This window comes from Onychostruthus taczanowskii, unplaced genomic scaffold, assembly GCF_017590055.1.
Source record: "Onychostruthus taczanowskii isolate IOZ18803 unplaced genomic scaffold, ASM1759005v1 scaffold4, whole genome shotgun sequence".
NCBI classification, from domain to species: domain Eukaryota; kingdom Metazoa; phylum Chordata; class Aves; order Passeriformes; family Passeridae; genus Onychostruthus; species Onychostruthus taczanowskii.
Window position 1 is genome coordinate 19,133,643 of NW_024501459.1, and position 63,980 is coordinate 19,197,622.

The window sequence follows — 63,980 nt, forward strand, 5'->3', positions numbered from 1 at the left end:
ATGTTACCTTAGACCATTTCCAGTAACCCACTTACTTCACAGTGCCTCCAGCTATGAACTCCTCTGGCAGAGACAGACCATAGCTAAATGCTTGCATCTTCCTCCTATCCCTTATCCAGGCATCAGGCTTTAACCAAACCTGTCTTACCCCTGCCTAGGCCCCCTTCCACCACCCAGATCATGCACAAGGGGCCTTACATGACTGCACTCGCCCCCATACACCCTGGAGGAGTGGGATGGGACATACTCATGCTTTAGACACACCAGTTTATTCATCCCAGACCAACCTTGCATCTTTGGTTAAATAGATGAGACATTACACCTGGGCTACAACAAAAAACCCCATGACCTCTGGGAAACAAAATGGCTGAAGAGAGGGCTAAAGGTTTGTTTAAACCTTTGTCCCGTCATTTTTTCAGACTAAGTAGTGCATGAGCACAGCTGAAGATTCAGCCTATTTTGTAGCAAGTGTAGATTTAATAAATCTGTCTCAAGTCCAGTTGTACAATGAGAAGCTGTTATAATGGCAGGAAATCGGCTGAGCTCATATTCTTCCCTGAGACAAAAGTTCTGGGCACAGCCAGATGAGAAAATAGCTACAGCTTTTGCTAAAGAGCCAGTGAAATAAAATCACTGGAGGAAGTACTCCAAAACCCTTCAATACAGCAAACTATGAAGGCAAGCAGTACAAGCAAAGATTACATCATTGCCAGAAACAACCAAATAGCCCCATCAAGGTAATTACCATGTGTGAGGCAAACAACTGGATCAGAGTATGGGTAAATATTGCTAAACCAGAATACTGAACATGTTATCCTGGAGAACAGAATGGGAGCATTTCAAGGCATATGTTAATTCATCAGCTCTCACCATTATTCTTGATCAGAAGTGCTTGTGTTTCCACAGTGCCTTGGGAAGCTGTGAACATCAAAGCCCAGACATACACACACACATCCAGGTCCACCAGCTCTACCAGGCAGGTATGAATCTCCAACAAGCAGATGATAACAAATAGCAGGAAGCCCATGAAAATACATCTTAAGCCAGCTCTGGGAACAGGAATCAAAGCCACAGTTTGAGTTACTTTGATTCAGCCCCTGTGTAGAGACTAGAAACTGAAAATCAAAGTGGGGCTTGGTACCTTTTTAAAGGAGCCAATTCACCACAGCCTAAATGAAAAGAGTTAGTAGCTCCCACAGAAGTGCAGGTACAATTCTCAGCTGAGATGTGAGAAGCTCTTTTCTCTTTTCAGAGCTGGTTACACAAAGAAGTTTACTTTGAAACATGTGGTGCCTCAATGTAATTGCTTCACATAAACTAGTATGCAGGAGCAGCCTCCAAATGAACACAGGGCTTCTTCCCGAGTCATTGTTTCTGCTTGGAGAAAAAGAGCGAGGATGCTTCAGCTGGACACCAGGGTAGCTGGTGGAGTAGCTATGTGTGGGATAGCTCCAGTGGCACCCAGTGGGGCAGGTGACAGGGCATAGCCAGAAGTCACAAATTTCCACCCAGATGCTTGTGCCATCAAATCTCTGTGATTCACCTTTTGGGTGTTGTTGTTGTTCAAGTTACCAACAAGTTACTCTGAAGAAACCCAGAGTAACTGGGTGTAGGTGGCCATCACTGTGGGGGCACTTGGCATACCAGTGTCAGACAGCTGCAAGTTTTCCAGACAGGCACAACTCTTCCATGTAATTTTAGCTGCCATTTTCCCAGCTTCATCTTCCTTACCCAGCAGCAGTGCCACAAAGTACAAGGATGCAGAGGAGAAGCAGAAGGAGTTCAATATGGTGCTCTTCTGGTAGAAGTGCATTTCATGTCTTCCCTCCTTGTCAAGAGCTTGGGAGAGTGGAGAGGAGTATGCTGGGGGCCACTACTGGCCCACAGAGCATGCTTCAAGGTGTGAAAAAACACTTTTCCACATACAGTTACCAGAGAGATATTGCACCAGACTGCCTACTCAAAAGGACACAGTCATCACCATCCAGAAAGGTGTTGTCAGGGCAGCATGTGGAAATCCCCAGGCCTTGGAGTGTTGTTAGTGTCACCTATGAGGGTCCCTAATTTCACTGGCCTGGCACAGCCCTTGCTGTTGTTGTGCCTGAGCCAAGGCTTGCACTTAACAATACAACCAGGTGCAGGTAACAGGGTGCAGGGTACCCTCGATGGGGCAGACCACCCAAGAACAGGATCACTCCTGCTTACCTGGACCAGTCCCATCTTGGGCTATGCCACTGATGGTACCTCAAGCCCCACATTTTTCCACTACAACTTCATCCAGGAGTTGTCTGCTCTACTTCAGGCCTTCTGAAAACCTTAAAGAGGTCTTAGCTTTACAGTGTATGCAATTAATCAGATTGTCACCTGACTCCACTGCTGGAATAAAAGAGGACTGACATCCCACTTAAGAATGTCATTAGCACTGCCAGGGTTTCTTCTTTAGTTTCTAGAAGGTTCTGTGAGCACGCTCTATGTGTGGCTCAGTAAGGTGTTGGTGGTGCATCTGGACCATAGAAAAACCCATTCAATGACTGCAGGAGCAGTGACAGGCCAGCAGTGCAGTGCACTCCCCATCACCACAAGCTGTGTGGAGACACCAGCCAGGCTCCATGAGCTGAGGGCAATCACTCCCCTCACTGCACCAGAGAGAGAGGGACTAGCATCAGCTGGGGACCAGGGTTTAGATGTTCTAAGGCTGGCTTAGCTGCCTGTGTTCATCCATCAGAGTGGCAACTTCCAGAGCATGTGTCAGACAGCCCTCCTACACTGATGCGGAGAGCAACACCTTGGATACAGGCCTGACTTAATACTGGGAATATTTGTCAGGATTTATGGTATGCAGTGTCACTGATACAGTGACACGACCTGGTGAGCTGTGTGAGACATCTCCTTTGCACAAATGATGTGCAAATTCTGCATGCTTGGCAAGCTTTTATTAATTTTAAATAAAATGGGGAATGTCAATTAACTGTGGGAAATATGTCAGCCTTTGTTAATGCACTTTGTACTCCTTTATTAATTTTTCATACTGCCATGGATTCAAGTCTGCTTGGGGAAATACCAGTCATACACAATGCATTTCCCTGCAGGGTCCTGTGTTGGGAGGAGGGAGTGGAGAGGAGGGGGAAGCTTTTTGTTATTGCTCAGTAAGATTTTCAAACTGCCTGAGTACACTCACGAGTGTATAAAACTGTGCAGCTTGTGCATAATCAGTTTGAGTGCCTGAGTGCTGGGCTGTGGGGCCTCTCTCCCTGCCTGCAGCATCATTCCAAAAGCTTAGGTTCTTTTATAGGTCATGATCAATTTTATATATTGGATTACATGTTGGATAATGCTGGTGCATTAAAAAAAAAAAGTAAAATTCAGCTTTAAAATTACAAATGTTATACAAAAGTTTTTTCTCCCTGGAAAGTGCAGTGCTTTAATGTTGTGCAAACAGAGCACAGGCAAGGGGCTTAATAAAGGACAAGGGAGATTCTGGTATACAGACCTGAGTGCTCTTGGCATGCTGTGGAGTCTTCCAGTATGTGTGACCAGCTTTCCTTTCCAGGAATCTTGGGAACATGTGACGTGGTGTGATGTGGCTCTGTAATCTGCTCACAACATCAAAGGTGGATCCAGCTCCATGAACAGTTTTTGCACTGGTTCTTTGACAAGGGAGAGGTCTGCCTTGCATTCCATGGACTCTGCTCCTCCCAGAGCATCACACCTCTGTCCTGCACATTTCCACATTTCTCGGGGCTCAGCTAAGGTCACCAAATGTTTCTTTCTTTGTTTTTTCCTTTCTTGACTCTCAGGCCCTCTCAGGCCCAGACCTTGAGATCTGTGATCTCAAGAAGTGTGAGGCTGGAAAGGAGCAAAGTCAAAACCCTGAATTTTGCAAGAGCGAACTTCCCACTCTTTAAGGAGTTGGTGAATCAGATTCTCTGGAAAACTGTCCTTAAGGACAGAGGTGATGACCACTGCTGGCAGCTCTTGAAGGCCCCTTTTCTTAGAGTGCAAGAGTGCTCTTCCAGTGTGTAGGAAATCAAGCAAGGCAGGCCAGAAACTGACATGGATTTGCTCCTCAGACTGAGTAAGAAAGAAGTGCACTGCCAGTGGAAGCAGAGACAGGTGACCTGGGGAGAGTACAGGGACACAGTTCATATGTCTAGGAATGGGGTCAGGACAGCCAAGGCAAAGCTGGAACAGGATTTGGCAAGGGATGTAAGGAATTACAAGAAGGGATTCTATAAGGGCATAGGTCAGAAAAGAAAAGGCCAAGGAGAGTGTAGCCCCTGTGATAAGCAAGAAGGGTGACACTGATATGGAGGAGGCTGAAGTAGTCAATGAGTTCTGTGTCTCAGTCTTCATTGACAGTCAGGCTTCCCACTTCTCTCAAGTCCCTGATCCTCTGGGTGGGTAGGGGGGAGTGAAGCCCCTCCCTCTATAAGTGAAGAGCAGTTCAGGATCACTTGATGAATCTGAATAGCCACAAGTCTATGTGACCTGAGGCGATGCATCCCAGGGTCCTGAAGAAACTGATCAGTGTTGTTGCTAAACCACTTTCCATCATATCTGAAAAGTCATGGTGGTCAGGTGAAGTCCTTGGTGACCAGAAAACTAGAGACATCACTTCCATTTTTAAAAATCAGAAAAAGGAAGATCCAGGGAACTACAGACCAGCTGATCCTGGGAACACCATGGTGCAGAACCTCCTAGATGATCTGCTAAAGCACATAAAAGAGAAGGAGGTGTCTGCCAGCACATCTCTACTGAGAGAAAGTCATTCCTGACCAGTCTAGTGGCCTGTGTTGGACTGATGGCAAGAGTTGATAAGAGAAGACCAAAATACATCAGTTATCTAGTCTTCTGTTAGGCCTTCGGTATGGTCCAACACAATTTCTTAATCTCCAAATTGAAGAGACATGGATTCGATGGGTGGACCACTCAGTGGATAAGGAATTGGCTGGATGAATGCAGCCAGAGTTGTGATCAATGGCTTTATGTCTAGGTGGAGGCCAGCAATGAGTTGTGTCCCTCAGGGCCCTGTCTTGGGACCAGTGCTCTTCATCAGTGGCACAGACAGTGAGGTCAAGTGCACCTTCATCGTGTCTGCAGATGACCTGAAGCTGAGCAGTACAGATGGCACAAAAGAAGGACAGGGTCACTTCCATGGGGACCTGGACAGACTTGAGAAGTGGCCCATGAGAACTTCCTGAAATTCAATAAGTCCAAGTGCAAAGTGCTGCACCTGGTTCAGAGCAATCCCAGATATAAGCACAGACTATAAGAAGTCATTGAGATCAGTCCTGCAGCGAAAGACTTGGATACTCTCAGGGATGAAAGCTGGGCATGACCAAGAGTGTGCTCTCATAGCCCAGAAACCTGACTGCATCCTGGGCTGCCTCAAAGGAAGCATGGCCAGCACATCAAGGGAGGCAGTTCTCCCCCTCTACCCTGCCCCATGAGGTCACCACCTGGAGTACAGCTGAAAAGAAAGATATGGACCTGTTAGAGTGGGTCTAGAGAAGGGCCATCAATATGATCAGAGGAATGGAGTACCTCTACTACAAAGACAGGCTGACGTTCTGCCTCAGCAGGTTGGAGACAATCAAAAATTGGAGACCCCAGAGAAGGCACAGTGCTTTGGGCACCTGAAATGCTGCCTGCCTCCCTTGCAGTCCTGCTCTGAGTCCAAATGGCTTTTAATGCTGCTTTTCAATGAATCTGAAGGAAGTAACCTTATCAAAGCCTTACCACAGGACTCTGCAGTGTATGTCCTACTTGGACTCCCTACTCTTCTTCTGAAAAAGAAATGTCACTTAAAAATTGTTAGCAATAGGTAAATGGCATGGCAGGGTAATGAGATGGCACAGGAGAGTGAATGCCGGAGCGCAGAATTCAACTTTAACACACATGGAGGTATGGGAGGAGGCCCACAGGGAACCACCAGCTGCCACAGGACAACTTATCCTGGAGGGTTATTCAGGGTTCTCTGAGATGCCGTGCGCTCTGTAAGTATAGATACCCTCCTGGCCCCAAAGTAAATATGTATCTGTAAAAATACTGCGCATTTCATAGGTGACATTGCTGAAAGGAACCATGTCTGTCAGTGTTGTGCTGTGTTTGGGTAGCCCAGAGACCTGAGAGATGCTGCACAGCCTGCTCTATGAGGGGCTTTATGGCAAGATCTTTAAATGTCCTGGCCTCTCCATGCTGATATTTAAAGGTCAGTTGTATTCTGAAAAGTTATCTTGATAGGCATAGTGAAAATTTATCTTTGTAATCGTCAAATTTGCCTAGCTAACAACAGAATATGTTAATTTCCAGATGTGCCAGTTCAGGGTAAGTTCAGCAGAGAGAGCCAGAGCAGCTTTTTTTATGTCCTCAGTAGTAAGGTCTGTGTAAAAAAAGGCTTCCAATTCTGCAAATGTGACTGGAGTAGAAATGTGCTATCTTGGGTGGAGAAGTTCTGCAGCCTTAACTGGCATAAAATGTAACAAACCCTTATTTTAGTGAGTGAATTCCCCAGATGTGCCTGGGAATAAGTCAACTGACTACAAAAGATCTATTTATCCATCATGACTATTTAGAGTAAAACTGCACTTTGAAGTTTGGTAGGCACTTTCGCAATAGAGGGGTTTGCCCTGATGTCCTTGGCCAAAAATAGTGGCTTATTTTTGTCCTGCTAACACATGCCAGCTGGCTGCCACCCTCCATTCCTGACGCAGCTGCATTTCAGTTCTGCTGTTTATGTAAAGTTTGTGCAGTGTGATTTAGGGTCCTTTGGGATGAAATGTGCTATGTAAATATAAACTCTTATTTCCAATGTAGCCATTGAGGGCCTAATTCATCCCACCATGCAGAGGTTTACACCAAGACTTGGCCAAACAGATGCAGATCCCAGCATTGTCTGGCACCTAGTGGGTTCAGTCTCTGGAGGAAGCTCCCATGAGCAGCTTCTGGAAACACCACAGTGCTGCTCAGTGTCCCAGCACTCAGCCCCAGCTTGGCCCAGGCTTTGGAACATCTGAGTGGAAGACTTTTGAAGACAAGGTTTAGTTTAGCATTTTACTACATAAACTTATTGTTTGCTAGCAGACTGGAATCAGGATTTGGAGTTTTGCATATTCCTTCACACTAGGATAGTTTGGATCCATCTGGTTAATTCACCAATACAGATGGGCAAGTGATAAGGAATAGGGTGTGCTACAGCCGTCTAAGTGCTTCTCTTGCAAGGTCAGATATCCCCATAATTGGGATAATGTGCAAATGTATTGCTTTCACAAAGAAATAAGACCTGCTGAGGAATTGGGAGAACTGTGAATCTGGTCCAGTTTGATTATATCTTGCCATCTCTTGACAAGTATGGGCCTATTCCAGACTATATGCAACACATATCCATAATTCACAGTACACAATACTAAATGCAACATTTGCAACATAGCAAAGCAGATGATCTGCAAGATATAGCTGCCTATTTAAATAGTGTCCTGAATATCCATAAGAATTTCCATGTCACTTCAGCTGTAGATGGAGTGGAAAAATGTGGGGGAAAAAAAAAAAAAAAAAATTAAAGGCACAGTTTGAAAGTCCAGGATGGAAAACTCAGGGGTCTAGGATCACATGCCTGCCACAACCTCCCAGCAGTTTAGTCAGGGATGTTCAGCATCCCCTGACTGCAGCAGAAATGACATTGAATAGCAAGAGATTTCCCATAGATTTTAGAAGCTACAAAACATGGAGACAGAGACTGCTGAGGATCACCTTGTCAAAAGTCAAACACAAAAGGACACTTGTGGACTTCTGTCCCAGGCAAGAAAAATTACAATCAGAAGGAATTTGCTATGCCTGGTGTGAAATGCTGACCATTGCTCATTAGAGCAGGGAATTGAGGTCTGCTCTGCCAGTCCTCCTTGCTTCTGGGAACACCTTGGTCACCCACAAAGCTCCTTGTAAGGAGCATTGGGATACCATTTTAAAGATGACCAGACATCTTCTTCAGACAGGCTACTGGGACTTGACAAAGTGGGTGGGAATACTGCACCAAGAATTAAAACCTGGAGCTGCTGAATTTACAACAACCAGCAAGACTAACCTGAACATTGAAAAGGCACAGTAAATATAATCCAGATCTCCAGGCCAGAGATGCCATCCTGCTGCATTTATGGGATGATGCAGCCCACTCCAGCAGAACCTGTTCCCCTCCTGGAGATGGACTCACTTGTCTGAAGGCGGAGAAGACCATGCCCATCAAACCTGGATCAACCCCATCCCCAACTCCACCTGCTGTCAAGTCCCACCAAAGCCCATGTAATCATCTTTTGCAGTTTCCTTGAGCCCAACTGGATTTCCATTGGGCTCCCACAGTATCTGCTGGAAGGTGAGATCTGCTCCCTGTGCTATTCTCAACAGTGTCTCTTGTTTTCCCCTTGCAAATTCAGAGAAGGAGGGAAATTATTTGATTTCTTCAAAGGTGCCCAGGACTCTTTGAGGATACCTGATCCCAGGGAAGAAGATGGAAATGTTCTGTACCCTTTCCCATTTTCCTCTGTATCTCCATGCCCATTACTGCTGCACCAATCTTAGAGAATATTAGTTTAAAAGGAATTGCAGAGGAATTTGCAGAGGAGATTAGGAGACTATTTTGGGTCCAAATGTGCTCAGAACCAGTGAGGAGCAGAGATTGTCTGCAATGGTGATGCTCACAGACCCCCAGAACTGGGGTGACTGTGACCCCTGTGCTGGTCTTTTGGTTTTAATCTGGCGCTGTGAAACGCCAGTCAACCTGTCCTTCAGAAAAAAAAAGAAAAAAAAAAAAGAAAAAAAAAAAAAAAGTATTGCCAGAACCCTATCATATCCAGAAAGAGATGAAAGACTGTACTGCATATTACCTGTGCCTTGATGCTACAGAGGTTGCTGCTTCACTCACAGTGAGCACATCACCATCACTGAAATAAGGAACTGGTGCCAACATAACACATTTTTACCAAGTGCACAAAAGGGAATGATCTCTTTTAAAAAACCCCTCTTCCTCTTCCAAGAGCAATCCTAGCTCATTTTTTTGTCTCCAGGATTCCCTCTCCTCCTTACACTCACAATGTTTTTACGTTTTTTTCCCCTGTTTGGCAAAGAAAAGTTGTTGATCCTCAGGGGAGTTACAGGGAAGCAGACGATGTACCAGAGGCTGCCAAAGGGGCAGTGGTGTGTAGTTTGCCTGTCTCTGGTGTCAGCTGGGTTTGGGATGAGTCAGGAAGATAAGTTAGGTAACAAACAAGTGGGAGAGCTAATAGACCATGGCAAGGGTGCGTCCGCTGCTGACTCAGAGACCTAATCAATGCCTTATCATTTCTCACGCCTTCCAGCTCCAGCATCAAACTTCCAAGGGTTCTCATCAGGGGATTAATTCCTCCTTTTCATCTTCATCAGGAGCATGCACTTGAGCCCTCTGCGTGGGAAATAGACACATCTTCTCCATGTGGCAGAAACACCCAGCCATTGATTACACCCATCAGCTAATGGATGGACACGTATCCCAGCCAGTTGTACCTAGGTACAGAATGCAGATTTATTATTCTCAGTTGCAAGAACTATCAGGAGCCCAAGGAATTATTGGATATATTTTATAATGGAATAAAGAGAAAGGGAAATGGAACCTCAAAAGAAGAAGTACAGACATCCTGAAGACAAAAAGCAGAGGTACTTAGGAGGATGCATATTATGCTTAAACACAAGTCCATCAGCAGCAGCTGAGTCCCATGTCACAGAATAAGATCTTGAATATCAGAATAAGATAAGATTTCTCTTGGTGTCATTCTATGAGAGCTATGAAGATTCACCTGAAGATCCATTGTGAAGGCTGGAAGTCATGTTGTCAAATGACTTGTCCTGAGAAGAAAGGCACAGGATGAATTCTAGCCCAGTGCTGTGCACATGAACCTTGTTGTCTGGAAGGGAGCCATACTGCAGGACTCCAGCACCAGGCTCGAGTAGGGCCCTCTTTGGCTCCTTGGGGGCATACATGGGCACCTCCTAAGGCTCTTGTCTTGTCCTTGTCTTTTTCCTCACCTGCTCTCTGTGGCTCGTCACTCTGGGCAGGGTTATGGTGGTTGCTATTGCTGCTGGTCATTTCAGACAGACTTTTTGGTTCCCTCAATGTTTCTGACCCTGCCCCATCCTGGACACAGCTATAAATGATGTTCTTCTTCACATCTTGCCCCAGCTTTTGTTCTATTTTCTTTCCCTCTCCCTCAGTCTCCAAAGTGCTTGGCATATGTCTCATCTACTGGTGTAGGGCTCCATGGGATGCAATGGGCACAGAAGCTAATTAGTGACTGATGGATTTTAAATTTAACCTCATGGTGCAGCCATGCCTTGAATGTAAATAAGGCACGTGCTTTTGGGTGAACATGTGGGGTCCTTTGAGGGCACTTCAGAGGAGACCAACCTGCTGCTCAGGCCAGGTGAGACCTCTGCAAAAAACCTCTGAAATACTCAGAAGACTTAATGTGTGCTACTCACACAGTGCTTTGAAAACTTCCCTCAGTGCTCAACTACTTGCAGCAGCAGAATTGCATGAAAATGTGAAAAGTGACAAAATCACTATGAAGCTTTAGAAAGGGTTCTATAGGCAAATTTGGAGGAGTTGGTGAAGCTTTTAAATGACATCCATTTCTGACCCCCTTCTGGCCCAATTTACTAAAAGAAATTGAGTTTGAACAAAGGGAGTAAAATTAAGGAAAAGATGCTTCTAAAGTGAAGTTATTAACAATAAATAAAATGAGAAAACAAATCAGGATAAAGTAAGTGCATCAAGATGATCTCAATAATCTCAACACAAAACCAGTTAATCCTTGTAAGCATTAAGAGAGGCTCTTCAGGAAGCAGCTGTCCCTTTGGTTACAAACACACTAGAATCAATTTAGCATAGAAACTGGAGCTGCTTAAATAGTTTACTTTTGAGACATTACTTTCTAATGTTCACATCACAGAGCCAGTTATAAAGCTCCCGTCTTAGATTTCCATTCTCACATAGAAGGTAACCCTTTCCTTCCCTCTGCCGGCAGATTCCAACCCATGACAGATTTCAACAGAACTCTAATAAACAGACTTTTGATAGGTCATATTAGCCAGAAACGATCTGGTGCACTGACAAGGGCTCTTTTAGCACAAAATTTTTCTTTATGTGCCAATATTTCCATCTAAAATATTTCCTTCAGAGTACAGATTTTAGGGACAAACACATGCCCGCATGCACTCAGCAATGCTTTTATAGCATAGAGTGAAGTCTAAGAAAGTCCAGAAATTTCCCAGACATCAAACACAAACAGCAAACATCAATAAAGAATCCATTTCCCAGAGGACTGGGCCTGGAGCTGCAGTTGTGGATGCAGCAGATGTCCTGTTGGCTCAATGCTTCTCCTGCACAGACCTTGTTTGGGCGCTGGCTGGGAAGCAGGAGGCAGGGACAACATAATCAGCAGAGTTTTGACAATGTCTCTTTAAAACCACTAGATTTGGGGGGACTGGAGAGCCAGTCTTCTCTCAACAGGCTCATTGACCTTAAGGTGAAATATCCAGACTGGTCCTTTGGGTTCGTGAACTTTGCTTACTCGGCCTGCTGACACCTCCCACCCCTGGCTGCAAGCAAATCTGCTGCAAGGACTGATTTGAAGCTACCCCAGACCTGAACTCAGCAAGTGGCAGGCTTGGGAAAAGTCCCATTTACATCCACAGAATAAAAAGCATTTGGTGCCTTACAGAGCAGACACTGTACGTCTGCAAATGTTTCCCTAAGCCTTCGTTTCCCTTCCCTCTCCCCTGTTTTGTAAGTAAAAAAAATTAACATGCAAGATGTTTCCTGAAGATTTTGGCATACTCTTATCTGGATAAAAGGTCTCATGATGACTCTGTTGCCAACTTATAGAAATTTCAACACAAAACTATTCTATAAAAATAGCCGCTTGCCAGGGTTTGTTTGTTTTCATCCCAACCACTGCTTGACATTCCCTCATCTGCAAAAATAAACGTGTACAATTTATTACTTCTGTCATCATTTTTCTCCTAAAGAAGGCAACTTACAGTCAGCGTTCTATTTTGGAAATAAGCTAGAAGTCAAGCAGTTTGTCTCCTGTACAATTTGAGAGTAGCAAAACTTGCTAGTTATTTCTTTGCTGACTTAGCCTCTGAGCAGTGCTGGGCATGCTGCCTGAAGCTTCCACAGCTGATTCCGAAACCTCTTGTACCCCTCCAAGAGCAGAAGGAGTGGCCTTGGGGTTTCCAAGGGGCTGGGATCTTACCGCTATCCCCTGAGGAGACCAGCCAGGCTGAAGGGCAAGGGACAGGGAGCAGGGGCTGAGCCCAAGGGTGATGCCTCCTATTCCTGAGCACAACCCTGTTGATGGGCACTGAGCGGCAGTGAGGCAGGGTCACCCTGTGCCCCATTGTGAGGGAAAAGCAGAGAGAGACAACAGAGCCATCATGTTTCCCCCTCCACAGCTGGCTGCCCTTCTTTCCCACATTTTGGAGAAGCAGTGATGATAGCACCACTCCAATACTGTCCTTATACTACAAAGTAACAAAAACGTTTATTCTGTGCTCTGCAATCCTGCGTTCTTGGTCTTGCCCTGCAGGATAGAATCCTTGTTTCTCATCCAGACAGCTTGGAATCTGAGGGTGATCAATTCAGTGGGTGTGGGAGGACACCCACTTTTCTATCCTCCATCACAGACTCATTTTGTGATGAGGAAAAGATGTCCAGAGCTACAGAGAAGTGCTCAGTTGGCTCATCCTTTGAAAACCAGACCCTAAACTTTTTGGGCCTGAGCTCTCCATCTCCAGTTAGTGAAAGAAACACTTCCCTGTTTCCTGTTGAGAAAAGTATTCAAAACTGAGGAGCACTTGGTGGCGGGGACAGATGCTCCCTGTAACCTGGGCTTTACTGCCTTAGAGTGTCTGAGTGCTCTTGGTGGGTCAGGACACCCACACTGGTGGACCCTGAGCCCCTGCTGCCACTCTGGCTTTGTGGGGGCACGGGGAGCTGAGGGCTTTGGCTGGGTGAAGCAAGGGCTGGAGGTGAGCTTCACCCAGGGCTCATGGCAAGGGCAGCCCCAGCAAGAGGAGGCAGGCCCGTGGCTTCCTCACACCAAAGAGAAGGGAAAGAGAAGATTCAGACCCAGTTGCCTGGTATAAACGTTAAAGGGATTTTGCATGCTTATATTTTTTTCCTCAGAGAAAAATTATGCTGCTTTGGGTTGCCATGGTTTCTGGTTTCCCTGGTTACCTCTCAGTATGGAGTAGGGGATGAGAGGTGAGGGGAGGGAAGGAGGAGCCAAAAAGACAGGGGCCAATTATAAAGATCCTGAGCAAGGCAGATGATGTCAGCAGGCCTTTTTTCCCGGGAAAAAGAATAAAAATAATGGATGTTTCTCAGCAAGGATGGTGGCTGTGTTTTGCACCCTTTGATGTTTTATAATTCAAAAATGGAGAGAAGATTATACAACAAAATGAATCCCCAGTGATTAAAGAACTACAGCCCAGTGTTTAGTACCTCCTTAAACTTAGAAGCAAGAGGACCACTGGTGAGAGAACCATGATGGAAAATAAGAAATCACAGCAATAGGAGTACCTGGGACCATGTGCAGATTGGCAGGCAAGGCCAGGCTGCTGGTAATGGCTTTTGCAATGGACCATTGCAGCCAGGCAGGAGAAAAGTGTTGATGCAACTCCAGCTCCAGAGAGCTCCTGCATAGCACTCCTGGCCAGCCCCACCTGCAGAGCCTCATGTGGATCATCCCCTTCCAAAAATCAACAGGACAATGTATGCAAGAAAGGCTTCCTTACATGGCCGAGTCCCCAGTCCTTAGTGAAAGTCCCATGCTGTTTTCAACTGGTCAAGCTTTGAGTAAGGACTAAACCAAGCCTGTGTAAACCCTCTTTATACAACCACATGTTTCAGTGGTTGGACAAGAAATCCAATCTGATCCCAGTGGCAGGGTGCCAATAATCCTATCACCTTTCTCTTAATATCCTGTGACTCAGTGATATATGTCAGGCCATTTAAACCCCAGCAGCAGAGTTCAGGTGCTGTGCCAATTATACTGAGTGGATGGGGAGATATGCTAGTTGAACAAGAAACAGGTCAGAGGAACGATTTAGCTAATAAATTATATTAATGAAAAGTTCTTTTGGGAGCTGTTTGGTTTGTAGTTCTGTGGAGCAGAAGAGGGTCAGCAGGAGCAAAGAGAAAAATGGGAGGACCTGGCAGTAGACCTCAGCAGAGCAATGAAGGGGCAACAGAGAAGATGGGAAATAGGATGAACAGAGCACATCTGGTCCTTGTGGCACAGACCCTGCTGTAATGGCACTGAACAGTCTCCACGTGGCACAGAGGTGCTTGGGCTAGCTTGTGTTGAGGACAAGACTGCTGCCCTAGCTGGGCTTCTCTGCCCAGGTCAAAATGGACAGTTTCTCATCAAGGCTACTTAGCTGGGATTCAGTGTCTAACCAGCACAAGCAATACTGGCCTCCAGCCCAGGCAGTGGCTCACTTAGCACTGGCCATCTTTGTACAGCACTTCATTCACCCCATAGAAACATCTACACCCCTGTCCAAAATCTGCTCATGTCAAATCTTTCCAGTGCTGGGCTTTGAATCAAATCCAAGTCTGGTGTCTAGATATAGAGTTAGAAAAAACTGAAATCACTGTCAGGAGCACATAGAATCCTTAGGCTGCCTTCATTCCAGCTCACTTTGTAATGATTCTTAAGGACTACTTTGTTGCATTCTAATTGATGGGGCTTGGAAGTGCAGGGGAGAGTTTCTCTGCAGAGTCTTGTGGCTGCATATGTTCTACCTGTAGATAAATCAAGACAAAACACACCTTCCAAAGGTACTAATGGCAATCTATTGAATGTCCTACAGGGTGAGCAGGATATTACTGCATGTTGGGCAAAAATTACAAAAATAAGTAAACAAGGTATCTTTGGAGTTTTATTTCTATTAGTAATACCAGAGATAGCTTCAAAGTTAAGTTGTCATCACTGCAAATGAAGGCATAGAGATTAGTGACATCCAATTTTAGGTGTTTTGAAGTTAGATGACTTGCCAGCCAGAGGCATTGAGAGGAGGGCAGCCGGGAGCGCACACCTTCGAGCTGTCTCTCCCAGGCACCTCTTGTAGGATGGGATAAAGCCTCTCCTGGTGGTGCCTGTTTCTTTCCACCATTTTCAGACAAAGCCCAGCAAACTGATTCTAGTTATCTGACTGCTGAGTGCACCATGTCAGACGTACAAGGTCCACGTGTACTTTCTGTGATGGCTGTTGACAACGTAGCATCCCCTGTCCCCAGAGCTCCTGCTGATTATGCCCAGGCCTGAAACTCCTCCTGGCAGCCAAGGACAAAACTGATGCTGGTAGGAGATGGGTAGGGGAAGGAACACCTCCCTACAGAGAAGACATTTTGGATTTCTGGTTTTTCATTTCTCTCTGTCATACAGCCTGCAGTATACAAAGTTTATTGCATATTGTTGGTGAGTTTAATTTAGGGCTGATGCTGAGCAAACCACAGAAACAGAGCCTTCATCAGAGCACTTATTTTTGTAGTGAGATTTGACGAAGTAGTTTGAAAAATAATCTCCAGCATTCATGAGCTGTTATAAATTGGTTCTTTTATGTATTAGAGACAAGGCAATAAATGCCAAAGGGGATTTACTGGTTATTGCTGCTCTGATAAAAGGGTCATTAAGAGTTGTAAAAGCCTAAACGATAATGGGGAGATGTTGTAAATGCTGTAAGTGAATAGAATGAAAGAACATGATATACCCATCAGCTGAGGTCACTTCATAATAGTTTATAACCCTCTTCCAAACACTGAAGAGAAAACTGGGTTTGTCCCAAGCAACTAAAAATTCCCATCAGTCACCCCAGGCTGAGCTCCTGGAGCTTCCTAAGCAGCACCTGACTGACAAGCATCCTGAAAAAGCCCAAGCCTGCAGAGTAAGTCTCTATACCATGTGGGGACTGCTCTCTGAAAGGGCAAGTATGGGGCACGGGGGTGTGTCATACGTGGTACAGCACCAGGGGCTGTTCCGAGAAAGGCCCTAAAACAGTCGTGGGGAAGAACAGACCTACATGCCCCAAATCTTCACCTCTGATGCAGACAAGCCTCATCCTCCTCTTAACCAGCAGGTCTGCCAGCTATTTGCTTTATCTGCCCTGCAAACAGCATCTAACCAAAAAGTGCCATCAAAATTTAAATGTGAAAATCATTTTAAAATGAACACCATCAATTCCCACAGCTTATTATTAGCAGAGCTGCTGAAAGCATCTGTTATTAAGGCCTTCAGCATGTCCCTTAGGAGCCTTGTTTTCTGTTGTTTATGATTTTATCAAACTTGAACTGAAAATGTTCATTCTGAATCACTGTCTCCTGCTGAATTACTGTGGAACGTTTCAGACAGAACAGTACAGCTGTGAGGCTAGAGGAAAAGACATCATTTTGTCTGTGTTAAAGTAAGACACTAGTGACTTTTTCTTTGAGGAAGGCTAATTTCTCTGTACTCAGAAGTCTGTCATGATAACATGATTTCCTTTCAATAATCTGCTTTTCTGCAATTTCATGGGTAAATCAGGGAAATCTGGTAAATTATGCTCTTTGGCAGTTAAAAAAATCAGCAGTACATGACACCTGAATTCCTGGGTGTGCTCCAGCCCAAGGTGGCCATGACCTTACCTGCAGTTACAGGAGAGAATGTCAGTCCAGCAAGGCCTGGATGTCAGATCTAAGGGGAGATTGTAATTTTAGGTCCCTAATACAAGCTGTGAATGTAGCCATAAAGATGCTGGGCAGTATGAATGCAGAGCTGTGAGGGATGTAGGGCCTGATTTAAGAATATAGGTGTTATAAGTTGTGGGAAGAGGGAGAGGAGGTTTACATCAGGGCAAGAAATTGTGGATGGAGATGGAGATTTTGTGCAGGAGGCTTTGAATTTGCTGGTGGTGGGCTTCTCTGCAGTAGCACCTGAGGGAACTGCCCTTGGTTTGTCCTCCCCACTCCCTTGTGTGGGTAAAACAGCCTCTCTCCTACCCCTTGGGAGTGTTATTGCAATTGTCAGGTCAAACATCTGCAGATGGGAAATGCTGAGGACTCTGCACATCTTCTATTTTGCTGAGCTACTCCAGCAACAGAATCATATGAAAAATCCTGAGTAAGAATAAGTAGGTGTCTCTAAAGCAGGGTTTGAAGAGTGTACACTAACCAAGGGCTGGGCACGCTCAGCACAGAGTAAACAAACAGCTCATCCTGAGCACCAGGGCAGGAGAAAACGCCAGTGGGTGATCATGTGGCTAGAGATAAATGTATCATAAATCATTATTTACCAGGAAGCAAATGTCAGTTGAGTAAGCATCCTAATTCTGGCATTTCTTAAATTTTCAGTGTTTGCTTTTGTAACCTAATCATGCTTTTGGCTTCTGTGATACATTTGATATCACTGCATATTGAGACACTGCAGACTGTCTCTGACCTAGTAAGTGAGGCATGTCGGATTTATTCCCATAACAAGACTTGAGCAGGCACACTTCAGTCCTGTTCTCTGCAGCAGATGAGCTAAGGAGCTTGGCATTTCACCTGGCCTTAATTCCCCCAGACCAGTCAAGGCTCCTTCTGACACCTGATGGAATGCAGAAACTCTATGGAGCCCAGCTTGGTTAACAACTTGTGTGCTCTGGGAAGTACTGTAAGTACCTTGAAATATTGATTTCACACACGCAAACTAGTCTGAAGAGGATTAAAAGATTGGTCAGCATTTGAGCAAACAAGGATAGTTTTTTTTCCTAGGGGAATCAGAATCTATGAGTTGTCTTTTATTTGACAAGACAGACAACTTTCAGATATTAAAATACATCTTGAAAATACTTCTAAACCCTTATTTAAATCCAAAGAGAACTGTTGTTGGCTATACCTAGTTTTAAAATCTTTTCACCTTTTGGTCAGGAGCAAGTACAATGATAAGAAATAAATAATTGCTGAATGTCACATGAAATGAGAAGTTATTCTTTGAATTATTTACAGAACACTCACAAATAAGGAATTTGTGTAGAGAAAATAGGGACAACTATGCATACACAATAGGGAAGAAGTTTGTCAATAAAATAGTATGAACTACTATAAATTGTAAACAATTGTAAACAACATTCTAAAAACAAGTAACAGTATCAGAGGTTTCTCAGACAAATATCTTCAAGTAATTGACTAATTATGACATTAGTCAGAAAAACATCAGACCAGTCCCAGCCCAGCAAATTATCAGCATCCTCAGATAGGACAGCCTCATTTCCAGGGCACCACTGGTAACAGCCAAACAAGTTTGTTCTGTTTTACATTTAATTTTTGTTTTCTTGTTGTTATAAATTGTATGCTGTGGTTTTGGTTTTCAGTGCTTATGGTTACATTACTTACAAGCAGCATGACTGTAACTTCATCCAAGAAAATTATTGTGGATTTATTTACAAGATATTAATTTACACTTGTGTAATTGGGTAGAGAATTCTCCTCCAACCTGTATGTTCTCACCTGGCATTCTTCCTGTTTGCTTGCTTTTAATTACTTCTAATATGCATACTAATGCTCTTAATTGCTTGGCTCATGAAATCTACATCTTCAGCAGGCTTTTAATTTACAGCTTGAGTGGTATTGTTTTAATTTTTTTCTTTCCAATAACAAAGCAGCTACTGATGCTTCAGATGTGATCGGAGGATTCAAACATTCTTTGGGTGTGCAATGGGACCTCGTTGCTCTCCTGTACCTTTCCTGGAGTGAGGCTGGAACACAGGACAACCCTGCACTTGTAGTGGTCAGCACTTCATCCACTGACGAGCCCTGAGCGTCCTTCTGCACAAAGGAACCTTGTTCCAACCCCTGTTCTCTTTATCAGTTCTGCTTCTTGACTCCCATGCACCTTTCCTTTCCCACATTTAAAACAATCTCACAGCCTTCACAGAAAGCCATCTGCCACCTCTACCCCAAACCCCGCCTGTGCTTTCTGTTTGTTCCTTTACTCACGTGGCAATCTGGCTTTCACAGCTCACAGCAGAGCAGGAGCCTCCCATGCACTAAGGAACCTCTCATCCGGGCATTGGCTTAGAAGGCACAAGCATAACATAATGGAAACACTTTTGCTTTTGTGGTTTCGTCTTTCCAAGTTTCTATCTAATCATGAAGGTTGGGAATTTGCTTGCATTTCTTTTTTTTTTTTAAACAGAAGGCAAATCAGAAGTATAACTGAGATTATTCACCAGGCACATGACTTCTGGAATGTGATTTGAAAGCAAAACATAAGATGAATATAATGCTTTAGAAGTCAAGAGAAGCAGAACCACTGCAAAAAATAATTTGTGGATTACTTTTATTGCGTTACACATTAAATAATAAAAGTAAATAAATTCTGAGGTCACATAGCAAACAATGATTGTGACAGACAATCTACACTGTAAAAAGTTCTAGGTTTGGCTCAGATTTTTAAATATAAACCAGTTTTCTGAGAAACAATGTTTTATATCATGCACTTTAAAACTCTTTAACTCTGCTGTACTATGTGGAGTAAATAAAAATCAAGCTCTGTATTTACACACACTAAATGTGCACAGTAATGTGGTTTTTTTTGAGAGTTAATAATGCATGAAGAGTGCTCAGGATAGAGGGGGAAGCTTGGCCTCTTGTTGCTGAAAACGTCTGAGATGCAAAGGGGGTCATGAGGATTCAGCTGTTACCTGAGAGCTTCTTCTGGGGTTTGCTGGTTTGTTGTTTAAAAATAAAAACTTTTTTAAAAGGTTTATAGAATGCAAAGTGAGAGAAAGGTTTCAAGTGAAACAAATACCAGCTTAAAGAAAAATTATACACCAATTTAGCAAATTTATATTTATTTACATTCTATATTAAATATATCGTAATAAAATAAATCTCTTAAACTACTGAGATGTTCATAGAAGCTTTGTGAACTACTTCATCAATAACATACTAGACAATCCATGCTGTATAATCTCCTTTGTCCCCTATGTTCGCCCTATGTACCCTTGACCAGCAATCTGTGCTTGCTGGTGTCAAGTATTTTTCTCTCTTTCTAAACGCCAAAGTTGTGCTCCTCAGGCACAATTCATGTGGTTCCTCACACCTTTCCCAGCCAGCTCTCTCAGAACGGGGTGAATGGCCCCCAGAAGACTCCTCTCTCTCTTCATTTGCTCAGCTGGAGCTGGGATGAGCTGGAGCAGCGCACAGGCACTGCTCCTATCTATCTCAAGATAGGAGAGAGGAATCCTACCCCTCCTCCCAGTAACTCACATTTCCTGGTTTTCCCAGAATTAAACACTGCTGAACTGTTTGGCCCCAGAAGAAAAAGGAGGAAACAGAACAACAAAGGAGAAATCTGATTCCAACGGGAGCTGTTGATGGAAAGCATTTAGGCAGAGCTTCAAAAGAGAGGCAGAAATACTCGCTTGTGTCTCGCTTCAAGTGACACACATCAATAAAGCAATGTAGAAGCAAAGGGATCTGCTGACCTTCAGAGCAGATCTTCCATGGGAAACACATTTTCTGATTTGGCTCAGGTATGTCAGGAGTCATTAAATCAGGAAATTACAAAACTGGAGGCTGGTGCTATTGGGAATCAGAAGGGAGCACAAAAATGGATGAATTCTGTACGGATCAATTTAATAAAATATAGTGGCAGTTTGAGAGCTGACAAGCAATCAAACAAGATCAAAGTTCTCCCACAATGGCTGGCATTAGATGGAGCATGGTGTTTGCTAGGTGGGAAAGGCTGCCCTGCCCTTCTCCACCAGGAACATGTTTGTGGACAAATATATTAATTCAAGGTCCCAAATGACTTCAGTATTTCAGGTCACTAGCCTGATCCTCATCTCCTATTGAAGCTTTGTTTATCAGTGCTAACAACCTGTTTCGCAAGGCCAGCCTTTATTTTGGCTTACATACTGTATTACCAAAGGCTGATGTAACATGGGTCACAAATGTCTGGTGACAAATCTCTTCCATCCACTGTAATTTCCATGTGAAATCAACTTGCATGTATCCCAGATTATATACAGCCAAGCAAGGAGACGGTGTCTTGGCACAAGCACGTTTAAATCCCCCAGGTGCAAGGAAGGAGAAACAAAGATTCATTACAGTAATAAAGTTTCAGCCTTCTAGGGATGAGGTCAAATGAGAGCAGCAGAGCACTGGCTAACAGGAGAGCAGATCTTATGTACACAGGACCTACCAATAAGCCTTCTGACACGTGTCTGTTGTGTAGGGTCCATTGAGGGAAAATACCTACCTTATCACTGAACATTTCACAGGGCAAGAAATGTTCATTGGACAGTGTCAAGAAATGTTCATTGGACAGTGTTGCATGAGTAGGATTTTTTTTTTTTTTTTTTTTTTTTTGGGTCTAAATTTGCTTTCTTAGCTTATTTACCTTTGAGCCTGGTCAGCAAGTAGCGAGTTCTCTCAATCTGTATGTTTACTCCAAAGGAAAAACACCGTATCATTTTGGCACTTAGCAATTTTGTATTTACTGAGAATCCCTTCTTTGTAATGATGGAAATTCAGTGTTTAGGGTAGGAACTGTTCACTGGAATCAAGCCTGGAAACTGCAAGGGTGCATGCCAGAATGCTGCCCACTTCTTTAGAGTCAATGAAAATATGCATTCTCCTTAATACACTACCACACATTAGTATGGTTTTTACAGACTAAAAGCTGCTGCTGAAAATGACAAAGCAAACTGAAAAGTGCCACTAATATCTAGGTTGCAACATGTTGCCAGAACATTCCTGAGAAACAGGAGCCTCCTGGGAGCAGTGTAGGTGGCATTCACTCACTTTGGAGCCCCAATGTTTATACCAAATTGCATTTCCTTGCCACTGCGCATGCCAGAGCCTGCCTTAATTTAGATCTTGCCCTCGTAAGACCCTGAACTCCCTCCACTGCTCCCTACTGCAGGCACAAGCTACAGCCAGAATCTCCCAGGACTGGTCTCAAAAGCTTCTTTCCCCTTCACTCAGTTCAGTAGAATTTCATGACATATACATTAACTTGGATTTAATTTGGTACTTCTCCAAATGCCAACTGCGAAAACAGGGCTGAGGAGGAGGAGGAGGGAAGAAAACTCCACAAGCAAGTGTGATACCTGCAGGACAATAATTCCATTAACCTTTCCAGGGAAAGGCAGGCACTCTTGTTTTCTAGCAGTCTATCAGTTTTCTCCCTATTTATATATGTACTCTTTGCCTAGGTCATAAGGCGTCTAAATGAAAATTTATTGCAGGGACTGGCTATTGATTTGCAATCTTACACATCTGGAAGACATGACCCTAAAAGAATGTCCATTCTTTGAACTAATGAAAATTTAAACTCTAGCATGAAAGAAATTGTTTCAGGATAAAATTACCTGACATTTTGAATGAACACCATCGATGAACACCGTGTTTGTTTTATAGGTAAATCCTCTTTATAAAATACACCAGAGAAGTTTCAGTAATATTTGTGGGGTTGATTGAATTCAGTGAAGCCACACTAGAGGCTTACAGCAATTAATTACACCCCCTTAAGTATGGCAGAGAATGGTTACATGACAGCTGCTTCTCAGGGTCCCTGATGTCAATGGGATGGGTACTACAGTAGACTCTCTTAAGATCCAGAATTTTTTCTGTGAATGAAACAAGCTAGTCCATGACTGAGCAATTTGAGTAAACTCTCCCTCTGGGAGGGAATCCAGGTTTCTCCCTCTGTCACTTTGTGTTTCATTCAGTCATATCTCTGCCAAAACCGCAGAGTTCAAGGACTAAGCGTAAATTTCCTGTCAATTCCTGTCCAAGTCGTTGCTGCTGACAACCTGACTCGCTGAAGAGGAAGATATTATCTACCTTTGTCAACAAACATCATTCTTCTTGCAATTCCTAGGGCAGGACCAACTCTTCACCTGTAAGGTCAGAGTTATGTAAAGTTGGAAAGGATATTTAACAAATTACTCTAACATGACGTATACAGGAAAAAAATAGTGCAGCCAGCTAAGGCCAACCACGAAGCTTGGTTTCCTCAGATTCTCTCATCACAAGAACCATATAAACATTTGGCACTTTCACTAGCACTGTGCACCAAAAGTTGACTCTTTGCTCATCTGAACTGTACATAAATTAATTTCTCCATGAGTTTCTTAATGATAGATCTTGCATCTATCTACCATCCAAGTTGTCTGTTTTACATGTGCAGATTGCACTTGCATCAACTCAAAACAATGCAGATTTACACGGAAGCAAAGAATCTGCTGCTGTTTTGAGATTCATAGAATACTCTGAGGTTGAATAGACTCAAGAGTCCAACTCCTGACTAAATGATCCATCAGGGGGGATTGAACCAACAGGCTTGGTGTTACTGTACCACACTCTAATCAACTGAGCTAATGTCAGAAAGATGACTGTACTTTGATCAAATGTCAAATTTAACCACCTTTTGCCTGAGCAAAGCCATAATTTTTCTTCCTTCCCTCCACCTGCCAATGCATATTTCTTCTGCTGCAAGTATTGCAATAATGTATTACAGCAACAGTCACTATAACAGTGGTAATGATATCACTGACAATAATTATCTTGAACTAATATAGTACCTTACTTCTGGGGATCACACTGTGCTTTAAAATCATCAAAGCTGCCATCTCCTCTGGAGCTTCCATCTGAGTGAAAGAAACTCAGAGCCCTGCCTAGCCAGTTCTTCTCTCAGGACATTGCTCCTTTTGTGAATTGTCCTCAATCTAAGCAATAAGGTTTCATCCAGAGCTGAATGAGCTAACAAGCTAGAGGGGGTACCAGAAGTGGTACAAATTTATGCTCTACTAAGAGCTGAGCATAAATTTGCTGCTTTCTACACCCAAGGTTTGACCAACTTGATGTATAACAGATGGTGGGACAGCTCAGGAAGAAATATGCAACTGCAAAAATGAGGCCAAGGCAAGTGACCTAAAAGGAAGGAGGGGGATACTTCATATGGAAGAAGAACAAAAGAGTCAATCATGGTTTGTATGCTTAGATTTGTTACCCCAACTGATAAAAATGCATCTTTCAAGAAGTCTGCAAACAAGTTAGTGATATTCTAGAAACACTACGAGATATGACAGGTGGAGTAAATCATTCCACTTCTTCAGACAACCCAATTTTATCTGGGTTTAAATTTGGATCTATCTCTCATCTTCATTAATTACTATTGAAATTGCAGACACTAATCCATTTACCATAGAACAAGCAGGAAACTGAGTATTCAAAGTATGATGAATCAGTGCTTTAACTAGCCAAAACATGACAGGCAAAGCTTGCTGCCGTCACTGGTGATTCCCCAAGAAGAGCATTTATGTAACTGTACAGTTATCCATAATTACACAGTGACAGGCATCCTGCTCACACACTAGGTCTGTTTGTTCTCTGCATCTTTCATAGTGCCCTGTGTCTCATAAAAGCAGTTATACAGATTAATAAAGGTGCCAGTAAAATTAATCATTTCAAATGGGGCTGTTCAACTCAGACAACTGCAGGCTTGGAAAGCATCAGCTCTGGAAATGAAGTCAAAGCCTGGCAATGCTGGCTGGGATTGAAGAAAAGCTCAGGAAACAGAACTGCCCATCCTGGAGGAATCACACTTCTCTGTAACAAACAGCCTGGTTTATGTTTGCTCCTTGCAAAATTACAGCTGGGATTATCAGAGTTGCTTCAGAGTCTAGAATCTGCATCCCAGATGGAAGCTGCATCCTTCCATCCCTTGCCAAGTATAGTCCCATTCACTTCTTTTTCTGCTGTCTAGGAAATCCTAGCAGACATGCAGTAGTTTGGTAATAGCTAATCTGCCTGGTCAGAGTGCATTTTGCCTGTGCTAGAGTTGTTTCTACTCACTCCAGTGAAAAGCAGCACCAGCTGCAGAGGGCTGCTTCAGCCCAAGGTGTTTTAATAACACTAGATGCAGCTTTTGAGAAGGGATCTCGTGTCTGCTTAGTGTTTGGGCTATGACTTGTATTACTGATTTATAATCTTCAAGTATCAGGCCAAAATGCTTCCTGCTTAAAGTTGGAAATCCATCAAAAGCAGTGACATCGCCCTTTCTTGTGCCAGCTGTAACATGGTCAGACAAGAATGTGGGGCTAAGACTGCTGGTTGCTATGTTGGGATAGGAGATGTGCCTGACTAGTGTATTTAGTAAGACATTAAGACACATTAAAGATCATATTGCTCCACTTCTCTGAAAAATACTTATATAAAAAAGGCCAGCACAATATTCCAAGAGCAATTTCCTAGATGTAATCAGTCATTCCTGCTGATGTCAGTACCAGGGATGGGGTTTCAGTGACTCCAGTCATGCTAGGCCTGCCCTTCAGGGACAACACAGTGCCTGAAAAGAGACCTGAATTCTGGTGCTTGCTTTGCAGCAGCTGAAGTGTCTGCTAAGCCCTCACGATCAGCACCTGTGTGATGAACCAGCTCTCTGTCATCACTCAAGGTGTGCTACCAGGGATGCCACTGGAAGCTGGGGAATGCGCTGCTCCTGGTCAAGCAGCTGATGAATGGTGAGGATGCTGCACGAGGAGGCAGGGGACGAGGCTGCCTTTCCATGTTGGCAGGACAGGCTGTGTGGGGAGCAGCACCTTCACCCTCAGAAATACAGCCCAAACAGCTGGGCACCAGAGACAAAAGAGCCTCCAGACTCTGAAATCTGCAGGGGATGTTTAAAAAACCAAACTGTATCAAACCCAGGAAAGGGGAGAAAGGGGAAATACAGCTCTGACCAATCATAGAGAAAACAAGCATAACTCTGACCCAGCAGAAATGAGAGTGAAATCAAAGATGTGGGAAGCAAGGATTGTCGTCATTAGCAATAAAAAAAACCAAATTGCGGTTTAGTAAGAGCTGACCAATATACTAGGTGGCAAAGTGTGAGTCAAAGCAAGTGCAGAGCTGTGAGTCATCCACCTCAAAGGGCTTTATCCTTGGATAAAAGTCCAAGAGACAGCTCAGGGAGAAAAAAGGAGTGTTGGAAAGGACAGAGACAATAGCAGAGCAGTGGGCCTCCTCACAGAGCAGAGGCCACGTGGAGGGCAAGGCAGCTATCAGCCAGTTATTCTGCCTTACTGTTATTCCTGTATGTTTCACAAATACAGGGGTCAGCCTCCTGCTCTGGGGAACTTCACCTGCAGCACAAACAAGAACTAGAGCAAGAGCAGAAAGAGGGAAGAGGCACAGAAAGCAAGTCATATCACTAAGGATGTGTGTTTGTGTGTGTGTGTGTTTAAATGAACAAACATTTATCAAGATTTTTCTCCTGAGGTCCATTTACCATGACTTTATTACTGACACAGTACTCTGCAGGAGCAATACAGCAATTAGTCAGCTGACATGGCTTGGTCTTATAAAGTAAGACGAAAAGCAAGAAACTAAATTACAGGTCAGATAAAGGCAACTGTGATAAGGATCAATGCCATTTAAGAGCGTGAAAACACAAAGTTGGAACTCTTTCAGGTGGGATGGAGAGAGGCAAAAAGGGATGGAGATGATGAGATGGCTAGAAGGACACAGAAGAGAAAGTGTACAGGATGAGAGGCCATCGAGCGTCACACACATCTAAACACAGGGTGACGTGAGTTAGTTCTAGATTACAGGGAAGCACAAGGAGTGACAGGAAGAAGCAAAGAAAATGAATATGCAGGATCTCATGCTGCTTCAAGGACAGAAAATACAAGAGGCAGGTAGAAAGAACAGGAAGATGGTCATGGCAATCACATCCGTAGTGTCTTCCATCTGCAGAGGAACACTTTAAAGAAATTCCAAAGAAATTTAAAGAAATTCCAAAGGCATCAGGACAGATCAAACCACAGATTTATCACCAGAGGATTGAAGCTAAGAGAGAACTGAGCCATGTTTTCATGTCCCCAGCTCAGTTTCAGAGTGCAAATCTAAATCAGCTCCCTTGATTTAATGTGTATTTTCCATGTTTTACAATACAACAGATGACAATAGAACCTGGTTCACTTATATCCTAGGCAAGGCAGGTGTGAGCTGAAGCAATCAAAACCACTGGAAGCTGTGCTGAAATAAAAAATTAAATAAGTGGGAAAAAATCCCGAAGGTTCTATATATTTTGAGTAATTTCATTTTCTTAGGACTTCTTAAGTCCAGTTTTAAGTAATTCTTCCACATTATCATTATCCCTCAACATCCCCTCACTTATTTCCTTGCAAGTCCCTGTATCAGGTGGGAGAGCACACCTTTTCAACTTTAAGCAAAATTTTGGTCCCACAACCACTTTTGTAGGCACTACTTTTTTATACTTTGACAGAAGATATAGAGCTTTGGCGAGGGAAGGATCTGAAATAATTAAAATAAGCAAAACCTCTGGATACTGACAGAACCATAAGTTAGTAGCCTGAAAATTAACCCTACAAAAGGCTGAAATTAGAAGAATTGATGAAATATCTACAGTCATTACCTGATTATTGAAACATTACAGATATTTTTAGGCATGGGATCTTTAATATACAAAAATATAAACTGGTTTGTTTACAAAACAAACAACTACATATTTTTTTAAAATTCTTTGTAATGACAAACATGTCCAGTATTAATGCATTATACTAAGATCTGTGTCTGTCTCCTGTCAACAATCTCTAAAGGAGAGAAAGAATGATTGTTAAACTGGAAAGCATCAGTACCGTGAACTTGTAAATAAAAGGAAAATTATGTCTGTAGGGCTTAGAAATAATATTTAAACAGAGAACAAATGCCACCATGCAGATACATGATGCATGTTCGTACAGAGAAAGCTTAGAAAAAGAACACAACTTCCCTGTATTTATTCATTCTAATGTATTACAGCACAACGTTTAGGCCACATAATAAGCTGTCAAATGAAATAAATTTCATATAATATTAGTCGAATAAAGCATTTTGGAAGACTGAAGTGCAACAGTAGTAACATTTTCAACATTACTTTAACAATCATTTCAGCATGTTCACTGGGAGAAAGAAACTTGCATGAAAAATGATTTTTGGTTCTCCCACCTTCAAATGTGCAATTTTTTTCCTTAGGAAAAAAGGAAAATTGAGTGAGCAGGCTGGATTTTTCACTTCTTTGCCAACTGTGCATATAAATAACTTGATATGCATTTATAATTTTACTGAAATCAAGGTGTGGGATGATCCATACTGGAGCATCAAAAGAAAACTTAAGTTCCACAATAACTGCAACAGGGTACACTACAGAACTGCAGGTATAAAGAAGGCTTAAGAAAAAACATCTAGAGCACAACCGAGCAATTGTTTATTTTATGTTTGTCCATGTATCGATGGTCTGAACACAAATATTTAAAACAATTACTGTTCTTTTCATTGCAATGATTACGGTTACGTATTCCAGTAACTTTAAAAAACCCTACACTAACAAACAAACTCAGATCAAACACGATGCATTAGAAATGCAATGGATAATTTGTGGATCATTAAAAACATAACAACTCCTGTGACTATCCAATAAATCAACAACTGCTGAAGTATTTTAGAGTTTATTAAAAACCCAGGAAACTTAAAAATCTCATTTTACACTCCAAAAGGACACACATATTGGTTTAGTTTTTCCTTGCAGCTGCCAGACAAGTAACCAGTCTTCCAGCAGCTGCTCAGCCACTGGCCTGACTGTAGGTCAGGAGACGTGCAGCCTCCAAGAGACAATTCCCACAAACCTCCAAGGGACAATGTCCATAAACCTCTTCCATAGAAGAGTTAGCAGTTCTGTAATCACAGAATCAATTAGGTTTGAAAAGGCCTCTGAGATCATCGAGACCAATCTGACCCAACACCACCACATCAACCAGAGCGGAGCACAAAGTGCCATGTCCAGTCTTTCCTTACCCACCTCCAGGGACAGTGACTCCCCCACTTCCCTGGGCAGCCCGTTCTAATGTCTAATCAGCCTTTCTGTGAAAAACTTCCTCCAGAAGTCCAACCTAAACCTTCTCTGGCACAGCTTGAGGCCATGTCCTCTCGTCCTACCTCTGGCTGCCCAGGCAAAGACGCTCCCCTGGCTACAACCTCCTTTCAGGTAAGCGTGGAGAGCCATAAGGTCACCCCCGAGCCTCCTGGTGTCCAAGCTCTCTGGAGAGGCCCGGTCCCTCTGGAGCGGCACGAACGGTGGCCGCGCTGCCCGGGAGGTGCCGCTTTGGGGGCTGCGCGCCGGGGCGGGCGACGGGAGCGCGGAGCTCCCGCAGGGAAGCCCTGACACCGCCCGGCAGCGCCCCGGTGCGCCCCGCACGGTCGCTGTTCCCCGGTACGCTCGCTGTGCCCCGGTGCGCCCACTGTGCCCCCGTGCATTCGCTGTGCCCCGGTGCGCCGCCGCTCGGCTCCGGCCGCCCCCCGCGCTCCGCAGCCGCAGTTCCGGCGGTGGGAGGAAGCGCGGGGCCGCTCCGCTCCGCTCCGCTCGCCGGGGGATGCGGGAGCACTCCCGCCCCCGCGGCCGGCGGGAGGCGGGCGGCGGCGCGGGCGGGGCGGACGCGTCGCCCCGCAGAGAGCGGCGGGGGGACCCAGCGGCGGGCTGCGGGCACAGGCCGGCGATGGAGGAAGGTGAGGGGCGGCTCCTCAGGCCGCGGAGCCGGAGCCGGGCCGAGGCGGTCGGGGCCAGGCCGCTGGCTCAGGCCGGCGGTGTGGCCGCCCCTCGCGGTTTGTGCCAGGGCACGGACGGAGGTGAAACGCTGGGCTGCAGGACACAGGCGGCCTCCCGGGCCCAGCCCGCCCCGGCGGCCCCTCAGGCCCCAGCCCAGCCCAAGGCAGCCCGTCCTTTGCAGCCCCAAGCGGGAGGCCGGGCCGGTCCCTAAGGGACGTGGGGTCTTTTTCACTTCCCTCGCCTGGCATTGTCTCTGGGCAGAGCGCCCGGGGCAGCATCTGTGGGCTCCGTGGATGCCTCCGTGAGTGTACTTTCGTTTTGGCATCCTTCCGTATGTTTTAGCCAGTCTTCTTTCTCGTTTCGATAAGTATTAGAGAGCATCCAAAAGAGGGCTACGAAGGTGGTGACAGGCCTTGTGGGGAAGCTGCGTGAGGAGCGCCTGAAGTCACTTGGTTTGTTCAGCCTGGAGAAGACTGGCGAGCTCTCCAGCTTGCTCAGGAGGGGAAGAGGAGAGGCAGACACTGATCTGTTCTCTGTGGTGACAGTGACAGGACCCGAGGGAATGGCCTGAAGCTGCGGATGGAGGGGTTTAGGTTGGTAATTAGGAAGAGGTTCTTTACCCTGAGAGTGGTTGGGCACTGGAACAGGCTCCCAAGGGAAGTGAACACAGCACTGAGCCTGACAGAGTTCAAGAAGCGCTTTGACAGTGCTCTCAGCACATGGTGTGGTTATTGAAGTGTCCTGTGCAGGGTTGAGAGCTGGACTTGGATCATCCTTGCAGGTACCTTCCAACTCAGTGTATTCTGCAATTCTGTTGCACTTTTAGCCTCTACACAAACTATTTTCTCCATGTCTTTTCAGTGCAAACTCCCTTTGTAGGGGGTATGAGATGGCATTTAGTTTTCTTGGAGAAATCAGGAGAAACAAAACTTAATAGGTACCCAGAAAAATGCAGGAGTAAAACAACCATATGCAAATCTGTCCATGGCATATTCCAACCTCCCAGCTGTTCTCAGCAGGGGTACTTCCTGAGTTGCACATGGTTTCTGTATGTTTAGGAGTCTCCAGTTGCTTCTCCTCCATAACTGTTTTCATATTCTCATGAATCTCTGCAAACTCTTGGTTTACAAAACATTCTTTGGGTAGGAGTGTTCTGTGTGAAGGTGATGTGCAATGAGCTGGTTCTTTTTAGCCTGACTCATTAGGTTTATTTGAGAACTTTTTGTATTAGAAAACGTGAATCACTGCTCTCTATTCAGTGTGTTTGTGCACTTCACTAACTAGTAGATGTCTGGCATGTTTCTGTTGGTCATCCTCTTTTCTAGACTGAGGCGTCTTCAATTTGCTTCCTTGTTCCTTGTATGAAAGCCATTGCACAACTTAAATCACCCTCATGGCCCTTCTCTGAATGTTTCCCCTATCTTACCCTTCTTTAGATGAGAAGACAAAAATTACAGACAGTGCTCAATTAGTAGGTGAAAAGTAGATGAGTGTAGTGGCACAAAGTAGGAATGAGTTATGTTTTTCTGCAGTAGAAGCACAAAAATAAGTGGAACACATGTTTTCTGAACAAGAACTTGTTTGAACTGGGGACTTACATGGAACTGAAAAGCAGATGAAGAATTACGTGCTGGATAGAGAGTTACTAGAGGCTGTGTCATCAGTTCAAAATTCTAGATAATTCTTATTGTTACCTTGTTTGACTTTCATATCACTCTGAGGGATTCATTGAAGTGAAAACAGCATTTTTCTTGTTTGCGGCAGCAGCAGGAAACAGAAGTAACACACTCACATCTTTTTGTGGTATTGCTTTGGGGTGGAATATGTAGAGCAGTCTTCAAAACTGAGGTGAAGATCTTTTGCTGATTGAGATGTTGTTTCAGAAGTAGAATTTTAAACTGTTCCTTCTTTGGGAGCTTTCTCTTACTGCTGTTAATGCTGTGCTTTATAAGTTTGTTACTCTTCTGCTATGGTTCACTTCTCTGCCAGAGAAGCAAAGGCCTTTTCCTCCAGTGTTCTCAATGCTGTTGCTTTGATCATAACTAGAATGACAGGGGCACTCAGTTGTCCTTCCAAGCACATATCTGCCCACTTTTGTGATCTAGGGTTTTCTTCTGCTGTGTTTTGTTTTATGGTACAAATTATTTTTAACTGCAGTGCACTTGGTGTTTGCATTGCTGATAGACTTCTCATATACATGTCATGAAGACATGCTAGTATACATTTCATTTTGGATTGACATGAAGATAAATGTGATACTGAACACCCTAAACCTTGTGTTGTTTAGAATCTTTCCAGTTCTTGTCTTAAGAAGGTAGACATTTTCTGTTCATTCCGTGAAAAATGTTACCATTGAGATCTTGGTTTGCTCAGAGTGAGTTATAATTTGCTCTGTTAACACACTGGTGTCCTGATACAGGCAGACATCGTTTTAACCATTTATATTTCTATCTCTAGTTTCTAACTTTTAGATTTAATAGCCAGGAATTAAAAGCAGACTGAATTAGAATTGAAGTAATTAATATACAACCAGGGTACTTAAAAGCTTTGTTGTGGGGTGTGAAGATTGACACCTCAAGTTTGAAGTTGGGTGGATTTATGAAGGAGCTGTTTTAAGTCCGGAGGAAAACTGGTGGCTGCAAAATTTCAAGCAATGTTGGACAGTAGGTCAAATGGGAGAGCTAAAAATTCTGGAGCGTGAATTACAGTTAAACCTTTTCATTACAGTTCCAAAATGGCATAAATGTTGTGGGGTATCTTTAATATAGGAATTATAAAATACTTTTTGCAATGAGTCTTTTGGTATTCACAGACCTGCAGTCTGTGAATTAGCCTCATTGCCTTTCAGACTGTAAAATAAATGGACCAGGACTCCAAACTGCTGCTGCTCACAAAAAAGTGAACAGAAGCCCTTGGTCTTGAGATGTGATCTATGTGGCTTAGCAAACTGGGCTTTAAAATTATGTGTTAGACTAAATATTCATAAATTGCTTAGTTCCAGTAGATCCAAAAGCAGGAAAAAAAGTTATATTACATTTGCTTTATAAAAGCCTTTGCCAAATAAATAATAGGCATCTTAATTTAAAAGTGATGGGCTAGCCCAATTTTTGTGTTACACTGCTATAGCACCAAAAAACCAGGATGAGGAATTGGCACCAGTTTCTCCCAGTGTCTGCATCAATTTATCTAAACTACTGATTTCCTTCATTTGTGTTCACCAAATGGAACAAACCAGTTAGCTTCCAGTTTGTGTTCTGGGTAGTCCCAGAGTATGGCCTTAAGAGATTACTGTTGTTTTTTCTAAGGAATAACATAAGAATTGATTTCTGTAGTGTTATATTGTTATTTTAGTTGGTCATATGACATACTTTAACTGAGTCTTTGTCAAATATATCTTCCATGGGATTGAATCAGTAGCAGTAACTGGGTGCTACCTGCTGCTGTGTGGATTTCCCAGTGTGATTTTATGTGTTATGTTGCAATAACTTGAAAAAAAATGTCTTCAGGGGCAGCAGACCTGCGACAGAGAAAGAAACAAAACTGCACAGAATCTGACAAAATGGCTCCAGAGGAGAGAAACAAAGAAAATTCAAAGCTGGGAAAGTCGCCAAAATGTAAGCTACAGAATTTTTAGCTGACTTTTGATTGTTTTTTCATTATTCTCTTACATTTTATGGGAAGATATTTGTAGCGTGGTAATGTATAACAGACTTGCTTTGAATTAGGTTTTTGAATATTTCAAGGGAAAATAGGCATGCACACTGGAGTTCTTTAATAATGACATTTTATGCACTGGAGAGTGAAATGGTCGTCTTGGACCGTTTCAGGCTTGGGGAGGTAGAGGCAGGGGAGTTAAAAATTTACTATTACTGTTTGCATACAAATAATATTTGTATTGCTCCTGGAATGATCTTCTGGTTGGAAGCTGATATGCATGAAGTAATGGTTCTGAATCAAGAACAGACAAAAAGTCCTTACAGCTTTTCAAGAGCAGAAGTAAAATTAGGTATAATTTTAGGCAAGTGCTCACCAAGCTACCAAAAGCTTTTGTGTTAAAAGTACATACTAACTCAAGGGAGCTACAGGTGAAGTAGACACCCTTTGAATGAGTTTGGTAAAATTCAGATTAATTCGTTCTTATATTCAAGAACAGAATGGAAAATAGAATGTCTCAATAATTATGTTAGATGTGCTAGGCCACCTCTGTCTGTTAATGTCTTTTAGAAGTTTGTGGTGTTTTGGGTAGAATCTAGAGTTTGCTCTATTTATCTGGAAGAGGCTTTTCCTTCTTGGAATTAATTTGACAACAAAGCTTGCTGGAGAAAATTTGCAGTGTAGTGTGTTGAATATTTGTCTGAAAGTCCTGTGAAGCAATGATAACAACTGGGAAAGAAAACTACAGGACAGGAGTAACAAACCAGTTTTCAATGTATCTGTGCTGCTGATGGTATGATAATTGTCATGCCAGTAAGGTCGCTTGTTGTTCAGAAAGAAGAGTAGAGAAAAAAAAAAAGTAAAGAAAGTAAAGAAAAGTAGAGAAAGAAGTGTAGGATGTGCTGTTTGTTTCTCAATCCTCTGGACTATTTTGTTCATTTTCAGATATGCTAATCCAGCGTTTTGCAAAGCTTTTCTTTGGCTGTCTCGCAGCAGTCACCAGCGGAATGATGTATGCTGTGTACCTCTCTACATATCATGAACGGAAATTCTGGTTTTCCAGCAGGCAGGTAAGGATAAACTACTGAAACAGAAGCCAGATTGTGTCCTTGAAATCAAATCTGATCCATGTCATGTTGAAACTACTTGCAGTCCTGTGTCCTTCTACTGAGGCCTCTGTCTTTGAAGCAACTTCTTTTTTTTTGTCTTCTTTATTTTCTTTTTTTTCTCCTCCTGCTCACAGTTGTTGTGGCTTGTCATGCTTTTTTGTGTTTTTCCATACCACCCTTTATCCTTAAAATACCTTTCTAAAATATAGAAAAATAACTGAACCATACTGGGATTGCAGAAGCTAATCAACAGGAATATGTGTTGGGCTTTTTGGATTTTTTTTTTTTTTTTTTGTGTTTTATGGTTGGTTGGTTTGGTTTTGTTTTCTTAAGAACTCCATTATTAAGTGAAGTATAGAAAGTCAAATGAAATTCGGGTTTATGAATATGAAAAGTTCCTGTGGATTTTTTTGCTGACTTACAGTGTGGATTTGAGTTGCTCTGATTCCAAGCATGTTTGCTAAGTTACAGAGAGCATTATGTACCTGATAGAAATGCTGTGAAGATTAATGTTTTGTGGAATATTTTGAAGATGTACAATGAAGTCATAACCATGTACTGTGTTGCAAAACTGGTCTATCTGAAAATACATTGTCTTCTCAGGAAAGAGATTTCAGGCGATTAATATTTTTTTTTTCTAGGAACTTGAACGAGAAATTACATTTCAGGGTGACAGTGCCATTTATTACTCGTTCTATAAAGAACTGCTAAAGGCTCCTTCCTTTGAAAGAGGTACAAAATTCATTTGTTTTATTAGCTTTGAAAAGTGCTGTTCACTTTGAAGACAGTAAAAAACTCCTGCAGACTGTGGAGACTAATTTTATTCTCTTATGTAGGTATATTGGTCATATTAATTCAAAACCACACACTGTCCTAATTTTTCAGTGCCTTTTCAAAAACAGTATTTAACTACCCTGTATTCCAGCAGATTGCCTTTAATCAATACTCTAGGATAGGGTTAATATTACTCTTATTATGCTCTGTATCAAAGTTATCATTGGGTTTGCCTGTGTCACAATAGTGGATTTTCCTGCCATGTAAATATAATTTATGTTGAATTTGGGAATGAGGGATGAAAATTACTGTTTTCCATCCTCTGTCAAAAGACAGAACAGTTTCTGTCACAAGCTGATCTGCTCCATCCTGTCCCTGCCAGAAGTTTTTAATCTTGTCAGCTGTGATGAATAAATAGATGCTGATGAGCACTGAGTGGTGGGGACAGAAAGGGGCAGGAAGGAGAACAGACTGGGTGACAATGATCTTCCTTTGTGCTCCTGCTCTTTACCCTGCACTGGCTCTGGCGCTCTGTGACCCTGGGTCCCTGAACCAAAAGGAAACTAAAGCAGTGAAGGAAGAAGGAGCACTTCCATGCTTGTTCAGGGAGTTCAGAATGCACTGCACTAGCATGGGGCTGGAACTCAGGAGAGAGGAGGATGAACTGCCCTATCTTGCAGTGGTCAGCCACTGAATTAGTTCAGTCCCTTTGTGAAACCTCACTGAAGCCAGTAAAACTAAACTTTGTGGTTAGTGTGTTATTGGTTGAATAGTTTCCCAGCTGAAATGTAGCACATCAGCAATATCTGAGCTCTTTGGTACACTCAGTGCCTCATACCCTCTGGGGATATTGCCCATGCTGTGAGTGGATGGACTGCATGCCTTATTCAGGGACGCCAGCTCTGCAAAAGGTAGAGTCATGTCTACAAGGTATTACAAGGCATCCCATCTTCAAGAGAGTATTACAGCTGTGCTGAACCCAGTTTTAAGTCCTGAAAGAGCTGGTTTGGCCTACAGGGAACCAACTGCACACCATACACCAAGATATGCTCAGAGCTGGAAACAGTTGTCTGGTTTGACTGTTGCATTGTTTTTGAGGCTTTTGGTCTCCTCTATATCTTGATTTGGGTTGTTTTTGCTCTTCCCTCTGTTGTTCTAAGTATTAACAAGTCTTTTCTTTATTTATAACATTTTGGAATGATCTTGGAATGATCCTTAAGTATGGCAGTTTCAATTCCATCTTAACCCCATAGAAAGGCACGTTGTGTTTGGCGAAGGGTTCTTAGACATCTCAGAAACGCGGAGCTGAAAGGGGTGATGAGGCCGTCATGTCTGATGTCCTTCTGGAGACAGGTTTAATACATCCTGCTCATCCCTGTTAGATCTGTCTCACTCCTTAAGATCTTCCTGTGAAGGTGATCTATAGGCATGTAGTTCCAGGACTGAATCAGTGTGTTACTGAAAAGACTGTGCTTCAGATGATAAATTTTGGGCCTTCTGTTTAAAGACTAGATAACAAAAGGGTAATAACTTTCTAGCTAGATCAGTAAGTGGAATGACATCTAACACGGAAGTTTCTCCTTCCTTTTAAACTTGGTGTGGTGAATCAGTCAGTGGCTTTAATGATCAAATCTTATTCTCCCTGCCTTTGAATACACTTCAGTCTCTTTTAGGAACAGCAGTAGTAAGTGATTCCAGGAATATTTTTTTTTTTTTTGTCTGTAGGTGTTTATGAATTGACACACAACAATAAGACAATATCACTGAAGACCATAAATGCTGTCCAGCAAATGACTTTGTACCCAGAGTTGATTGCCAGTGTTTTATATCAAGCATCTGGTAGCGAAGTATGTGCATTTATCCTATTTTCTGTACCTGCATTTTGGTTGTGTGTATGTGTGTACTTGCATTTCCCTGTGTGTGTGTGTGTATGAGACTTTCTGTGCTATACCCAACTAATACATACATTTTTTGTTGAATGAATTGAGCTAAGGCTCTCACCACGTCCAGATTCTCCTCAATTCTGATCAGTCTCTGGCATTTTTGGGGTTTAACACTAAGCAGTAACTTTTTCTGTCATTCTTTACTTCTACAGACTGCTTAGAAATGTCAGGAGTATCTGTGCTATCCATTAAAAACAGGAGAGTTAGTTAACTCCTTTGGAGTACAGAAGTCTGTTATAGTGGTACCTGTCTGCCCATTCTCATAGGGAAAAACACTTCTGTAGATTAACCTTTTGTCAGTTTCCACTTTACTCAGGCTTTGTTCTGCTTATGCTGTGTACTTGTGTCCTCTCTCATTATCTTTCCTTTTTTATTATTTACTTATTTTGGAACCATTTTTGCCACATCTTTACTTCTTCAAGTTCTTCCCTTTTTTATCTTCTCCTAGTAGTCCTCTGAACTTTATATCCCACTGCAGCATAGATTATTAAATCTGACATGTAGAGTGTTCAAGCTAAAGCAAATTCAAAAATCGTGGCACTGGCAAGCTGAGTCCTGAAGTGTGCACTTAATTCACACTGCTTTGTTCTTCCCCATGTTTTATTTGAGCCCCAAATAAAAGCATGCCCAGTACTTTTCTAAAAAAGGAGGCGTCTCTTACCTGTTTGTAAAGCACCTAGCACATTGTTAGCAGTGACAAATTGTAAATAGTAATAATTTCCAGCTTCAGCTGCCACTATGTCTCTTCGTTTTTATTTGTAATTTCAGGAAGTTATTGAACCAGTGTATTTCTACATTGGTATAGTTTTTGGACTGCAGGGAATTTATGTGACTGCATTGTTTGTAACCAGTTGGGTTATGAGTGGGACTTGGCTGGCAGGAATGCTGACTGTAGCATGGTTCATTATTAACAGGTAAGAAAAACATCTTTATACAATCTAGTTTGTCAATAAGGAATTTTAAAATATTAGTGGATTGAAGTGATTTTAATTAGTGGATTTAAATGCTTCTATTAAGCTTTGTGTTCTCACTGTGAGAGCAGAATCTTGTGGTGAACAGAAAACATTTCCAAGAGCTTAATTGATTCTTATGATGATTTTTTTTTTAATGGAAAGGCCTCCCGTTGTCCAAATCATCCACATTACCAGTTGAACTGACTTTATATATGTGTGTGAATACAGGAGTATTCACACACAATTTCATTTTTAAAAAATATTCCTCAGAAGGTTTGGTTTTGTGCTGATGAAGAATGAAGACAAATGTTGAAAACAGCTGTAAAACAGAGCTGCGCTCTCTGGCCAGCTCTAAAGGTTGTGGCAGTTGTGTGGTAGCATAGAAAGAAATTATCAAGACCATTTTTTTGGTCAAGATTATTTGATTTTTTTTTTAAGTCTTCTTTTTGTGCGGGTTTTTCTGCAAAATGGAATTTTCTTAGATGATCTTAATATCAAGACTTTTTTTTTTATTTTAAAACAATTCCCTTGGAATTCCCCTTCCCCCTGTGAAGCACCACAATAATAGGGAGCCTCATTTGGGCAATGAAAACGTATGTTCATGCTCTTGGTTTGTCACCGTGCAACTCTGGGGCTTTCTGTGAACCTGAGAGCACTTGAAATAAAAGAACTATAGAGCAAAATGTTAGAGATACACCTTTAAAGTTGAACTGTTGGGAAGCATCTTCCAGGAGTGTGAAGTCGTCATGACAGAATCTGTGATTAGGAGCTGAAAATACTGGTCATCAAGCTGGTGTGAACAGTCGAAAATAGGAAAAATGGTGAATAAATCTGTAATTTTTTTCAGCAGTGAATAAGATTACAGTGTCAACAAAACGAAAGGTTTAGTAGTTAAAAAAGCTCCAAATATGCCTCTATAAGAGGCTTCAGATGAAAAAATGAAAGGTAATGCTTTTAAATACCTAAATGATAAAGGAGCTTGAGGCTCCTTTTTAAAGGCATAGTAGACACAAAGCAGACTATGTACCTGTGAGACTGATACCTTTGATCACATTTGAAAGTGTAGCTTGTGTTTCTGAGTCACTTTAGCACTTTTAAAAACTTTCACCTGCACCTCTAATTGTGTGGATACTGTCAAGTCATTCCATGAGAAAACCCTGCATGCTCCCCATCCATCTTTAATCTCTTGTTTTGCTGGGCAGAATTTTTCTCTGTAGACAAAATATTTGCTGCTGTTGCTGTGAGGGAGCACCAGTTTGTATCCTAAGTATGTTGTGCTCAACTACCTAAATCACTTGTTTAAAACATAATGTATGAGAACTGGAAGGAATCTTTTCTCTCAGCTGTGAGCTGATTTTCATTGCAGGTCAGAAAAAGCTCAAGGCAGATGCTTTTTGGCTTCAGTCCTATAAATGCCAGTTGACATGAAAACTGCTAAATGGATGAGTAAAGATTGGGCCTTCCATGCTGTTAATAAATTTGTGAACTGTATCAGCAGCAAAATTGTGTCAGTGTTACTTTGCAGCAAAATCAGGAAAAGTTTGCTTGCAAAGGCCACATTTACAACTAGGAGTGGCATTTAGGCTTTCCTATTTTTGTACAACAAATATATTAATATTTCTGTTTCTTTGTACTTTATTCTAGGACAGACACAACAAGAATTGATTATTCCATACCATCAAGAGAAAATTGGGCTTTGCCGTATTTTGCATGTCAAGTAGCAGCTCTCACAGGTTATTTAAAAAAGAACCTAAACTGTTCTGCTGAGGTAAAGCAAAATTAGTTTCTTAATAAAGAGCTGTGGATAAAACTGTACTCTAGGTTAGTTACTTCTGTTATTGTTGCCCTTCTGGGCAGAAAACAGTAGAAGTTTTGTTTCTTCTTTTCAAAAGAGCCAGTTGGATTTCGCCTAGGCATGTGCAGTTTTTGCTACACAACTTGTGCCCTACCTTGTTATGCCCCCAGGAAGGTTCAGAGAGAACAGTGTGTTAATGGGCCCTGTGCTGCTTGGTTTTGAATAAACCTAGGCAGAATTTTTCTCATGTAAACTGTTTTTCTTGAAGAAGATGGTTGTTACTTTCTTACCCTGACTCTGTCTTAAAAATATTTCTTCTGATTGGCTTGAAATGTTTTTGAATATTTCAGTAATTACTTTCTCCATATGAAAGTTAAGCACGTCTGAAGTCAGTATTTTAATTATTTCTCAGAACAATAATTAATTTCTGTAGTTTATGTTTTAATGACCTTTCAGTTACTTGGTGACAGACATGCATGGGTACAAAATTAATGCTTTTTCTTTTCTTTTTTCCTTCTAGAAGTTTTGTTATCTTTTGGTGAATGCCTCAACATATACCTTCATGATGATGTGGGAATACAGTCATTATCTCCTGTTTGTCCAGGCTGTTTCTCTTTTCCTACTAGACAGCTTTGCCCTAGCACAGACAGAGAAGGTATTGGAACTTTTCAGCCTACTGACAGTTGGGGACTTACAAGCAGCCTTTGAGGTGTCTGCCATGCATACTCCTCAGGAGCTCCAGAGGGCACAAGGCTGAGAGATTAGTGTCTTGCAGCCTGGGCCCAGCTGAAATGCATGTGATGCCCATCAGAAGAATAAAATAACTTTAAACTGAGTCTCTTTTGGAGTGCTGTTTTTGGGATAGAAGCTAAACAAAGCTTCTGAGGCCTGAAACATCCTTGGAGAGCTAAAAGAGTGATGAATGATATTCCTCTGTTTTGGGCTAGCTGCCTCTTTTCTTTCTCCTATTCACAGCAGGGTGGGCAGACCAACAAAGGGCTTTGTTGGCTCTGTGCAGTTAAAGGGCTCATTTTCACCCTCAGTGGCCTGTCCTGCACTGCTTTAGCAATAGATAGACTAGACAGATGTTGAAGGCAAATTGATTTTTGAATACAAGAAAGTATTTAAATTTATTCTGCAAAATGGTTCTTAGAAATGTTGCAACAAGGTGTTTTTATTCTGCCTGCTGCAGTTGTATATATGCTTCTTTGTACATGCATGCCTTTTGATTTTGTTAGATATCAAACTGCATGCAATTCTAATTCTCCACCTCTTCTTTCAGTTTCTTTTTATTCTGTTCCTAAACAGTGGGAAATGTTTGATCTATTGTAGTTCAAAGCAGAGTGTATAAGGGAGAAAATGGGTGTTTTGGTAAAAATCTGAAGAATCAAGCATCAAGGTTTATAACATCTGCTTTTCAAGTAGTAAATAACAGCAAGTATAGATAACAGTCATTATTCATTCCTGAGACAGATTAATGAACAAGTTATTTTGAGGGCAAGAAAGCACCTGTTTACATGTGAGCTCTGTCACAAACTGTGTGTTCCTACTTGTGCCTTGTAGTTACTGCTTCATGCTGCATCACAGGGGGATGTTACTGAATGGGGAGACCTGGTCTGTTTCTGACATTTTTACAGAATTCTTTTGAAGTAATTGTCCATTAGATAGCGAGGCTGACCAGGATAATTTTCATGTGCAATGCTTTCCAGAGCCAAATGGTACCCTGCTAGATTCATGAGTTGAAGGATTGAAATCCATTAATCCCCTGATTAACAGAGGAAGTGAGCTATCTACTGGTCTAAAAACTAGGATTTATATCCTAGTTTTATTTTATTGTTTATTTTTTTTCTTCAACAGGTGCACGAGGTGTACAGAATCTACCTTTTTTCTGTCATCGTGGGATACCTTCTGCAGTTTGAAAATTCAGCCTTACTAGTATCACCATTACTGAGTCTTGTGGTAGCTTTAATGCTCTCCAAATCCCTTCAGGTAAGTAGACTTTCTTCTAACCCTGAGTGTAGTTTTAAAATTTAAACAGAACTCTAAAAATTATACAGCATTCTTTAAATATTTTTTGCAGATGAATATGAAAAAAAGCACATTTGTGTCAAGATTGCTGAAAATAATGTATATTTATTTGGTACTTACAGTAGCAGTGACACTAAACTTCTTATTAAAGGTAAGATTCCTCTAAAAAAGTGATTTTAATTTCAGAATCTAAATTAAAAGTTGCAGATACATCTTGAAAAAATCTTTTAAAATGTTGCTTATCTTATTGATATGACAGTTCATAGCTTAATTCGTAATTAGTATGTAGCAATTCAAACAGCTTCGTTATGTTGGGGTTTTGGTCTTCTGGGTTGAAACAGTATAGAAATACTCTTTAAAAGACACTTTATCTGTTTTATAAATGTGGGATTTGTTATAACTTGAATGACCTCTACAGACTAGTCTGAATATTAAAACAATATTCTTGTGCATGGTGACACAATAGCCAGGAGCAAGTATGAGTGGTCTTAGGGTAGATATTAATTTTCCTTTACATTTCAAGTAGAACATGGGAACAGAGGCTTTCCCTTTGTGTAGGAGTCAATTAGGAGTTGAGATTACACAGTGGGATTTTAGCCTGGTCTTGTACTTTGATTAGGAATTCCCTCTTGCTGGCCTTTTACACATATTATTGTGTTTTTCTTCTATGCCTCAAACTCACCATGGTTGTGTTAATTAACAGTATTAACTTAAAAGTAAAGAAACTACTGAACCCTAGAAGGCTTGAAAGAATGCTCACATGTAATTATTTTCCTGTGCCATTCAGAATGGCTAGCCTTGCTGTATCTCCAGGAAAATAAAATCCAACCTTGAAAAATATGTGTTAAATTACAGTTATGAGTAAGTTGCAGAACTTTAGGCAACTCAGACAGTCTGTGTGAAGATTACAAATGCTCATGACTTCTGCTCAGCTGCTGTCCTATTTTCTAGTGGAGCCAAGTGCAGCACTCTTAGGATTGCTTGGGAGTAAGTCTGGGTCTGTTTTTCATGATCCTTTTACACTGCTCAGTAGTCTTTTGACAACTTATTGGCAGCTTTTCACTTGCCCTCCTGGTGTGGTATGGGAGTGGAATAAGGGAATAATATTCTCAAGGAAACCCTAAATGTAGATTTATTGAAGATTTACAATGCTATACCAGTACCTTCACTAGCACACTTAATCCATTTTGTTAGTTTTAACTAAGTCTTGAATAGTTGATTGTTACCTGACATTTTGTAATCTGAATGACTATGTGAAAACTGCTTCCAGCATTTTGTGTGATTTTTCTCTGCTAAACTAATTTTCAGATGTTCATTCCTCATAAAGAAAATGAGCATTTGCTGAAGTTCATTGAAGTAAAACTTGGCTTAAACACAACTAAGTAAGTTTATTTAAACTCTTTACACCTCCCAAGATATCAAAACTTTTGAAACTGCTCTGAGAAGTGTAACATTACAGTGGCTTGTGAGAGTTTTATAGAGGAGCTAGGGAAATAGTTTAGTTATTTGTTGTCTGGTTTTAAGATTGAAATAAAAAAATATGCACATACAGCATTTACTTAGGGTTTTGAGGTTTCTGAAGTACTTCAGTATTTTTCATGCCTTAGGGTGAAAGCATTTCATGGATTTTTGTTCTTTTGTGATGTTGAAGAGTGAAAACTTTCTGTATCCTGTTTAGTGTTTCTAATAAGACTTGAAAGCAAAGATAATAGGGTAAAGGTGGCAGTATGAGCTTTTTATAGCCTGGAAAAAAAGGCTCTGGAAAGAGTCATGAACTATTGATACTATCTCAAAAGAGGCTTGGCTTGTGGGTACCCCCAATATTCCCTGTATGTTTTGGAAGAAATTAGGACAAGGGACATCTTAAAAGTCAGAGGGAATTGTGATTCTAAAAAAAACATTAGTATCTGTAAAAGAGTTGGATGTTGGACTGCAAGAAGACGTCATGGCAACAGATTTTCTGGAAAACTTCCAGTGGAGTGTTAGTAAGGACTGACACACTCCTGGACCCAAGCCAAGACTTGCAATTCTGTGCAGGAATTGGAACTCTCTCTGAAGAACTGCATCTCTCTTACAAAAAACTACTTCACAGCCTTTCAGGGGAACAAGTGGAAAATGGCATCACACCCAACTGAAACTGTTGGGGAACTTTTGGAAGACAGATGTTTTTTACAATGCATTGTTTATCACACACACATACTCATTCTTAAGTGTTTTGTAGAAAAGAAAGGACTCCTGGTCAGGATTTCAGTTTATTCAGCTCCCAGGCATTAATGGATTTCCCTCTTTTTCCCCCTGGGCCTTGCTAAATATCACTTATCAGACTGTCAGACTCTGCAATGAAGCCAGAGATTGAGACAAACTGGGTGCCTTTACGCCTGGAACGCTGTGTAACTGTGTATTGGAGTTATGATTTGCAGCACAAGAGCTTCAAGATCAGTCTTTTAAGGCCAATTTGGACATGCCCAGCTGTTAATCTTTAAACTGATTCTGTCTAATTGAAAGTGGTTCTGTCCTCTAGTCTTCCCTTGGGAGAAAATGAAAGAGGGAGGGAAGCAAAACAAAGTAAGACAAGGATGCATTCACAGGCACCACATGCTGCACCAGTTCCAGCTGACAAGACACACTGACAGTGCTTCTGAGCAGAGTGTATCACCTTCCTCCTTGCTAACTGAGAAAGAAGAATGATAAATTGGCTTCAGCTACAGAACTAGAATTTCAACATTAAGGATTTTATTCCTGGCAGTGTCTCAGGCTTCTTTGTGATCTCAGATGACCACTTTCCTTTCTTCATCTCCTTATTTGGAATGAGGACAAGCATACCTTCTTGCATCAATATCTCTGAAATCTTAATCCACCGTGACAACAAGATTCTTTTGGTCCCCATAATGGAGTTACGTGGGAGGTTGGGCTTTTGAGATATAAAGGATTTGTAGTCTGGTCTCTTCAGATCACAGATACTTTTTGGGAAGATAGACTTTTGACAGTTACCTTGAAGAGTATTTGTAAAGCAGATAAAAAGGTAACATCAAAGATTAATTTCAAGTCATTTCCTATGACATGAATAGGTTAAACTGCAATTGTTTTGTGCTGGATTGTTGGCTTTTTTCCTAATCTATGGGATATTATTACTGTTTTTAATTGAATATTTTTGCCTTACTAGGAATTTTACAATGAATTGGCTCCTTTGTCAAGAATCTCTTCAGGCACCCTCCCAAGACTTTTTTTTGCGACTAACACAGTCGTCACTGTTGCCTTTTTATATTTTAGTATTAATTATCTGCCTTTTTTCTGTAACTCAGGTCATTTTCAGGAGAATTTGGTGAGTAACTTGTTTATGTGAAAAATAAGTTAAAAATAAGAGGTTCCTGGATGCCTCAGGGAATGGTCTGTCACTCCAAAGTTTGTTTTACTATTGAACTTGTCAGGGTGTGAGCACCAGTGGGAAGGCCCACCAGAGCCTCCTAAAGAAAAGTCCTTTAGTGAGGAGGTTCAGGAGCATCCCTCCTGTCAGGACAGGGAGTTGTCATTGGTTTGTTTCCCTGCAGGTGCAATTCCTGCTGAGCTCTGGCTAATGTTTACTGATGTGTTTATGTCTTCCCACTGACAGAGAAAGATTACAAGATTTTATGTGTAATTCTCCTAGAACTTGATTTTCTGTTTTGGATTTGGGGTTTTTGGTTTTTTTCCAAGTTTACATGTTGAGAAAGGTGAGATGGGTGGAGCTGAGAGGGCTTTGGATTTCTGATGCTTCAGTGTTGTTTTTTAAAAACACTTGTTTACTTTGATAAAGTCCACTAGCCTTTGCTGCTTGGAACAGAACTAAAGTAAAACTGACTCAATTAGTTTTAGTTTCACAATAATTCACAGTTCCCTCAAGAGAAGGGGTAGTGGAACTCTCTTTGTAAAAAGACTAAGAATACCAACAATGTAGATCCTAGCATAACTTGTCTTGGAAACTCAGTGGTTAGGAAATTATCTCTTCCTGGTAGAAGATGAATGGTGAAACTTCTCAGATACTGGAACAAATTTCGCACTTGTCTGCAGCAAAAATCAATAGATTTATTTCAAGGATGAAGGCTTCTAACAGATAAAGATTATGCTGCTGTAAATGAAAATGTTTGTCAGGTTGAATGTGTGATAGGATATTCAGAACAATGGAGCAAATTTCTTATTGTTTGCTAGTGGTTGAAATAACTATTTATTACTTTGTAATGAGCAGTGACTACATTATGTCCAACACCTTTTTAAAAGAAATCTTAAAAGAAACCTTTTCCTCTCTCTTTTTTTTTAATAATTTAATAATCTCAAAATATTTTTTCTAATTTTCATAAGGAAGCTTATTATAAAAATGTAAACAGAAATCACATAATGGTAGAAGGAATTGTTATCGATTCTGTGCCTTGCTATGTTAGTAGAAAACCTTCCACTGCAAGATTTTGGCTATGATTTTTATTTATTATATATAATTAGAATTTATAATAATGTGACTAAAAGCTACTTCTGTTGTTTTTGTTGTACACATGTTCCATACACAATTATCATCCTACAGATTCCATAATTCTTTACCATGCTAATGGTATGAAGGAACTTAAAATGCATATTCAGCATGATTTGTCTAAGTGTTTGTAGAGTGTACATGCTCTTAAATTAGACTGTCTCTTGGTGCTGGATTACCTTAAAGTAAGATTTGTGGTCATAAGCAGTGATCCCATTGTATTATTGACAGCCATTGCTCCAGAGAGGTTACAATCTAAATCAAGGGACAGTGGGTACTGATAGGTCATTGATCAAGTACAAAAAGCAAGTAAACAGTGCAGCAATATTATATGTTATGATATGGAATTATCTCAGTGCACTGCTGACTCAAAGGTATTTTTATTGGCACCTTTTCCTGGGATAATATCTGAATTAAGTGATATCTCATTTTCTCCAACTGCAGTGGTGAACCACTGAAAGAGACAGTTAAACTTGAGGATGGTCGAATTGGAGAGAGGCCAGAAATAGTTTATCATGTAATTCACACAATTTTGCTTGGTTGTCTAGCGATGTGTTTGGAAGGGTAAGTCTGATTTTGATGTATCTCTTTTGAAAGTAACAGAGTTCCTTACTGGACATGATGCACTGTTTACCCCTTTAAAATCACCCTTTTTCAGAAATAATGTTGACATTTAGTGATGCTACTTAGGAGTAGTCCAAGATAATTTTCATTATAAGTTGCATATGGTTATATGAACACTTGTGCTTGGTCTCTTTAACTTCCAAGCCTTAATGCAGCCAAGATCCAAGACATTAATTGAATCATATTTTAATAACTTTCTTTATGGTATATAAGTGTAGAACTGTGCTGCAATTATTTTTAGCAAGAATGTGTGTAGTGTTTTGATGAACAGAATAGTGCTGGAATATTGGGACATGGAAGATTTCTTATCCATCTTCTTGTGTGTAGGCTACCACAAAATATACTTTTGCTTGACACATTAAAGCAGTAGCAGAACCAATTTCAAAAGTATTGTGTTAGTCCTTAAAGCTGGAGAAGCTGATGTTTGGAAGATGTTGTTGTTCTAATCTTGTTTCTCAGCTTAATCAGCTTGAAGATGTCAGGTTGTGTTTTTATTAGGCTCCTCATCCTAAAATCTAAATATTCACAAATGTTGCTTAAAGTGAGCAGACTGTTGTCTTGTCCTGTAGTTTTTCTAAGTTAACTAGTCTGCCGTTAAGAGTTAATTAAATATTTTCCTTTCCTTTCTTCTGGAAGTCCCTAATAGAACATTATCTGTACAGCTTAGCTGATTAGCTGCTTTTTATTCCTTCTTGGCTGGAAAATCAGCCAAGTGAGTTTACCATTCTCTTTGTTTTTCTTTCATCCTCCCCTGAACTCTATGAAGGATTTTGTCATCTTTTACCTTGGATCTTTCTCCTCCATCTCTCAGCAGATAATCAGCTGCCAGCTCTTCTGCTAGAGATTTCCTTGGTTTACCCTCCAGTACCATCAAAGTTGACCTCAGATTGTTTGAACATCCAGACTTTGTTTGACATAAGAAAAAGATCTGAATGTTTTATAGTAGCTTGAGTACAGAAGCATACACAGGGTCCCAACTAAGTTATTGCAGTGTTTTTCAGAATGAAATATCTATGGACACCTTATGTTTGTATGCTTGCTGCATTTGGTGTGTGTTCTCCTGAACTTTGGATGACGCTTTTCAAGTGGCTTCGACTGAAAGCTGTGCACCCAATACTGCTGGTGAGTTGCTGTTACCAAAGTCTTGGAAAATCCAGCTAGGAAGTATATAGCTTCGCAGACAAGAAGTACCTAAGACCCATGAAAGAACTCATGAAAACAGCAGGTTGTTCTGTGAGCAGTGGATTGCATATGGTCTGCTTTTTCTGTCTTTTCTTCTTAGGATCACTTGTTCTCGGGTACCTGGTGATAAAGTTGCATTCACACTACAGTCTTTTATCATAAAAAGCACAGCTGTCTTCATCTCCCTTTCACTCTTCCCAATTTCTTTTAGCAAATATTTGAGACCTCAATCTTTCTTCCATATCTAGTTGGGATTGGTTAAGAAGGTCGTGCATTTTTAGGAGGAATGCAGGAGAAAGAGTACTGATGCACAGGGAAGGCATAAGCTTTGTTTCACTGAGAAATGGGTCTTAAAATGGTGTAGTAAGGTGAATTTAACTGCTAAGAGTAAAACTGCTTCATAAGAAATGGTAAGTTGAATTGTTTTGTATAAGATTAGTTCATGTATATATTCATATAGAGAAGTGTGACTGAAGATAAGCTTATTACAGGGCAAACAACTCCCCTACTTCCAGCCCTAGCTTTATTCTCAATATGACAAGAGTTGCTTTGTGTGATTTTAGCAGCTTTGTGCATTGGTTTTATTAATAAAATAGGGATAGGGTATTGCTTACCCTAAATTCAAGAGGCTTATAGGAATAAATATATTATGCTTAGAGGTTCATTATGTTTCCTGTGGAAATACCATACAGTGCTATATCAGAAACATTGACTGTGTCCTTTCAGTCAAGGAGTAACAATATGTTCAGGCACATGGTAAGCACATTCTTGTATGTATGTCATGTTTTCTGTGATGTGGACCTGCTTTTTTACTATTAATACAGTAGATGTGTTAGTAGCTTAATACCAAAGGAATGCCTTGTGTGCATTCCTTACCAAATGTTTTCTGTACCATAGAAGCTATTTTCTCCTTCTTGCAAAGCAAAAATTCTATCAGCTAGAATGATGGTATGCTGAGAGATGGGTTTCTGTGTCTTGCATATCAATAATGCTAATCTGAACAAGATCAGACGTTTGAAATGCCTAGTTTTTTCCTTTCTTGTAGCATTTGAATGTAAGGTGTTTACCTTCTTCTGTTGCCTGTGTCATGTGCACATGGAATCATTGTTACTTGAGTAGTAATTAACTGTCCCTAAAATTTATGGTAAAGTTTTTATGAGTCACATGAAGCCTTCCATGCTAAATTAGGCATGGAAGTTTTTTGCCTGGTAGAAAACCACAAAGTTTCACCTACTGTCACTCTTAAGGTTTCAGGCATAAATATTGCTCACTGTATGAGCAGAATCAACAGACACCTCAATGCTGGAGAATGGTGCATAATCCATTTTCTCTGACATGTACTTTGTAGGCTCTTATTCTGAGTATGGCAGTTCCCACTATAATTGGATTCAGCTTGTGGAAAGAGGTAAGAAAAGTACCTTTGTGGAGCTTTCTTTTTATGTAGGCACATTATGAGTCAAAATGATGAGCAAATATAATGAAATGTATTCAGTGAAATTAAATATATCTGATGAAATTGAAGCTGTCATTCATTGAAAATATGTTTAATTTTAAAAAAAAACTTCACTTTTTTTGGTATAAGGTATTTGACAATTTAATTTTTTAACGATCGCTTATTGTAATTAAATTGAAATGAAGACTTTATTATATTCAGCTGTTAAGCTTTGGATGTATAAACTGACTCAACTTCCAAATGATAACTCAGTATATTTAAAACTATGTTGCCTCAATCTTAGTTTTAGTGAAAAGGAGTAAAGTTAGATGAAGTAAAATTACAGGAGGCCATATGCAAATAAACTGAAAAGCTCCCATCAAATTATAATGGAGTTAAATTCTTTGTGCAGACCATTGTGTCGAGGTGTGTACCTATTACAATACAGGGAAGAAAAGACACAGATGTTTCCATGTTTAAAATGAATACTTAGTTCTTTATTGCAAGTCACAGACAGACTGGGGGTAGAGTATTTGGAAATTATTTTCTGAGCTCCTGTGAGTGCAAAATATATGTGAAACATCTCATGAAGTGTAATCCTCTGCTATACTGGCACAGCTTTAAAATAGTTTGGATAGTCTGAAAATTCATATATAGAAGCTGGTCTTGCCCAACAGTATTTTAATGGATTTTGTAACATCTATCTTACATTGCAACCAAATTTTCTATTGTAGCCTGACTTTTTACACGTTTTTGATGGAGCAATAGATACTGTCTGTAAAAAAAGCTAGAGTTGTTTAAAAGAGTTATGAAATCTATTACAATAGAGGAAATTAATTTAGTTATTAACAAAGCAATTCCTTTCCAGATTGTTTTAATGAAAGCAGTGTGGGGTTTTAGACTCTAGAGGGCTTCATCCATTGCTGATCCAGCTTCTGCTTTTAAGGAGTGGTGAACAGTTTGCTCTCCAGGCTCATAACTTATCCCTGAGGTTGGGAATGTTGATTAGAAGTAACAGAGCAGCAAAAATGCCTTGAGACTCCTGATCTGTTACCGTGGCTATAAAAGGCTGACTTATAGCTCAGCATCTTTTTGCTTGGCTGCCTTCTGACTGTGTCTGGCATAGTCCCTCCTCTGATTAGGTTTTTCCAGGTGCTGTGATTGATAAGTGAAGCAGGTTCTCCTTGGAGTGGCAGTAGCAGTTCCTCTTTCCATCGTTCTCTTCTGGGAACAGTTCCAGTGTATGTGTAACAGCAGTGCTGTTTGTCCCTGACACAAACCTATGGCAGTTTCTCTTATGCTGCTTGTAGACTGCTGGCACTTGACAGCTGAGTTGTCCAGCTGATGGGGGTGGAAAGTCCTCAGTTAAAAGCAGGCTCCCACTTGTAACTGGGTGTCCACTGTGGCTGTCCCAAAGTAAGTTGTCTCTTTAATCTGGCAGAACCTGTAAACTTGATTCTTTTCCAAAAGAGCTGACATCCAGTAGCTTTCACTTAGCATTTACAACAGCATGTACATGTACCTGTTCCAGCCCCTCAAGGCTGGCCAGTTTCCAGCCATGGCTTTTTCAGATAAATGCACCAAATGGCTCAAGGACTTACAAAATGTCCCATCTTAATAAAGAAGGACCTCAAACCTGACAGGGTAGGGAAGCCATGATGCAGGGTTGCAAGATGGCCTGGTTTGAAAGAGATGGCATTCTATCTCAGAGAATCCCTCCTTTTCCCAAAATGTTTTTCAAGAGCCTAAACTGAGATATCCCACTTCACACAACGTAATGTGCTCTTCTTCACTGCAGTGATTGAAGTCAGAAGCAAGTCTGGGCACGTTACCAGGGTCTTCTAGGAAATTTCTTCTCTCCTGTCTTGCTTGCATAACACCTTTCCATCAAGTCACAATAGTCCAATCCTTCCTGCTCAAGCACGTTTACCATGAGAGATTTATCATCTTCTTGGTTCAGTGCCCTTATTTGTAGACATTTGCATATGGCCACCTGAACTATGGTTTTGATGTTGATGAATGTTGTTGCTGCTACTTATTTATTTATTTTAAATTATAAGTATTCTAATGAAATAGAGAGATGAGAACTTCTGTTTAACATACTTATTTTGGAGAGGATCTCCTGCTGTCAGGTAAGTAAATGTAAGCTGAGTTTTGCAAAACATTCAAGCAAAAGTACCAGTCAGGGGGAAAACTGTTGAAACCATTTCTGTTGTGTCACTTAAGGCCTTAATGTAATGAGATGCTCTATGGATAATTTTTTAACTCTAAGTAACCAAAAACATTTCCATCAGTTTTTCCCTAGAATAATGACAGAGCTTACAGAACTGCAAGAATTCTATGATCCTGATACAGTAGAACTTATGACATGGATAAAGTAAGCATGAAGTCCAACATTTCTATTTTACTGCTTTTTGTAACGGTATTTTTAGCTCAGCAGTTTGTAGAGCTAGCTCTGTCAAGCTGGGTTTTCCCTTGGTATTTATTCGATGATGCATGGGGGAAGAAGTTTTATATTTTAAGTTTGGTATTGTTTCCATAAAAGAAACAGGAGTTTATCATGGATTACAAGAGAAGATCCTGGAACACACAAGCAAGTCGTGTTTAATGTCATTGCAGACCCAGTTTCCAAACAGAGGTGGAGATCTTAGATCTTTTTAACATTGCATTAGATTACAGGATTCATGTAGATTGTAATGCCAGCGGTGGACAAAAACCCTGAAATGCTATGTGCCTGAGCCAATAAAATGAACTGCCTGAATGTAAGGATTTAGACACTTCTGTCAGGATACATGTGTTATTCAGACTTTCCCTCTGACCACAGCAGCTATGGAGCTATGTTATACAGCTCATACTGAACATGTACACAGCTAATACCAAGTCATTTTCACTGATTTATTTTCCTTACCACCAAAGATTTCAGAATTGCATTCTGCCTCATTCAATTGGACTTCAAGCTATGTCATTATATGCTTTTCTGAAAATTAGATCCCTTGTGTTCAGATAACTTAGTTTTAACTGTATTTTTTTAGAATATTGCTTTCTGTATTTATGTAGTCTTTAATGTCAACCTGTTTGTCTTCACAAAAGGCAAGGCTGGTAATTAGTGTTGCAGCCAATTTCTTCTTGCTGTTGTAGTAGTGTATGTTGTTTGTCACTGCTGTAGCTCTTCAAGGCAGCAAGTGGAATAATGCCAAGTACCTAATGGCTTTTATGTTAGTCTGCATATACTTCAAGTACGTAATTAATCATGGTGAATTTCATTGAGATTCACTCAGCTACGAGCAATTTGACTACCCTTATCTGTAGCAGCTGTTCTTACTTTTAAAGAAAATAAAGATTTTTTTTTTCTTATGGATATACTTAGCTGTCCACATTGAAATTTTAATTCAATGTCCTTACTACAGTATATTTTCTCAAAGTCTTCTCTCTGATAATATGAATTTGAATTTTCTCTACAGAAGTTGCCAAAGTCTGTAATATAGTGTGACAATGACGGTTTTCTTTCACTAATACAGAAATACAAATAGTAAAAAAAATATACCAAACCCAAAAACATGATTACTGTGGACATTATTCTGTGTGCTGACATTATTTTCTTATAGATGATGAAATACATGATCAGAGCTTACATATGAAATACATAATAGAGATCAAGTTACAACAGTCACAAATCATTCCCTTACAAGATAACATCATGATGTTTCTCCTTCTACCTACCCCCTCTCCCAAGCTTGTTTTGTCATGAGTTGGCAACCATTCAGAAAAGCAGGACTTGGATCCATTCCAGCACCACTCTGAATGGTGCTCTGTGGTTTGCAAGGAGGGGAGAACAACCATCAGCCCTTGCCCCAGCAGGAACCCCTCCTTTCAAACTGATTGCTGCAGGTCTGTGCTTTCCCTGCCAAGGAAAGTACTGGCACAGCAACACCATCACCAACTGCAATGAGACCCCAGTGATACCTTCACCTACTCCAGTTCATTCTGCAGCACCCTAACAGATGCCACAGCGTATAAAGTTGTTTTGATGAGTGCATCCAGTACTCAGAGTGCGTGTTGGTGTTGCTTTTGCAGACGCCAGGCTCCTGTGGCTGCAGTGTTTGCAGGCAGCCCACAGCTCATGGGTGTGATTAAGCTCTGTACAGGATGGATGGTGTCGAGCCTGCCTTTGTATAATGATGATGATCTTCTGAAAAGAAATGAGAATGTGAGTATCCAGTTCCATAAATGTGGCATCTCACAGCAACTGTCTTCCTCTTCACCCAAATGTAATGTAAAAAAATTAAATGTATTAGAAGGGAGGAAGACATAGAAGTCCAGTGGACATGGAAGGGATTATCAAGTATATTATCAGTGCTTCACTCTGCACAGAAACAAATATCAGAATATTATTTCTGAGGACTTTTCAGGCCACTTGGAGTATGTAAGATGAGAACTTGTTGTCATCAGAGACAAATACTTCCCATTCTACTGGCCATTGCCTCACTGGAGATTTCAAAACCAAACTTTTTTATCATTGCAGATAGGTCATTGTTGGGTGGTATGTGTGTCCCAGTATTTAAGGTATCACTAATTTTTGCATTGCATGAACATGTTTTCTTAATTTATAGATTTATCAAATCTATTCCAAGAGATCAGCAGAAGATATTTATAAGATACTCACATCTTACAAAGCCAACTTTCTGGTTATTGAAGATTCAATTTGCAATGAAGTGGGACCTGTAAGAGGATGTAGAGTTAAAGATCTGTTGGATATTGCTAATGGTCATGTAAGTATTGGTGAGAAAAAAAGAAATGTTTGAATGCATCAATAATTAAATTGAAAATAAATCTTATAATGCTGGTCTTATTTTTCTTATTGTAATTGACATGTAGACAAAAACTCAGGTTTTAAAAGTGATCAGTTAAGTTTTGGATTGTCTGTTTCTTAAATTTGTCATCTTACCTAATACTATTAACTGCTCCAATCCCTCCTAACACTTGAGTATCTAGCTGTGCTGCTTTTCTGACAATCATTAAGTACCATTTAACTATATAGAAATTATCAAGACTGACATCTGAATAGGTTGTTACAAAAGCAGTGAATTCCTGCCTCAGAAGGCATTTTTTACTAGCTTTGAAGATGAAATTCTAAAATGGATAAACTGAGTTCTTCTGAAACTCTGGCTGGGATGAGGACCAGCCTCCCATTTAGTTCAGCACAGACTGGTTGGTTCTGATGAGGATGCAAGTCTTTTCAGTTCAGCCTTGCGAATAGGTCAGCATACCAACAGATAGTTTAAACCACATCTGCTAGAAGGATTGGTTGAATAAACTGAACCATGAATGCTGCTTCAGTCATTGACATGTTCTGTCTCTTTGGATGTTGGCAGTGCTGCTCTTGCTGCTTAAGTAGGGAGTAAGGTGGGGTTTATAAAGTGATCTCACTGTCACTTGTTCATTGGCTTCTTGGAAATCCAGCAAAAATTTTGGTTTTAGAAAGGCAGGGAGTGGCCTTAAACTCACTTAGAGTTTCATTGCTTATTCTCAGGTCAATAGGAAAGAGGGAGTCACCTCTCAGCAATATAGGAGTGGTATGTTTTTAGGGGATAACTCTATATTTCCCCAGAAATCTACAGCTTGTGTCAGTTTCATTTCTAGGTTTCATGACTACTTTATCCATGAAGGATATTGTCTCCATATTTCTATTAACTTCCTTGCCATTGCTGAAATCTTACTACTTCTTTCCTAGTCTTGCTGCTGAAATCATGTATGCTGTGATTATTCCAGGATATATCCAATATACTGTACCATAACTAAGTGTGCATGTCTGAATAACCTCCATGATTGTTAATCTGCATGTTACCTCTCAGTTTCTTCTCAGATCTGTGTTTGCATGAGTAAGTTCCTGTTTCCTCTTCATACTTAGGATCTCCACTGGAGCAATTAACCACAATTTCAGGATTCCATGCCCTCAATACTCCTGCATCTCTCTTCTCCATGCTTCCTGAATGCTTCTCTCTCACACATAAGCTTGATAATCCTTTTTGTGTTTTTTGTTGTTGTTTTGGGGGGAGTGGTTGGTTTGGGTATATTTGGGTATTTTTCAGAAAACTGACATCATTTGTTCTGTAAAGTTAATAAAGTGTATTGTCTCAGGAAGCTTTAAACAAATCTCTCAGTTTGCTTGTTAACAAAATTTTTTTAAGTTGTATTGGTAGATTATCAAGGTACTCCAAAGTAGTGGAAGCTAGTGAATACATATTTGGAGACTGCAATGCAGCATTTACTTACTCCCAAAGTAGGTGAGACAGTAGACAGACAGTGTGTTGACAGGTCTGTGGATGTGTTTTGAATTGCTGTGTTTAAGAAGATAAGTACTACTTTATAGCTTGTGCTACATCCTGTAGTCCTAGTCCAATATCTTGTTTCTGACACTGGCTGAGAGCATAGGTTTACTGATAGGGAAGGACAAATGTTTTCCAGCAGTCTGTTGCTGAAGGACTGTAGCTCAAGGCAATTGTCTTTGTGTTTGGAAGCCACTGGTGGATTTTTCCTCATGAGTTTGTCCTACCATGTTTTTTTAAAACCATGTAAATTTGTGCATCAGAAGGAATAATGAAGGGATTTCTTCAGGGATGTCAGACAGTAGATCCTAGAAAGTAGTTTGCTTCCAAGTCACTTGGTTGGAATTTGTAGGGAGATGTGTGTGTGTGTATCTTTAGTCTTTATTAGGTATGTCAGACTTAGTTGGCCTGGGAAAGGTGATGGAGATTTTAGTTTCCTTCATACTGGTATGTCCTGTGCAGATCAGGTTTCAACTACTGGGTAAACGGGGCATGTGCATAATTTCCACTGCTGTTGTTCTTTATAATATGAATGAAGTACACTGGTTTTAAGGTCTGCTACCTTGACAAAGGGATTAATTCACAAAGGCTTTTTTAGGTGGTTAAACAAATTACAGGGGAACGTGTTTTCAGTTTATTGGAACTGTACAATGTGGAAATTAAATGTCTATCATAAATGAAATTTACAGAATACAAAAGTTAATTAAATGTACAGAATTACATTCTGTAATCACTTCAGTACTGTAATTAGGTCCTTTTTTTTTTTTTTTCTGACAGGTGGTTTGTGAGGAAGGTGACAACTATGCCTACTCAAAATATGGACGATTTTGTCATGAAATCAAAATGAACTATTCTCCATATGTGAATTATTTCACTCGAGTATACTGGAATAGATCCTACTTTGTATATAGAATCAACACTGTGATATCCTTCCAGTCCTGAAAAAGCATGCAAGCTTCTTTCTGAGGATTGATTGTGAATGAATTTCAGTTGGAAAAGTTCCTTTTGAGCAAGGAAGTCTATTTTTTGCAGATAGATGTGCACACATGCAGTGTACTGACAACTTTACCAAACTGAAATTCTTTGATCTGCAGATCAGCTGACACTTATGCCATCCTTGAAGGAAACGGGAACATTTATCAGTTTTACAGTCTCTACAATGTGCTACAGTCTTCCGTGTTTTTACATTTTTCTTCCCATTAGAAATCATCTTAATCTTCATGTAAATGAGATTTCTAATTTTAGTGTTAGAGTGTTGATATGCGTAGACTTCAGTAAATACAGAAAAATTATTTAAAGAGCTTGTTTAAGTCATATAGCTTTTATTTTTTAGCAAGAAAGCAATCACTATCCCAAGTCTTTTCAAGTAAGTGTTTGGATTTTTTGTTTGGGGTTTCTTTTTATTTTGTTTTAATTCTTCCTGTCTTCCATGGTAAACATTTCTGTGTTTCTCAAACACACATTTATACATCTTATGTGTAGCTATATAGTTTTTATAAATCAAATAAGGAAGATTTTACTTAAACAACACTTCCATAGATTAAGGCACTGATCTCTACATTGTTGTCTCTGTTGTCTACAGAGGCATGTTGGTGGAAATGCTAGGAATTAGACCTAGCAATAGGAGCTGACAAGCTCAGATCTTCAGTTTGGAAAGAACTTGTCTTCAGCATTTCTCCACACTTAAGTGTTTATGTGTGTATGCATAAGTGTGTCTTTCTTGGCAGCCACCAGAATGGGCCAGTATATCACAGTATGCCACACTTGTTTTCAGGCAAGTGTAGCAGGACAGCCAGGTTTGCTACCGAGACTTCTGCACTTCAGTTTCACCACCTCTGTGTGTGCTGGTACGTGTGTGTGTGTGTGGGCAGATGGGTGATACTCATTTCATTCAACTTATTATGCAATAGCTATGTTAAGATAGTGCCATAACTGTCATTTAAAACACTATAATCACCACCATTAATAAATAATGGTACAGGTGTTCATAGCTATTTTTATATCAATTATGCAAATACACAGATCTTTGAAAATTTGGCAGTTTTGCTTCTCTCTAAAATTTGTTATATGCCCTTTGCCTCTACAACTCCTTTTCTTAACAAATTATCTGTTCATCCTGTTTGTTGCTGGCTGATAGACTTTCAAGAAAATGAATGATGTTTTAATTACAACTCTGGGCCTAAACCCAGTGTTGAGAATGGAAACTCCAATAAAAGGTAACAGTAGCTTTGCTTAATGTAGAGGTAACTGGACAAAAAGCCAGGAATAAGTTTTGGAAGAAGTTGCTCACCCCATAGGAGTTACCTGCAGTTACAAATTAATGTAACACCTGGCCCAGAGACCAGTCTATCAGGTATGTGGGAATGATTCTTTGGAGCCCAGATGTCTTTAATAAAGGATCTGGCAAAAATCAGCAAACCATTCTGCAAGTGGAAGCTGCAAAACAATCCTTACTGCAAATGGGAGATTTTAACTCTGAAGTTACTAGGAACTGCAGCATGTTGTTGTATGTGCATGATTCTTCTCTGCTCTGTGCAGATACACTTGCTTATTTTACACTGACATGTAGTGCTGAGATTTTTTAAAACTTGTTATCACTTTTGGAGTGATTTAAAAGAAAAAAGCTTTATTGTTGTAAAAGCTAATTTGTCTGTAATCTGTTTTTTACTTTCAGTTATATTTTTAGGAATGTGAGTCTTGACAGAATGTTAAATTATGCATTTTATTTGAAACCAACATTCAGATAAATCCATCAAATGTATGGGGTGTTGTCACTGAGAGAAACATTTATCCATATAACTGAGTTACAAGTAAATATCCCTTCTGGGCATACAGGCATCATGTTGGGGATAGTGTGTACCTGTGTGTCTGCTGGAGTGCAGGCTGCATGTATTTGCTTGTGCACAAGTGCATGTTTTACTGCACTGGGCTGTTTCAGACTGCTCAATTACCATATACCAACCAACACAAGCTTGTGTATTAACTTGAGCTATGGCAGGCCTGCAGGAACCCCCTCTGTATGTGTGGATATAGATGTAATATTTGGAAGTAAGTTTACAATTCCTTTTTCAGTTTAGGTTTGTTTGAACCCCTGTCAAGGAATTACGTGTCTGTGTGTTGGTCATTTAATCTCTTGAAGTTAGTGATTCATGAATATCACTTCATATCAGCAATAAGGCATTCCAGGTGCAAACTTCAGGGTTACGCCTGTGCTTGGGTAGATGAAGTTGCAGAACTTCTGGCTTCATGCCTTGAACTGCCATGCTGAGATGTAACATTCAAGTGTCCTTGGCTGCCTGTTGTGTTTTACTACAATGTTGTGTGTGTTACCATGTAGAACATAGTTTGAACACATACATGTAGAGCACACATATTAAGGAAACCACAAATGAGGCCGCCCACGCATCTAAGCAAAACTGTCTTGTAGCACATTGGCCTTTATACATGTTTAAATGAATTAGTTGAATTTTATTTGAATTGTGACATAGTTACTGTTATTAATTTTGTCATAGTTTGTAAGATGTATTCTTGATACTTCAATTGATTCTGCTTTAGGAGAATCATTTAAGATTTTTACCTTGCTTTTTATATTAGAGAAAATTATATTGCAGCACCATTGGCAGAGCAGCCTTAAGTAACAGAAGGAGCCTTTTGTTTGGGAGAACATTGTGGTTGCTCCTGTAAAAAGGCATAATTAAAATTAGTGACTGTAAGAATAATATCTTAGAAAGTGAATTAATTTCTTATCCAGCCATGGACTAGCAAAAATACTGTCTAATCTCCAGCTTCTGTGAAAAATAATAAGTTCCAGTGATATCCCTTAGTGGGACAATAGGGCATAATTACACCAGACTTGTGCAGACAACCCTGGCTTGGTTTTCAACCAGATCACAGGTTTAACTCCCTGAAAGGGTTGTGGGAAAGTTTTACAAATTTTGATCTGCTTTGCTGTAGATGTTGCAATTCAGTTGAAACATGTGCCTTGCAAGCTTTTATTAAACAAACAAAAACCTCAATTCATGTTTCTTTTTGTGAAGATTTTTTTAAAAAATTCCTGTCCCTCTGATTTCTAGAGTTTCTGTTGTGTCTTAATATGCCAGCCTCCAAGGATGCCCCAGTGGGGCAGCTGGGATATGTTCCAGCCATCTAACAGCTGTTCACTGGGAAGAATGGGAATTTGAACAACAATTTGTGTGACTATTCTGCTGGCTTATTTCCTCCTTCACATTTCCACTTTCTGATATACTTGATCTTAGTAAATGCAAACAAATTATCTTGAAAAAATAAATTAGTATAGTATTTTCAGGCACCTACCTGTTACCCTTAGACTTGTGTATCAAAGTTTGACCAACCCACAGCTAAACTAACATACACAGTTTTGTCTTAATCCTAAAAAAATGCTCTTTCACTTCCTGAATTACCACATACTTGAACTCAGATTTGACAGGAGATGGTTGAGACTAAGGAAAGGTATTTCTGAGCATAAACTTCTATTCATATTATTTAAAAAAGCATTGATTTCATTTCTTCCAAAGTAAATGGAAATATAGTTTATTACAACACAATTTTAAATACATTTTCCATGGGGGTGGGGAGTAAGGAGAAGAGACACAAATGTGGAAGAAAGAGGGCCAGAAGGTTTCACAGGCATCGAAAATTCTTTGAACTATTTGCTCTGGTGGCATTACTATATACTGAAAGGTAGAGGCTAGGGACCAAGTCTTGTTCTTACCACCTTATTTTCACTAAGTCATCTTCAAGTGTCCAGACCTTGTGATGTTCCATCAGCTTTTCCATGCAATACACATGAAAAGGAGCTGCAAGATGAGGTTGTAGGGATTTTAATGTATCCTTGAAATACTGCTTAAAACCTCATATAACCTGTCCTTCAACCAAAACTCCGACAGGAGAAGGTGTAGGCTGTGCTTGTGAATGTGTGGGTGTATGCACACATTATGTGCATTTATAGGTGTCTGTTTTACTATTGTGTTTTGGAGATGGAATGAGGAACTTCTCTTATCACTAAGGTGATTGAATCTGTAAGTCTGGTAAATATTGATGGGCAGGTGGACTCTGGAGTACTGTATTGGAGATGAAAGAGAAGCAGAACTTTATTCCAACACAAGCAATATTTCATGTGAAATAATACCTCAACATAAATCTGCATAATCATGCTTTAATACTCTTTTTTAAACCTAACTGTAGAGGGGAAAAAAGTGGGAATTCTAAGACATGTCTTGTGTGTTATCTTAATCTTTTCTACTTCATCAGTACAGCTAAAAAAACCCCCATTATGTTGCTGCACTCTATGCCAAATGCAGAGCTAGTGATGCCTAAAGGTCTTCTGAATTGTTTTGTACCTCAACATGTGTTTAAATGTAATTAATCTGGCAATGGTTTTGGTTTCAGTTAAATGTATGTATTTCTGCCTTTCAAGTGATGTTTATCTGATGGGACAGAAGGTTTAATGCCTTTCAAAAATTCAAACTTGTTTACTTCAGTAATGCAGAGGAATTATTGGTGGTGCTTTACTTGTTAACAGTGATGTTCAGCAGTAACGTATGTGGCATATGGACTTATCTATGTGCAGCTATTTAATAACAAGTCTAAGGAATACAATTCCTGTTATCCTGTTTGTTGTCTTGGACAGTTTTTTATCAAAATGATGTATACATAATAAATATTTTTCTCTTGTAACAAATTCTTTTTCTGTAGAAAAAAAAAAAATTAATAAAAGCCAAGTCCAGAAAGTATGGATTGTTTGGGGCACAAACCATTTTATCCTTTGAGAAGTCAAGGGAAGACTGTGCAGCATGGCTCAAAAGTCTGTCTTTGACAGACAGCATAAACAGTCTTGCAGCTCTTGAGGACAAGCAGCCTGCTCAGACTGGATCCATATGTCGTGCTGACTGTGGCTGCTTGTTGAGACATATTTGTGTGAGGATGAACAGCAAAATGTGAGCTGCTTCATATGGAATTGTTGAACTCTGTGACTTTCTCCCTAAAGATCTTCCTACAGCAAGCACGTCACCTGGAAATAAAGTGCTATGCAATGTCAAATGCTTACTGATTTAATTTTTTTAAATCTACTAATGTATTATCTGCCTTAAATTTTTACAGATAATGATTACATATTTTGGAGCCCTCTATTGTTTTATACAATATTATTAGTAGGAATCTTTGAATGATTAGTTTGTAATAATTTAGCATGTAATGATACAAAATCTTGATTTATTTTTTTTTAGTTAAATTCTAAAGACAGTACAAATACCCTACAGAGCACTTCTCCAAAACCAGATCATTTAGAACCTGAAAAAAATTACATATTTACATCTTTAATTTATAATGATTCTGAGTTTGAGCATTTATCAGACTGCTTTGTTTTAGGTTTGTCAGGAGATGAGCTGATGTTGAAGTGTCCAAGTTTAGCCATTCAGGCAACCGGGTTTTGTGGTTGCTTAGCTCAAAGGGGAATGGAACTTCCTGGCATCAGGAAATTCATGTTGGTATCTGTGTACTCTTCTGTGCCTTTATGCAAAAGTCAGACTGGTTACTAGCTGTGAAACAGAGAACATTCTATTACATATAATAGAATTTATATTGGTATATGTCTATAAATAGGTGTTTTATATGAGTCTGTATCACTGTACAAAATACATATTCTGTTTATGATCAATGATTTAGAGGTGTTAGGTAAAAGTACTGTTGCTTTGATTATTTTCCACCTAAATAGTGGCTCTGGAATATGTTTGTAGACCTAGTTATTTTTGCAGTGACCCAGCCTATCATACTTCAACCCCTGTGTGCTTTCAGGCTGCTTAGGACGTTTTTTAATGGTGATGAGATGCATCTTGTTATGGATTAAACTGCATATATAGAATATACCAACATTAAGCAATCCTGAGTATTATGGAGCTATTCCGTGGGTTGTAACACACCATCAGTGCATTTACTTTCAGAACCTTGATCAGCTTTACAATGCCTTGGGATTTCTTCTGTTTCAGTTACACTGTACTGTCTGCTGTCAAACCATGACTCCTGCTGGTGCTCTACTGACTGGTAATGGAAAGACCCAAAACATGTTGAGACTGACTTTATTTTTAAACTGCAATAAATACCAGAGTATTCTGTAAGGTCAGGGTGAATGTAAAGTGATGCCTTAAACTATTCTCCCCTCTGAAGCAAGTTGAAAAAGGACAGGTAAGAATGCAGCTCCATTCTTCACTGGCTCATGTTACACTCTCCATGAGACTCTGAGCACAGAGGCTGTGTTCTCCCTGGAGTAGCTGCTGGGTGCACCTGTGGTTTCCATGGCTGATCTGACTTTAGTTCTGAGCAGTAAGACAAAATCACTGCAGCAGAAGTGACTAAACCATTTATGCAGTTTTGGAAAGGTACATTAAAATCAAGCCTGTTTTTAATTTCATTACGAAAACCTCTTTCTGAAACACATGTAGTTCTGAAACACTAATGGTCATTTTTATCTATTTCAGCATTGTTAGCACATGGATAAATGCTGCTTCTTTCTTGTTTCCTTTTTTTCTTTTTCTCTCCTCCCAAGTTGGCCTATTTATGACAATCTGAGTTGTAGTCCAATCTGCTGGCTACATTCCAGGGGATTGTCCCAGCTGTGAGGGAGGGCCAGAGGAAGGCTGTTGGGCTTGCTGATGTTTTGGCCTCAGAATGGCAGTACTTAAATTTAGTGGTTGCAGTTCACAGTACTGAGTTCACTAGATCAGCTTTGCTTAAGAACCCTAAAACTAAATTTCACTATGATTGTTTGGCAATAGAAGCTGGCACTGTTCTGAAGATATCTGTGTTGTTTAGACAATATCTAAGGAGGTTATTTACTTGTATTTATTTCTTGTCTATGTTGTTTCCTATCGAAGTCGAGAGCCAACTCTACTATCTTTATTGAGAAGTCCTCTTGGATTAACGCTGGATCAGTCTCTGTGGATTCTGCTTCAGCTTTGCAGGAAGAGACAAATTCCTTTAG

The 63,980-nt window shown here is 40.6% G+C and overlaps 1 protein-coding gene and 1 long non-coding RNA gene across 5 annotated transcripts; both read left to right on the forward strand.

The window, feature by feature from the left end:
* The first annotated feature begins 3,217 nt into the window (after window positions 1–3,217).
* On the forward strand, window positions 3,218–9,768 carry LOC121340143. The gene is made up of 2 exons (XR_005953265.1): window positions 3,218–8,365; window positions 9,348–9,768. It is a non-coding gene; the product is annotated as an uncharacterized LOC121340143 (long non-coding RNA).
* Window positions 9,769–24,803: 15,035 nt separating this feature from the next.
* DPY19L4 (dpy-19 like 4) lies at window positions 24,804–60,000 on the forward strand. Of its 4 annotated transcripts, none has more exons than XM_041412535.1 (19): window positions 24,805–29,626; window positions 33,173–33,280; window positions 34,266–34,390; window positions 35,071–35,161; window positions 36,929–37,050; window positions 37,915–38,060; window positions 39,744–39,867; window positions 40,415–40,549; window positions 41,752–41,883; window positions 41,975–42,073; window positions 43,231–43,304; window positions 45,086–45,244; window positions 46,865–46,984; window positions 48,046–48,166; window positions 49,575–49,631; window positions 51,953–52,035; window positions 53,733–53,865; window positions 54,269–54,427; window positions 56,762–60,000. In XM_041412535.1, the coding sequence occupies exons 1-19, from the start codon at window positions 29,494–29,496 to the stop codon at window positions 56,924–56,926; spliced, it is 2,286 nt and encodes a 761-aa protein (XP_041268469.1). In that variant the 5' UTR covers window positions 24,805–29,493; the 3' UTR covers window positions 56,927–60,000. The 4 variants fall into 4 exon arrangements, with proteins under 4 accessions (XP_041268472.1, XP_041268469.1, XP_041268471.1 ...); XM_041412537.1 differs by having other exon boundaries at window positions 25,259–29,108; XM_041412536.1 differs by lacking the exon at window positions 24,805–29,626 and adding an exon at window positions 29,633–29,967.
* Window positions 60,001–63,980: the final 3,980 nt, after the last annotated feature.

What these genes read in the sequence shown, in the direction of transcription:
- DPY19L4 (XM_041412535.1), top strand. Translation starts at nt 29,494, where the DNA reads ATGCGGGAGCACTCCCGCCCCCGCGGCCGGCGGGAGGCGGGCGGCGGC. An exon ending in CAGGCCGGCGATGGAGGAAG is followed by an intron (nt 29,627 to 33,172) that starts GTGAGGGGCGGC and finishes AAATGTCTTCAG; the next exon opens with GGGCAGCAGACCTGCGACAG. An exon ending in GCATGGTTCATTATTAACAG is followed by an intron (nt 38,061 to 39,743) that starts GTAAGAAAAACA and finishes ACTTTATTCTAG; the next exon opens with GACAGACACAACAAGAATTG.